This window comes from Pongo abelii, chromosome 1, assembly GCF_028885655.2.
Source record: "Pongo abelii isolate AG06213 chromosome 1, NHGRI_mPonAbe1-v2.0_pri, whole genome shotgun sequence".
NCBI classification, from domain to species: Eukaryota; Metazoa; Chordata; class Mammalia; order Primates; family Hominidae; genus Pongo; species Pongo abelii.
In genome coordinates, this window is record NC_071985.2 from 86,868,015 (window position 1) to 86,920,793 (window position 52,779).

The 52,779-nt window shown below is 35.5% G+C and overlaps 2 protein-coding genes across 4 annotated transcripts; one reads left to right on the top strand and one right to left on the bottom strand.

Annotated features, from left to right (window-relative positions):
• Positions 1 to 12,842: 12,842 nt before the first annotated feature.
• NUF2 (NUF2 component of NDC80 kinetochore complex) lies at positions 12,843 to 46,979 on the bottom strand. 2 transcript variants are annotated; one of them, XM_009241461.4, is made up of 14 exons: positions 46,841 to 46,979; positions 42,717 to 42,859; positions 41,334 to 41,408; positions 40,595 to 40,671; positions 40,001 to 40,062; positions 31,784 to 31,881; positions 30,537 to 30,610; positions 29,118 to 29,214; positions 28,169 to 28,231; positions 24,709 to 24,846; positions 22,763 to 22,903; positions 20,644 to 20,819; positions 19,528 to 19,663; positions 12,843 to 13,272 (listed from the first exon to the last, which is right to left on the bottom strand). In XM_009241461.4, exons 2-14 carry the CDS (start codon positions 42,837 to 42,839, stop codon positions 13,138 to 13,140), a joined length of 1,395 nt encoding a protein of 464 aa, XP_009239736.1. In that variant the 5' UTR covers positions 42,840 to 42,859; positions 46,841 to 46,979; the 3' UTR covers positions 12,843 to 13,137. The 2 variants fall into 2 exon arrangements, with proteins under 2 accessions (XP_009239736.1, XP_009239733.1); XM_009241458.4 differs by lacking the exon at positions 46,841 to 46,979 and adding an exon at positions 46,699 to 46,809.
• On the top strand, positions 46,793 to 49,773 carry LOC129049011 (uncharacterized). Of its 2 annotated transcripts, none has more exons than XM_054526296.2 (2): positions 46,793 to 47,284; positions 48,539 to 49,773. In XM_054526296.2, the coding sequence occupies exon 1, from the start codon at positions 46,793 to 46,795 to the stop codon at positions 47,198 to 47,200; it is 408 nt and encodes a 135-aa protein (XP_054382271.1). In that variant the 3' UTR covers positions 47,201 to 47,284; positions 48,539 to 49,773. The 2 variants fall into 2 exon arrangements, with proteins under 2 accessions (XP_054382271.1, XP_054382267.1); XM_054526292.2 differs by having other exon boundaries at positions 49,610 to 49,773.
• Positions 49,774 to 52,779: the final 3,006 nt, after the last annotated feature.

Consider the following 52,779-nt stretch of genomic DNA (forward strand, 5'->3'; position numbering starts at 1 on the left):
AACTTCAAAAATCTAGAGCAAGCAAGTGTAGTTTAGTACATTTTTAAAAATTCAAATTCATTACCATAAAAATGAGCCACTTCTCTGTCACAGCTTGCAATTCTCTCTGACATTCAATTGACTGATCAGCAGACCTGTGCTTTATAGTAGGAGACTTTTTGCATCCCTCTTTGATCTGATTTCCCTCTATTTAATAGACAATTATAGGCTCTTTAAATCCCAAAGGTTCAGAGACAGCAAATAATTACCAGTAGTGATTTTAGAATAAAGCCAATCTAAATGAGTTCAGTTAAATTATGCAATACTAAGTAGTGGCGTTTTTTATTTTAAACAAGGACAGCGAACCAAAACCCCAAACAATCGTTATACTGCCTCAAATTTCTCCTGACAGCTGCCTGTTAAACTTCTGACCTGTTAGTAAAAATCTGCCCAACCATCTACCAAAGGGATACACACATGATTGCAAACTTCTGTTCTAAGGACATTAAATAAATTATTTCTTTAAGATCATATGGCAGATCTATAATTAATTAAACCCACCATGATATTACGGCAAAATAATTTAGCTTTTCTAAAAAGGTAAATGTAATTTGCCGATCCGGTATTTGGAAGAATGCTTTGCCTAAAATCAATTCCTTTAGTTTCTAGAGAATAGAAACTAGAGGCAATCTCATTTTAATTATATCTCTTTATTGCTAACAAAGGAATGATTTATGCAATTAAATTAACTGGCTAGAAAATTATTCTCAGCTGGGCTGTCCTAATTCTTTGCTTTCTGAATTGCAGGCTCTTACACTTTCCTGTGTAGATTAATTTTTCTGATATGCAAACAATGCCTCCTGTGTTCGTCTTTTCCTTTTTTTTTTTTTAATTCAAAAGTCTCCTTTTCTTCTTGCCAATGACATGAGTAATATTTGTTGAACTGCTGGGCTTTGACTAGTTTTTTTCTTTTTAATGTTGAAAAGATGAAAAAGATCTTTTTTTCCCAATCTCATTATTCCAGAACAGAGCAAGAGTTGAGGGTTTCTTATCTGTGGTAATGGAACAGCAGCAGGAACATGGAAAAATTGCGAAAATGTCAAAGGCTGCAAAATTTGAAAGCAGTTTCAGCAGCTTCAGAAGTTGTAAATTAGCAAATGCTTTTAGGGTCATCTTTCCTCACTGCTTCCCTCTGTCTCTGCCTTCTCTATGCCTCTCTACCCGCATCCTAGTCCCTCTCTGTCTGTCCCAATTATTTTTTACAAAATGCAAGCAGGTAAATAATGCATTACAATATCAGCAGTCACAAATCAACATTTATAGAGTGACCTCAGTGAGCAGAACACTGAATAAGGTTGAGTGGGAGTCGGGGTTACAAAAAAATTCAAACACACTCCTTCTGTCCTTAAATAACTGATGATGCAGGAGTCAATTTTTGGTAGACATTCTTATGAAATAAGATTCATTTCTGTATTTGTGAATTCAAGATAGAATGATGACATTATTTGGGGACTGACAGCATTATTTAGGGTCTAAATTAATTTAGGTTATTTACCAATATTCTATATATGTTGTTACTCATTCTTTTTAAGATAGGATGAGGTAAGGAGCTGCAAAATAAAGAGGCTGGTAGATGTTAAGACAATGTTAAGAGATCAGGTACACTTTTCTTTTCAAAATTGAAAATAGTAGCATGCTTCTCTGTGCATTCACCTTTACTTACTAGTCCAGGAATGGCAACCTTCCTTTGCAAAGGGCCAGATAGCAAATATATTTGGATTTGTGGTCCAAATGGTTTCTGTCATAGCTACTGAACTCTGCTGTTATAGCAGGATAGCAGCCACAGACAAAATGTAAGCAAATGATCATAGCTGCGTTTCAATAAAACTTTATTTACAAAGTAGGTAGTGGGCTGTTTTGACACACGGGCTGTGGTTTGCAAACCCCTGCACTAGCCCCTAGCAACTGCTTTTTGCTTTGTCTGAGGAAAAAAGCCCTATCTATTTCAAAAATCAAAATCAGCAGGGCACAGTGGCTCATGCCTGTAATCCCGGCACTTTGAGAGGCTGAGGCAGGAGGATCACTTGAGTGCAAGAATTCAAGACCAGCCTGGGCAACATAGTGAGACACTGTCTCTACAAAGAAAAAAAAAATAGGTGGATGTGGTTGCACCTGCCTATAGTCCCAGCTGCTCAGGAGGCTGTGGGAGGATTGCTTGAGCCCAAGAGGTCCAGGCTGAAGTGAGCTGTGATTGTGCCATTGCACTCCAGCCTGAGTGACAGAGCAAGACGTTGTCTCAAAAAAGAAAAATAAAATAAAAAAGCATTAAGTGGGTCCCAATATGTACAAGGCATGGTGCTAGGCCCTCAATCATGAATAACACATAGTTTGCCTTCCAGAACCTCACAATCTAGTAGACTAAACTTTTTAATGATGTAATGGTTTTAGTGCATTAAAAAGTTAATATTCAGTGGAATAAGTACTATGATGAAAGTTTTTTTTTTTAAGTGCTGTGGGAGAAGAAAGAAAAAAGACAAACCACAAATAGAAGACATTTACAAAGCGTGCAACTGACAAAAGATAGTATCAAGAATTTAAAAATATATATCCTTGAAAGCAGTAAGGAAAAATGTAAGTAACCCAGTAGAAAAATGGCTAAACAAATAAATAAATAAACAGGTAATTCACCAATGAGGAAATGTAAATGGCCAATAAACATATAAAAGGATGTTTATCCTCACTAGTAAACAGACAAACAAAAAGGAAACCTGCAGAGCAATATAATTTCACATCCATCACATTGGCAAACATTAAGAAGTCTGATTATCCCAGTGATGACAAAGATAGGAAGTAACTGGTACACACAAATGCTGCTGGTGCTGCTAATGTAAAATTTGGCAAACCACTTTGGAGACCCCATAATTCTACTCTTTGGTATATATCTCAGAGAAACTTAACCATGTATGTACAAAAAAAAATTTTTAAACAAATTTTCATAGTGCACAGCATGTTTATAATAGCAAGAAAAGAAAGAAAGATAAAAAGCAACCTAAACATCTTTTAAGAGGAGTATGTACCATAGTCATGCACTGAAATACCATTCAGAAGTAAAAATGAGACAGGATCAGCTGCATATATAAATAGGAAAATTGGTCACAAATATAATGCTTATTTATTCAAGAAATATTTGAGTTCCTTCTATATGTCGGGCATTTTTCTAGGTTCTCTGGATATAGCAGTGAACAAAACAAAGTCCTCACTCTCAACTTGCTCCCATTGAGCAAAAACAGCAAGTTGCAGAATATATAAAGCAAACCATTCAAAGTTTAAAACATGCAAACGATACTATATATGGGTAGAGTTACTTCATAGAGTCAGTAAAATTCTTAAAAAATTCATGGGAATAATGAATTTATATTTCAGGATACTGGTTACCTGAGAGCAGTGAAGGGGCTTGTAATTGTGGAGGGCTGTAGAAAGGGCTTTGATTGCATTGCTAATGTTTTCTTCTTTAAGTTAGGTAATAGCACACAGATGTTTATTATTATTCACAATGTGGTAGTCTTGTAAAATTCTGAAATATACCTATCTTAAAAGAAAACAGAAATGTTTTCAAATCCAATCATTATGTAAAGATTTTGATTATTAAATATTTCAATCATTTTTTTTTGAAATTCAAAACTAAACAGTCCCTTTGACATTCTGAAGATTTACTTCCAGAATAGGAATATTTGACTAGCTAATGATAGATGAAGTACATAACAGAGCTTTTATTCCATTGAAAACAGTGCTGGTTACTGTGGCTTGGTAGAGTATCAATTAATGTGTAGACTTCACTTCTGTTGTATCTGAATTTCTGGACTGAGACCCCATGTCAGATGTCTATCATTTCTTAGAAATTTCCTTTTAACCAGGGGGAAAAAAAAGGATGGGGACCTCAGAGAAAATAGAAAATGAGGAATAATTTTAGCTAGAAGAGTTAGGGAAAACTTCACCGTGGGCAATTAAAGGTGTGGACCTCAATTCCTAACCCTCTTTCACTGCAGCAATGATATCTAACCTTACCTGCCAATCACCTATTATGAAGACTTTCAGGCAACATGCCTCCTCGGGTTGATGGAAGCAGGGCTGACTTGGAAGGCCTAGCTTATTCTGAAGTCACTTTTGGGAGGTAAGTTAACTCTTTTGGACATAGTTTATACCTGTCAAATTATTGGAACTAGTGTAAAATAGGCTGGTCTTGAGTCTGCAAAGAAAAATTGCAATGAACAAAGACATACGTAGTACAAGGAAGCTGGTGGTAAATCTCAGACTGCTACAATAGAAATGAGAGTGAGAAAGAGTCATATTTGTCTTTCTTACATAGGAGTCTGAGTGAAAGAGCTAAATTGGGCTTCCCAAAATTTTCAGATTAAATCTCAGGAATTGCACCTGGCTTGTAGAGTTTAGAATATGGGTCCCTGAATTCTGGAAATGTGGCTAATAAATGTCTGATTTCTTTTATTAAAAGTTGGAAGAAGGTCATATCCTATTTGGAAGTAAGCAACTCATGATATTTTTCTAATATATGTTGAAGTCAATGAGGAAACATCTGATGAAAAAAAATAGGTCCAGTTTAAAGAGGACTTGAATGCCAACTAAGTAGTTCAGACTTGAACTAATGAGGACATTGGCAGTCGTTTTAGGTTTTTGGGCAAGTGAATCAACTGGTTGCCACTAAGAACCTCTTTGAGCCAAAGTTTCCCATCTGTTTCACAGGAGATAATGAGTGCCTCATCTACTAAGTCGTGCTGTGATCACATTAGGCAAGTATAACGTTCCAGTCAAGAAAAAGGTATGTTGTAAGAGATGCACTAGTGTGTTGAGAAGATATATTCAGCAGTGTGAGCAGACCAATCAAAGGAATAATTCCTAATTTTATATTACCTTAAAACATTGTCTACATGCTGATGGTAAGGGTATAGAAGTCCCAGTCTCTAGTACAGGGATTGGGGAGTGTGGTAGCCAGCTCCACAAGATGGCTGCCAAAGAGCACTGCCTCTTGGTATATATGCTTTTATGAAGTTCCCCAAAACATACACATTGTACTATAGTTGGTCTATGTGAAGAGTAGAACATGGAAGAAGTGATGGTATGTCATTCCCAAGATTAGGTTATAAAAGACATTGTGGCTTCCGTCTTGGTTGCACTCTCTCATTTTCTCTCTCTTTTTCTCTCCTATCTCTATCTGCAATCATTTGCTTTAGCTGATGATTGGGGAAGCCAGCTACCGTATCAAACAGCTGTATGAAGCCTGTGTGGTAAGGAACTGAGGCTCCTGATAAGAGGCAACAGAAACTGAGGCCGCTTGCCAAAAGTCATTGGATTGAGCCATATTGGAAGCAGATCTTCTATCCCTAATCAACACTTCAGATGACTGCAGCCCTGGAGGCCAGATTAACTGCAACCTCAAGAAACTCCCTAAGCCAGGACCAGCCAGCCAAGCTGCTCCTATATTCCTTGACCCTCAGAAATCGTGTGAGATAATAAACACTTTTTGTTTTAAGTTGCTAAGAGTTGGAGTAATTTGTTACATAGCAATAGATACAGGGATTTTGGCCAAAAGAAAGACTAATAACACCCAGATGAAGAGAGAGTCATTAAGAGTTTACATTGTCCATGGATACTTCTTGAGAGCAGGAGTTTTCTTTTTCACCCTGACTTCTTCCAATGCACTCGGATTGGGCCTGTGTGTAGTGCACTCTTAGTAAATATCTATTGAGTTATTGAGGGAAGAAGACCAGCCCTAAATACTGCGAAAGTAAAAGAAGCCTAACCATGGGTATAAGAGGATGGTTGGGCCAAATAGGAGCTTCATGTAGAGCACATGTCCAGAGAGATCAACTATCCTGGTTTGCCCTGAACTGAGGGGTTTCCTTAAATGTGGGTTGTTTAGTGCTAAAACTGGGATAGTAAGAGGACAAAAGGAACTCATCTAAGAAAAACAGAGTAAGTTAAAGGGATAAACTAATGAAAGACAGCCTATTATTTCTTTGAATATGGTAGGGTTTCTTCATGCATTTGTTCAGCACATATTATTTTGATTCTATTATATGCTAAGTTCTGTAGGTACAAAATGAATTATAATCTCTGGCTTGAAAGAGCACAGATATAAAGTTGTCCCGATTATATAAGAATACATTTGCCCTCCCTGGTAAAATGCAATTCCTTTCTAAAAACTTTTGAAAAGATATTGTTTCTGTAACCCTTTTTTTTCTACAAATCTAGTTTTAAATGATGGCTGTAAATTTCTCAGTACTTTCTGAGTCCTTTCTCCTTTGATGGGTGATACAACTGTTAGCAATAAATGAACATTAGTATTCTAATGGGTGCCATGTGATTTTTTTCTTCTGGGTAGTGTCTATCTCTTTCAAACAGTAAAAGCTGACATAACACCTGTTGCAGCCATTTTTGTCACTTAATATCTTCAGTTTTACTAGCAATAATAGCCATTTCCAAAGAGTGCCAAGTAGTTTACATTTATTATCTGATTTAATCCTTACAACAGTCTTGTGAAGTAAAGACTACCAAACTCCTCAATTTGAAAATAAGGAGCCTAAGCCTCAATGCCATTCTGTTTCATACCCCAGTTTACAAAGCTGGTAAGTTGCAAACATGGAATTCAGATGTCTGTCTCTCAAAACTCCACATTCTGAACAATTGTACTAAATACCTCCACATAATAATTGCTAACACATATAACGTGCTTGACCATGCACTGGGTGCTGTGCCAAGCATTTTATATCTCTCATCACCTCAGCCTTGAAGGGTAGAGAACTTGGTGACGTGAAGGTAGAATCAATGACGAGAAGCAGGAAGGCTATTCAAAGTGTGGTTTGTGGTCCAGCAGCCTCAGCGTCACCTATGAGATTTTTAGAGATGCAGGATCGCAGGCTCCACTCCAACTTACTGAATCAGACTCTTTATTTTAACAGGATTTCCAGGTGACTTGTAAGCATGTCCAAATGTAAGAAGCATTGCTATAGAAGACCTGTGAAGAACCTGACCCCAGTTGTGGTTAGATTTCTCTAATGCAGTGCTTCTCTAAATGTTGATCCCTGAAACAACAGCATCAGCTTCACCTGGGAACTTGATTGAAATGCAAATTATAGAGCCCCACCCTAGACCTACAGAATCAGAATCTCTGGGGCAATAATCCATTTTAGTCCTCCAGGTGGTTCTGATAAATACTGAGGTTTGAAAATCCTCCTTCTAATGTCCTGCAATCCTTACACCTATGCTCAAACAGGAAAGAGGAGTTAGCAGTGACACCCAGTGGAGCCAAGTGAAATTTGCAGTTTTTAAAAATGAGCATACCTGATTCTTTTTTCCCCTGGTAGGATAAAACTGTCATGATCCTTGTTCTTTGCACTAAAAATACAAGGCTGACTTCTTTTCCTGAAAACTCCTTGCTTTAGGGTCTTGTGCCCATTTTGGATATGCAGATATATTCTTTAATTCAGCAAATATTTATTCACTGCTAACTAGGTATAAAGAATTATAACAGAAGTAGTGCAGAAGATATAAAACATATCAAATTGGCCCCAAAGCAGTCTAACAGATATATCTGTCTTTAACAGCATCAGCTACCATTTGAGTGTTCGATGTGTGGCAGGCACTTTGCTAATTGTTTTCCAGAATTCACTCAGTGTTTTCATGCTTGAGATACACACTTGACCGTTGGACAACATGGGGCCAAACTTCACAGGACCATTTATACATGGATCTTTTTCAGGAAAAGTTACACCGAGATTGCCTGCCTCCGTTTTCACCCCACCCACCTCTTCTGCCTCTGCCTCCCCTGAGACAGCCATACCAATTCCTCGTCTTCCTCCTCTTCCTCAGCCTGCTCAACATGAAGATGAGGATGAAGACCTTTGTGATGATCCAATTCCACTTAATAAAAAATAAATGTATTTTCTCTTCCTTATGATTTTTAAACATTTTCAGTTCTCTAGTTTTATTGTAAGAATATGCTATATGATAAATATATAAAATATGTGTTAATTGACTGTTTAGGTTATTGGTAAGTCAACAGGAGACTTTTAGTAATTTTCGGGAGAGTCAAGTGTTATACATGGATTTTCCACTGTAAGGAGTGTTGGTGCCCCTATCTCTCACATTGTTCAGCACTCAACTGTATTTGTTATTCCTGTATTTGTTATACTAGAAGTAGTGTGAGGACTTATTCTAGTGTATGTTCTTAGTCACACAGCAGTTCTTAAAATAATAGCCTAGGATTATTGTTATTGGAATCATTTAGTATGCTTGTTTCATGTGTAGAACCCCAGAAACCCACCAAATCAAATCTCTGGGGAGTGTGGCATATTTAACAAGTTTCCCAGGAAAATTTTACACACACTACAGTTTGAGAACTGTCATACCACACTATATGGTCTCCATCAAAATATTGCCCTTTAAAGTATTATGGGTTAGCATCAAAGATTTGTAGAGCAGTGGGGAGAGATGATCAAGTTTGTATTTTAGAAAGTTCTATGTTATGGCAGTAAGAATGGATTAGAGGTTGGTGGTGGTAGGAACTTACTTTATAAGATTACCAGAAGAAAAGAATGTTACACTGAGAATCCCAGGTGATATTCTAGGTTCATTTCCTAAAAGACTTGCTTGTTGTATGAAATCTCAAATTCTTGTCTCAGAAAAATTCAATTTTAAGAGTTGCATGGAATCTGAACTAGAAATCCTGAACCAATTACTAAGAGGATGATTTAGACAAAAAAATATATATATATACACACACATCTTTTAAAGATTACTTATATATGTGTATATATGTATATATATATATGTATATACATATACATGTATACTACAGGTGCGTGCCACCATGCACTGCTAATTTTTTGTATTTTTAGTAGAGATGGGGTTTCGCCGTGTTAGCCAGGATGGTCTCGATCTCCTGACCTCGTGATCCACCCGCCTCGGCCTCCCAAAGTGTTGGGATTACAGGCGTGAGCCACCGCACCTGGCCAACAAACAATTTTTAAAAGATAATATACATAAGGTCAGAATTGGAGACTTGAGATGAGTCATCCTTTTAGCAAAATTTTAAAATAATCTTACGATATTAGTTAGAACCTATTTCAACTTTAAACAGATTATCTCTAAATTCTGACACTTCTTTTTTTTGAGTTGTTACTATTATTTAAAAATTTTCAGCTTTTAAGTTTCAAACCTTAAAATCCTCAGCTATTTTAGCATTGGTTATGCAAGTTATATTATGCCCCCTGGTGGCAATATCGCTAGGAAGATGAGAAGCATATTTCAATCAAAGGGAGAGTGCCAACTTAATTGAAATAAGTGGCAGGCCCAGAATTTGAAATAGAATTTCATATGAAACTTTTCTGGTCTTACTAAAAATAGGAAACGTCCCGTTAAACTAAAATCAGATGTATTAACTTCAGCCTGCAAGGTGCATATTTCAATTTCCCTTGCTTTGTCATAAAATGGATTAGCTCCTTGAAATATGTCAGTTGAACTTGAAATTAAATATTTTCTCTACATATAGCTAAGTACCTGAACTCATAAATGATAACTAAAGTCTGTGTCTGCACAGTATTTCCTTTAAGATCAGGCTTCGCCACATGCCACATACCATGAGGCCATTTGCTTCTGCAGAGTATTAATTTCCCCACATTAATAAACTTTAAAAGATTACATGATCCGAGTAGTCATTTTCAAGAAGGTGCTGGGGAAAATCCTAAATTTACTGTTATTCTTTAGTCAAAACAGCCAAATGTGGCTTATACTGAAGGCCTCTTAAATAAGGCTTTTTACCTCTTTGGTGGCAAAAACAGAAAGTGAAAATATCAAACTGCTGAAACATGTTGTTATTTGGCATAAAAAGATGCATAAAAGATAATGTTTCTTGCTGGGATAAACCTGGCCTCAAGGTTATATGCTTTGGTCATAGGAGAGAGATGGCTATTCCTTAAGTAAACATTTAAGAGACTACCAGGTACTTGATTCCATGCTAGAGTAGAAATACTAAAACAGATTAGTTACTGGCCTTGAGAAACCTTAAGTCCAGCAAGCTGTAACATGTGTAAAAAAAATACAATATAATGATACAAATTACAGTAAAAATAAAAGAAAAAAGGAAAAGCTGACAGTTTAAAAAGCGTTAGATTTCGCTAAGAGCGGTGGCTCATGCCTGTAATCCCAGAAATTTGGGAGGCCGAGGCGGGCGAATCACTTGAGTTAGGAGTTCGAGCCCAGCCTGGCCAACATGGCAAAACCCTGTCTCTACAAAAAAATACAAAAATAAGCCGGGTGTGGTGGCACGCGCCTGTAGTCCCAGCTACTCGGGAGGCTGAGGCACGAGAATCATTTGAACCTAGGAGGCAGAGGTTGCAGTGAGCCGAGATTGTCCCACTGCACTCCAGCCTGGGCGACAGAGCAAGATCCTGTCTCATACACACACACAAAAGTCTTAGACTTGAAAAATGAGTATTTTCCAGTTGAACAAAGGAAAGACATTATAAACTATGGGGGAAAAAAAAACACACGTGCAAACACATTAAGTGTGAAGTGCTATGAATGCCAAATAGCTCAGTATTGCTCGAGGACAAAGTTCAAGTGAGAAGTGGCAAGAGAAAAGGTAAGAAAGTCTAGATTATGAAGGGTTTTGAAATTCCTGCAGGTTTACTTTATCCTATAAAGGAATGGTCCCAAGAAAAATACTTAATGTTCTGTTTATTAAGTAGTTAGGTCCGGAAAACATAATAAGCATTTATGTCCTAACAATGAGTGTTTTAAAATAAAACATAAACTGAAAGAATATTTTTATTATTTTACTCTTAACCAGTTACTAATTGGGTATCTGTGCCTATTGGGCACCATACAACTACTCAAACCTTGGAATCAAACCTTGGAATCAGATTGAACATTGTCATCTTCATTTCCTATTCTACGATTTTCATGTGATACTTGCTTCTTATCTCAGCAAATGCCAAACCCAGCTCCACAAAGATATGATGTCATTGAAAGGAATGTAGTATGCTTTAACATTGAAATTCTGAATGACCTTGAACTAGTAGTTTGTGACGGTGTCCCACAAATATCAAATATTGTTGTTTCCTTTGGAAATTTAAAATATTCCATGATTCCCCTGTGAGTTCACTAATACACCCTGGCAGGACAGTTTGAAAAGCTAAAAAACTGCAAAGATCACGGACACTATCTAATTTGCTTGATAGAATACTCGAATGCCTTTATAGAAGTGGGTTAGAGACTGGGAGCCTGGTAAGATTATTGCAAGTATGGTAATGATGAGGATGCAAATTGCAACATAAGCAAAGGAGATGTGAGAGGGAGATTTGGGTACATTAATCTGTAGTTCTTGCTAACTAAACGGATATAAGGGAGTGAGCTATAGTAGCATAAGAGAGAAAGTGGATGAGTCCTTTTTCCAACATGGCACAAGTGTAGTTAGTGATACTAGTAACCATTATGTTTTTAAATATTTGATAATCATATTTGAATCTAATTGGTTTCCCTTTTTATCCTGCATTTCATATCATGTATTAAACCCATTATTCTGAAAGGGTCCATTATTAGGCTTCATCAGAATGCCAATAAGTTAAATACACCTACTGGCCAATGGACATGCAAGTCTGAAAATCAGGGGATATGATAAATCTAATTAAAAAAACATAAAGGTAGTTAAGTTTTACAGGTGTTTAACTTGTGCTGGAAGCTGCGGGTATAGATAAAAGTTTTCAAGGAGAAATATAGAGGTTACAATAAGGAGAGGCAAGATGGAAGCACAGAGAACAGAAACACAAGAGGTGAAAACAGAATGAGGCTCTAGGGCGGAAAAATTAACAAGAAAACAAGGAATTTTTTGGTTCTGGAGAACCAACAGAGTGGTGTTACTGAGACAAAATGAAAAAAGCACTGGATAGGTGGAATTTGAGGAAAGATTAAAAAGTATGCATGAAATTTTGGTAACTAGGAATTTTTTGGTGACTTTAGAAAGTTCAGAAGATTAGTATGGATAGAAATAACAATTCCGTGATGAACAAGGAATGAAACTAATTCACAAGTATAGATTAGGTTTTCTAGAAATCTGGTTGTGAAAAAAAGTGCAGTAAAGGTGGAGATAGATCCAAGGGGTCAAACTTTTTAAAATATGAGAGAGATTTGGTGATGTTTATACCTGTTAACCTTGCCTTAGAGGCAGCCTTTTCTCTGAATGAAAACTCACGAATATTTAAAGAGAAGCTAGGAAAGGACAAGGCAATAGCGCAATTTTTTGTATCCTCATCTGTTCTTCCCTGCACACCCAGCTTTTGCTGCTCCTTCCATTCCAGGGCCTTGCCTTTCATTGAAAGCCTGGTCACTCCCTAAAATAACATTTTATTATCTCTGACAAAGAGGAAAGTACCTGGAGCTTCAATGACCTTAAATACTAATAGATAAGAGTTATCGAGTGTTTACCATGTGCCAGGCACTGTTTTAGTCACTTTACACATATTAACTCATTTTTCTTGAAAAAAAAATGCCAGTTGCATCAATGAAGAAATCGACTACTAAACTCAAACCTTCTCTTTCAATTAACTACATTGAAAACTGTGGTACACTGAAACATTCTAGACTTCAGTATCATAAAGAGTACAGTTCAAATTTTGCTTCAGCTATCTGATCTTTTAGGACCTTCATAATTACTTTATCTATGTAGTAATAAAAATATCTACCTAGAATTGCTTAAGTAAGGATCAAATGAGATCTCAACCACAATGCTGAGGGCACAGTCCGGACTCAATAATGCCACAACTCTATGTCAATAAACAAAACAACAGCCATGACAGTAACAGAAAAAAATACATATATTTCAAAGGTAACTAGTTTTGTTTTACTCAAACTATTTACAACAAGGGGCAGAGTGGAGACATGAATAGCTGCACAAGTTATTTTAATTATAAATTAATAAAAGCCTACATTAAATTAATCTTATTAACTACTTATGAGAGTGTATAAAAACTGATGAAGCCAACATTATTTGGTACTTCTGATACTTCCATTCGCTTCAGCTTTTCTTTCTAAATAGAAAATTAAAAGATGGCAAGCCATTTACAAAAAGACATGTAATTTTGTTAATCAGGTTGACATTTTGAACATCTTCCTCTTCAGTTCAGCTGTCTTCTCATCTATCTTAGCATAGGAGTCCTCTGCTGCCTTTTCAATACCGTCATGGTATTTCTCCAAAGCAGTTTTCAAGTTTAGAAATATTTCCTAAGTAGAAAATGAAACAGAATAATAATTATTCCATGCAACAACCTAAACTACAAATGAGTTATAAGAATTCCAAGTTTATTCATATTTATTAATATTTTAAAGCCTAAATTCTTATGCACACACACAAATGTGCATGTCTATGTCTGCTTTAATTAAAAATTCATTCTGTAAGCTGTACAAACACATCAAAAAAGTTTGCTACTTAAGGAACAAAGGAGAGACATGAGACAATGGTTAGGATTCTAATACAATAAGAACAAACATATTTATAATTATCAAGGAAAAATTTTACTTTAGAGCTTTCCATATTAAACATGGAAAATAACTACATTACTGTAGATAACTATACTCTCTGCATTTGACCCTGATTATCATTTAAAAGGTATGCAAACAGATTTAATAAGCAATCTATAGGACTGAAAAATATATTAATACCTTTTAGAGTTGTTTGAATAAACTGATCAGATAGTTCAAGCCTATATGGATGTGCTAAGAATTTTAAAAAATAAAAGAGAACAATTTTTATAGATTAAATAAGAAAAAAATTAGCCTGTACACATTTTCTTCTATTTCATACTTGTCAAATATAATATTGATCCTCCTTTCATTATTCACTTCTCTTAGACAAAACAATTCTTAAACTACAATATACACAATACCACAAGAAAATGGTATTTTACAAGGTTACAGGATGTGTTTTGCCACTGAAATAAAACAGTCATCTTTTTCCAATGGGGGAAGAAAAGCAGTAAATGAATACAATGTTCTCAATTTTAAGTGTCTCTCCCACTAAATTTTTCTTAAGCCTAAAATTTTGGCTACTACTTATCTTAGTTTAAATTCTAGCAGAGATACTATCTGATTTTGAATAAATTACATAGATTATAATTTGATATAGTATAAATTCACAGTGTTCCAAAAAAGAACACTATTTCCAGCAACTCTGCCACCTATGCAAGTTTGAGAACTATTACTACAGATTAAGTGAATGTAAATATATGCTTAAGACTAAACATTCTCCAAAAATCCAAACATAGTTATTAAATCCTAACACAAAAATAGAAGAGTGTGTTTAGATTTCTGAGATCTAAGCAGGTATCAAATTACTACAACTATGATAGAATATGAACCAATAGGAAAATAAATCAAAATTTTTGAAGGCTTTATTTCTTAAATCTTGTAGGAAAAATAAGGTGAATTAGTTGCTAGCTTGTGTGAACGCCATTATAAAAAAAACAGCACATTCAGCAGCTATAAATCAATTTAACTTTCTAGTTCTATAGGGGCATATGTTTATTCATTCTAAAAAAGAAAGCTGAATAAATTTGGTAGAAAGATATTCCTTATGAGAAACTATCAAAACTAAGTGTGACTAAATTAAGATATACAATCTGTACGTATCTGAACCAACCATTTCAAAATACCCAAAGGAATACTTTCCTTCTGAGAACAAATAACACTCTCAAGGAGGAGCAAAATCCTGCTGGTAGAGTCACAAGTGAATGAAACATTAAGGCCCAATTCCAGTGGCACAGGCACAGAGATAAAAACATTTGAAGTTCTAAGCCAACCCTCACAAGATGTTTAATGATGACAGATCGTATCCCTGACAAATACTATGTATTTTAGCATTTTCGATTAAATTCTACATCCAAGTGGAATTTTATATTAATCCACCCTAATTCACATATAATAAGTCTTACTGTGATAGCCTCATTGAAGTTAAATATTTTTAAAGTCAAAGGCTAGTTCTGTGCTGTCAAATATAGCAACCACTAGACACATGTGGCTACTATTTGAATTTAATAAAATTTAATTTAATCAAATGAAATTAAAAATTCAGTTCCTCAGTTGCACCAGCCACACATCAAGGACTCAATAGCCACATGTGCCTATTGGCTACAGTATTGAGCAATACAGAAGAACATTCTCATTACAGCAGAAAGTTCTGTTGGACAGTGTCAGTCTAGATAACTATCTCCCTTTCAAATCAGAAATATTTAAGACTATACACTATCCATGGAGTCTTACAGCCAGTGTAGCCATTTATCACATACATATAAATTAGCCAACCCAATATATTATTGGGTACTTTGTATAAGTAGCACTGTAAATAGTACAATAGTACAATGAAAGATACCAATTATGCTTTCTTTCCTAAATGAATGTATAACCAGACCAGACTGGATATTGAGCACCTGAAATATAGTTAGTGCAAATAAAGAACAAAATTTTTTATTTTACTTCATTGTAATTAATTTAAATGTAAATAGCCACATATTACTAATAGCTCTCCATTGGACAGCACAGATCCAGATTATTTGGAATAGACTGAGTGCTATAGTATTTGAGAGAGAAGAGAAAGATACTTCAAAGAAGTAAAAGAAAGTTATGTGGAAGACATAGTTTCTACTGGACCTTAAATAATGGAAATGATTAGCTTAGATAGAACTTGTTGTTTGAGACGGAGTCTCGCTCTGTCGCCCAGGCTGGAGTGCAGTGGCACAATCTCGGCTCACTGCAAGCTCTGCCTCCCGGGTTCACGCCATTCTCCTGCCTCAGCCTCCCAAGTAGCTGGGACTACAGGCACCTGCCACCACGCCTGGCTAATTTTTTGTGTTTTTAGTAGAGACGGAGTTTCACTGTGTTAGCCAGGACGGTCTTGATCTGCTGACCTCGTGATCCGCCCGCCTCAGCCTCCCAAAGTGCTGGGATTACAGGCGTGAGCTACCACGCCCAGCCAGATAGAAAATTTTGAAAGTCCTAGAGGTGGAAATCATTCCTGCCTTGTTCACAACTTACTCTCTGAATCAAGTGTGAAGCCTGACACCTAGCAGATACATTGGCCATTTGTTGAAATACTGACTGGGTGAATGAATGAACTGAAGGAAAATGGCCCTTGTTTTAAACAAGAAAGTGTAGTATTGAGAACAATATTTTAGCAGGATAAACGTGGTAGTACTTAGTATTCAAGGCATATTTGATGCAGAAGAATCTAAAATCAAAGAAACTTAGCAAATGTTGCTGCAATCCATGACTACTACAAAATTATGTGATAGATGTATAATAGTAAGAGGGCTGTATGTATGAAGGGCTATGTACATGTATGAAGAGTACCACCATGTAAAAGCAATCATGAAATTAACTTGGTGATTATCTGGTTGTCAGGATTATCTAAAGCAAGTCCAAAATTTCAATGCTTTGTGATAGAAAATGATGATGTAATTGAGAAATACAAAGAAATTTATGAAAAAGTTGAGCAAAAGAGAAAAAGAAAAGGGAAAGAGAAAGTGAAGAAGAGGTCAGATGTGGGAAAATATTGAATGTAATTTTAAAATATTATTTTTGTTGTGAGTGGCCAGAACAAGAAACATAGATTTTTGAAAGCTATCCAAATGAAGATAATAATTGAAATTAGAAGAGATAAATTATCTATGGGAAAGAACATTTAATGAAAAAAGACTGATGATCACAAAATGCAACAGAACTGCACAAAGAACAATTTGGCAATCATAACATATCCTTTTTTCTTTTCATGAAGGATGATTATAAAGTAAGCTAAGAAGAGTTCTTTGACAAAAAGTATTTGATTTTACCAAAGTATTTAGAGACCTTCCCATTTGTGTAACAAATAGATATCACAATGTAGCCTGAATCAAGGTAGGTAAGAACAACTTAGCAAGTTGAACAATTGTACCCAAAGTTTTGATCAATAGTTCTATGCCTCTAGGATGAAAAAATTATAATGCAGCAAAGGACCTTGTTCTAGTAAACATTTTTATTTTGAAGAAAAAGGCATGCTGATCAAATCTGCAGGTGACACTACGCAACGAGAAATAGTTAAGGTGGAAGATAGAATGATAGATTAAAACTAACCTTGACATTTTGAAATCTAGGTTGAAATAAATAAAACCTAAAATAGTAAAATTCTGAATTAAAAGTAACAGTTGCGCTAAAGTATGGTGAAAAACTCTTAACATGGCAGAACTGTATGTGGAAAAGACAGGAGTCCTTTAGCTGATCACAAGGTCAATATAAGTCAAGGGCAAGATGCTGCTGCTAAAAATCTACCCCAATATTATGCTTCATTAAAAATGTGCTTTGGGTCTGGCTGGTCACATCATTATTTTGGAAGATTGTGTTTAGCACTGGGTTCTAAATCTTAAGCAGAATAACGACAAATAGGAAATAGAGATAACAGTAAATAGGACAGTAATAAATCTGAAAATGAAGCTATATAAAGAATGGTGGAAAACTAGGACTAATTATCCTGAATATGAGAAGGCTGAAAGAAACCATGATCATTATCCTCAAATGTCTGAAGGGTTATTAAGCAGAAAAGGGTACACATTTGCTCCACAGAGAAGATCTGGGCTGACTATAGAGTACAGAAATAAATATTTTAAACTCAAAATAAGAGACAGAATTTTAACAATTAAAGCTGCCCTTGTAGAACAGCTTGGGTGGCCATACCTATTGAAAACTCTATACCATTGAAAACAATTAAGCCAAGCCTATTAGTGGTTCTCAAATGCCACATTAAAAAACACAATTTCATGGGCCCCATTGCTGGAGATGCTAATCAATGTGTTTGGGTGAGGATTTGTTCATTTTAAAATTCCTCACTGAATTTGAATACACAGCTAGTTTTAAGAAACACCATGCTAGATGACCTTTCAATTTTATAAATATTTACGGAAAGCATACTACACATAAGGCACCATTCTAGGCATGGTTTGACATGATATGCTAAGGTTAACAATAGACAATTGCTACTGTTAAGAAATGGAAAATGTAACTGGCAAGACATACATGCATAAAACTCAAAGTAATATAAGGTAGGCATGGGTATCTCTTATGACTGATAGACAAAGGTGTCTCGAATTTGAGTTAGTAACTAGTTACTAAATTGTTAGTAACTGGTTCACTAACTGTTCCTAGACCATGTAGTAACACATAAATATTTATTGATTTGATTCGGTTAAGAAGCAGGATTAAATATCTGCTAAGTCTTTCTTTTTTTTTTTTTGAGATGGAGTCTTGCTCTGTCGCCCAGGCTGGAGTGCAGTGGTGCAATCTCGGCTCACTGCAAGCTCTGCCTCCCGGGTTCACGTCATTCTCCTGCCTCAGCCTCCCGAGTAGCTGGGACTACAGGCACCCGCCACCACACCCGGCTAATTTTTTTGTATTTTTAGTAGAGATGGGGTTTCACCGTGTTAGCCAGGATGGTCTCAATCTCCTGACCTCGTGATCCACCTGCCTCGGCCTCCCAAAGTGCTGGGATTACAGGTGTGAGCCACCACGCCCGGCCAATATCTGCTAAGTCTTTCTAATTGCCATACTAGAGAGACTGACTCTTGGTGAATATCAAGTTAAGAGGCAGGAACAATAAAAGTAGTTGAGGTATAGGAAAAAAAAAAAAAAAACCAGAAAAGAGCAGGCCAGGTATTGGGAAGACCACGGACGTGAAATCCCAACCATTTTATTTCTTTTCCTTCCAGTTTCCCTCTTCTTTTCCTCACTCCATTCCCTTTCCTTTCCTTCCTTTTAAAGTAGCCTTAAGATAATGCTCACATGTGCAAGTGCTAACAACATAATCTTTCTGGGGGATAAGGTACTGAGAACAGATAAGGGAATTGTCTGCTGTGGCTCTGTTAGTATTAAGAACTTTTACAAATTGGGTGTGGATGGCGGAAAGTAATGGCAGCAAATGTTTAAATATTTATCAGGTATCAGCGGTTTTAGAAACCTTGATCTAAGTTGTCAATGTAGACAAGGTGAAGAATGAAAAAAAAAGAGGCTAAGGGATTTTGCATAATAAATAGCAATTTTTTGTGATTTCTGGCAGAGCAGTTTGAACTACTGTTCTGGTAGAACACTCTTGAAGATATAAATCAAACTTCAAAAGATAAGGAGACAATAAATATTTAATAAATATATCAGGAATAGACTACTAGTTAGAGACATTGGCAGTTAAAAGGATAGAAACAGGTAAACATTTTATGTTTAGCACTGTACTAGCATTTTTAAAGATAAAAATGTAGGAGACAAGACGCCTGTTCTTATTAAATTTAGGACTGTTTATGAAGCTTTACAGTAAATATATTCAAAACAAGAATAAAGAGTAAATAATTTTAGGTATCATTAAAAGTCTCATTACACACAGAGACCAAGTAAGCTGTTTTGTTTCAGTTAACAACTCAAATACATGACAGATTATTCGAAATCAACTTCTTATGAACACATATTCACCTGGGACTTCAGTTTCTCCCTTTCAGCAGCATCTTTTAGTTGTTGAATTCCAAGTTTAATTTTTTGGATTTCTTGATTAATTGTGGTTACTCGTTCATAGACAGCACCTCTTTTTTCTTGAACTTTATTGCAATCCCTAAAAGAAAATTGAGACAGCTAATATTTAATCCTCTTCAGCAACTAAAAAGGCAAACACAATTCTAGTTTTGATTCCAAAGTGACCATGTGTCAGTATTTGACAAACCTAAAACTCTTCTTAAGATATAAAAGCAAAGGAATGAAAACCCCAAAGTGTGATACTATAATCACATCATAACATAGTGTGAACTCTTTCTTTCAATATATTAATGAGATTTTTTTTCCCCTCATTGGTGGGTTAGTGAATGAGTAAATAAATAAATACATAAATTTTTAAAATGAAGATTTTTTAAGTTACATTTCCCCAGTTGTACACACTTAGGTACTGTTGGTGGGGATGTGAATCAGTTTAACTTTTCTACAAGGCAGTTTGGCAACAAATATAAAATCCTTAGGTTCTGCCCTTTTTCATCTGCAAGAGGAAGTATGAAGGAAATACTCAGATGATCTCTAACGCACCTTTTAGGACTGAAGGAATGACATTATAGACATATCTGGGGCAGGTATTTTAAACACATTCTCAGAACTGATGGGTATACCGGCTAAAAACATACTTACATACTGAGGAAAGTATTACTTCTTACCTGAATATGAGACTTTTTCTCAAAACACAAATGCTGTAACTCTACAGACCAGATGGACTATAAGATAGGCCATTTAGTTAATTCTGATGCAAGCTAGACCACTATCTCTAAAGTGCAATGAAATAATCAGTAGCATCAGAACCCTTCTGAAGAATGATGCAAAGGAATTGGAACTGTATATCCAGGAAAAGAGTAGCTAAGACATCTCTAAATCTAGACCTAGCAGTAAAAGTTTTATAATTAACTCATCTGTTTTAGTCAACTAAAGGTGAAATAAAGATAAAACTGTTTAAACTCTTTTGGAAAATACCGAGGTTTTGAAATCCTGGGGGAAAAATGTATTTGCTTTTCATAATTGCTTTCTAATACACTAAAATTGAAAACAACTTCATACTCAATTACTGTGCGTTTGTATTGCTTAACATCTTCATGCTTCTTATTTATTTTGAATTGTGCTGTGGCAAGTTTTTCCTTCTTCACAATCATCAGTCTTTTGAACGAATTTTCTTCAGTCTTCAATTTCTTCAGTTCTGACTCATCACTCTCAATTTGGTCCTCCAAGTTCAGGCTCTGTATTTTATAAGAAGTATTTAAAGTCAACATAACCAATTAGGACTTACAAATAAAATGAAAGATTATTTTCTAGGATGAACTATAATTAAACACAATTTTAAAAAAAGATAAAACTCTTTAACGCCTGAAAGCCCAGCAGAAAAATGCAGATGAACCAGAAGAGACAACAGGGAGGCACCAGAGATACCAAGAAAGGACATGATAACTAGAGAGGTGTTTTCTATCAGCACAGACTGAAAGGGAGACATGTTAAAAAGATTAGCTAAGAGACTAGAGTTGAAGGGGTTAGGATCTGAACTAAAGTAGTAAAAATAAAGGGAAAAGGGTAGGTGCTAGAAACAATTCAAAGCAATATATACACATCTTTTTTGGGTAACACGATGGCAGATGAGGGGACTATGTAATTGGGAAAGAATACCTGGGGCAATCTCACCTTCTAATCCCTACTTATCTCAAAAAAGAAATTGTTTATCAAATGTAATGTTAGTTATCCTGGAGGTGCAGCCTGGATGAAGATGATCAAGTTAAGAAGCAAAAAAAGGATTTTCAAGCTTGTAGCCTGAGAAACCGCCATTAGCTCTCATTTCTTCAGGGCAGAAGACTATGTAATAAACTTTAAATCTCTCCATAGGTCCTAGATACAGTGTTGGGCACTAAGTTGGAACTTTCTGACGCTAAGATCATTTCCAACTGGTAGAACAAATTTAAAATCCCATGACAGTAGTTCCCCTTATCCATGGCTTCACTTTCCATGGTTACAGTTACCCCTGGTCAACTGTGGTCTAAAAATACTAAACGGAAAGTATCAGAAATAAACAATTCATCAGTTTTAAATTGTGTGCTGTTCTGAGTAGTGTGATTAAATCTTGCGCCATCCTACTCCATTCCACCCTGGATGTTTGTGTGTGTGTGTGCTTTTCAGATGGGGCTTCACTCTGTCACTCAGACTGGAGTGCAGCGGAATGATCATAGCTCACTGCAGTCTTGACTCAAGTGATCCTCCCACCTCAGACTCCCAAGTGGCTGGGACTACAGACATACACCATTATAGCTGGCTAATTTTTTAAATTTTCTGTAGAGATAGCATCTTGCTATGTTGTTCAAGCTGGTCTCCAACTCTTGGTCTCAATGGTCCTCCCGCCTCAGCCTTCCAAAGTGCTGGTATTACAGGCTTGAGCCACCATGCCCAGCCCTGACCCTGGAAGTGAATCATCCCTTTGCCCAGCAGATTCATGCTGTATACACTACTTGCTCTTTAGTCATCAACATCCAACTGTTGACATCACAGTGCCTTGAGGATCTAGGATCACCTGAAGCAGATGATCCTTACTCTGATGTATGGTCAGAAGATTAACAGTAGCCTAGCAATATTTCACTTCAATTTTTTATGTAGGCATTTTATCATCTCACATCATTGTACTAAACTTATTGACTTTAGTACAATAAGATATTTTGAGAGAGAGACCGCATTCACATAACTTTTATTACAGTATGTTGCTATAAATGTTCTTTTATTAGTAATTATTGTTAATCTCTTACTGTGCCTAAGTTTTAAATTAAACTTTATCATAGGTATGTACGTAAAGGAAAAAACATATATATATATAAGGTTTGTTACTATCCACCATTTCAGGCATCCCCTGGGGGTCCTGAAATGAATCCCCTGAGGATAAGGGGGAGCTACTGTACTATTTTCCAAAATATACACAGCAATGTGCTGGGTTATTATTAATTTCATCGGAAGGTTAAAAATTGGGTCTTGCTACTGCTATGTTTAAAAAGAAAAGTGTCTTTTTCACAGCATACACTGCCACATCTATTATAGTGTAGAATGACCCTGTTTTTCTTTAGGAAAACATAACAAAAAGTGAAAGCAAAATACAAGGAACTATAGTAAGCTGTTATATAATAAAGACATCAAAATTCCATACAATACAAACCTCCTTTAAGATACTGGCTAATTTTTCCCTATTATCTGAAAGGTCCTGTATTTTCTTTTGATATAACTGCACTTCCAACTGACATGAAGGCAGGCAGTCAACTGAGTCTCCATAGATTTCATATTTCTCCACCACTTCTTGCTTTGAAAGACAAAAAACAAAAAGACCACAGTTTGATATTCTTCTTTACAAAGCTGCAGTAACATCAGTTTGTTTGCTCTTAAATAATTTCCGCATTTAATACTGAAACCTTAAGAGCAGGGAACAATTAAATTTCTAGGTCAGTAATACAGCACTATTACTGACATGTGTTTAAGCACAAATAATTGTTTTTTAATTGCCGAGTATCTTCAAACAAAGGAAAAGTGCCATAATTTTGCTACTCAATGAAATACCTTCCAAAAGTTAATAATGATGATATTAAAATAGTTTATTTTGCTAATACTCAAACTATTTCTGATTACTCCTGGGCAATCAATCGTATTACTCATTTATAATCTTCCTATTCATTTGTATAATAACGACTACTACAGCTAATTCTTTTAAAAAGATTAACTGATCTTCTAAAATTACAAAATGAACATATATTTACTACAACCATGGTAACAATATAAAGACTCCTTCCCTTGTCCTCACTAGCCTACCCTTTGTTCTACCTTATTTTTTTCTTTCTTACTAATTTGTAAATACTCTTTGCAAATCATGGATATAATCCCTCTACCTGTCATATGCACTGTAATTATGTTCTAATATGTCTACTTTTCTCTATAGATTTTCTGTTTCCAATCTTAATTTAAAAAATCTATCCCAGTCCAAGATTATATAAATGTTCTCCTAAAATCTGTAAAACTTAAATTTTTTAAGGTAAATTTTCAATACATACAAAATTTATTTTTGTAAAAGAGCAAAGTGTAGGCCCAACACCCTTTTCTTCCAGATGAATAGCTAATTGAGCCAGAACTGTGTCTTAAATAAATCATCCTTTTCTCATTAATACTCAAATCTATTTCTGGGTTCTCATTTCTGTTCTGGTGATCTTTGTCTATTCTAGTGTGATAACCTTAATCGTCAAGAATGAATTGGATAACAAATTCAAAGACAAACCACATATGTTTTTTAAATTAATAGTTTAAAAACATTGCTTCACAAAAGATGGTAAATTGTCTACCCACTTCTAAGTTTATATTGCACCAAGTCAATCCATCTCCTACAGTAACCCATAATCTTGAACACACCTTACTCCCCACTACCCCACAGAATTCACATATGCTGTTCTCTCTGCCTTTAATGTTCTTCCATACACAATGAATTGGGCCTTGGTACTGCCATGTTTAAAATGAAAAGTGTCTTTTTTTTATGCTACCATCTGAAGAATGGTAGCATTCTTCCTTCCCTCTTCCACCTGTACTTCCAGCCCAATACTAAACTGGGCTCCCCTTATTACATTATTTCAAAGCAGTCTATACTTTCTTTCCTCTTTCTGATACTATTAACAGATTTTAATTTTTCAAGCAGTTACACATTCACAGCAAAATTAATCAGAAGGTACAGAGATTTCTCATATACCCCTATCCACACACATGCATACCTTATACTTTGTTATAGTATATATTATAATTTATAATTACAATTGTTTGTAAAATTACTTAATACTTTCCGGCCTTGTAATAAAGTAATTAAATCTCATGACCCAGTATTTCTGTTTTGATCTCCCAGAGAAAAGCCTCGAAAAATTGTTGCATAATTGAACAAATGTCTTGAAATTATATTTATTTTCCCCATATCCACTCTAGAGAAAAGCTACAGATTAGAAATAAGGTCAAAAAAGTTTAAGAGGAAGAGAAGTATAGATAATTCAGAAATCCAAAAATTAACATATAATTAAACAAGAATTTGCCAATTTTTTTTTTTAGATACAAAAGCATTAAAATAAAAAGAAAACTCACTCTGGCATTTTTAAGCTTCTGGACCGTATCTTTCATTTTTTCTTTATAATTCTTTAACTTCTCTGGAGAATCCACAATTTTTGTTTTCAAACTCTCTTGTATTTCTTTCAAAGAAACCACTGACAATTTTAATTCATTCTGTTGAGAAAACATTTTTATATATTAGATATAATAAACTTGGTGATTTACCATTCTAGTAATGGGAAAGAACAAAGAAATTAGGTCCATGTTCTCTGTAATGGGGGTAAAATTAAATTCTGAACACATCACTTACCTACTTAATTGCTCACATTTGTCTATAGGCCAAAGATCAAGCTCCTTAGCAAGACATTCAAAGCCTTTCATTACATGGCTCTTAACTCTCTTCCTGTCTAGTCTCATCTCCCACCAGTTCCCTACTGCACCCTACAATCTGGTAATTCTGATCTTATGTTTAGACAAGTATAAGTGATCTTTCTTTGACCAGCAGGGTCCTCCTAGAATATCATTATCCCACTCCTGTCTGCCTGCTAAATTTGTACTGATCCCTGAAAATCCTGCTCCCATTTTCTCTACATTTCTTCTTTAAATAGTACAATTTTTGTACATGCAACTCTATACTATAATTATGTACTTAATATGTGTTTCATAAGACTGAGCAAATTGGAGTTGTGAAAATGTATCCTGGTTTTCCCAGTACCCAAACAAAGCTATAGCACTGAGAAGGTGCTCACTACATGCTTGCCGAATGAAAACAAATTCCCTTCTCCTGAATTTCAAAAATCAGTGTAACTATTTGAAGAATCAAAGTGAAGGATAGCTGGAAATTCTCTTGAAATTTTGTTGTAAGTCTGAAATTATGTCAAAAAAAATTCCTATGAATTTTCTTCTCAGATATTTGTTGATAAGTTGTATTTACATTGTTTGGGGACCCTTTATGACTCTATGTACTGACAGGAAAGATTTTCCAGATATATTATCTGAAAGAACCAATTCACAGATCAACATATAACACATAAATACATTTCTATAAAAACAGAACAACAAAACAGTGACACATGATTATGTGCCTCTATATGTGTATGCATATGGTGTTGGAAAAAGGAAGGGAATAGTATTACCTCAAGGTAAAATGGGCTGAGAGAAGGCCTTTCACATTTCGTACCCTTCTCTGTCTCTCTCTATATATGTGTATACTCCCCTCTCTATATATACATACGTATATATATATGTATGTATGGGTGTGTGTATATGTAAAGAGAGAATATTTCATAACAGGAATGTATTACTGTGTTGTGTAATTTGTCTAAATATTTTTAACTTAAAAGAAAAGATTCTTACTTTTTGATCAGCTAACTCAGAGGCCAAAACTGAATGTTAGATACAATGCATTCCTGTAATTTCTGTATATTTTGTTATTTCATTCTTAGAGTTCTGCAAAACACCACATTATCTACTCTTTTTTAATGCTCTACAAGATTAGAGGTTATTTTCCTTATAATAGTGTTAACTTTCATCACTTTTCTCCTCTTTATAAAAGGTCTAAACTTAATAAGTACAAAGTGCTTGTTTTAACTTGGATTTAAATGAGACAGAAAGAAATAAATAATAAAATTGAGCCATAGTAAATACTACTCAGATGAAAGCATTTCCCAATTAAAAAAAGACTGAAAAATAAGGGAAATATAACACCAGAGTAAGTTTCTCAAGGATCTAAAGTATACATGTTAAAACAATAAGGAAACTATAAAAGTACAATGAGAAAATGTAGTATTAAAAAATAATCTGATGAATAGGACAATCCTTTCTATGTACACAATTAAAGCCAAAAACCATAAAGGCCGTATCTATAAATTTTACTACATAAAAACATAAACCTTTTAATGGGCAAAAAAAAATATAAATTTGACAGACAAATAAATGGAGAGCTAAAATCCCTAATTCATGGAGTTTCTTGAAAAATAAATAAGTGGCCGGGCGCGGTAGCTCACACCTGTAATCCTAGCACTTTCAGAGGCCGAGGTGGGCGGGTCACCTGAGGTCAGGAGTTCAAAACCAGCCTGGCCAACATGGTAAAAACCCATCTCTACTAAAAACACAAAAAAATTAGCTGGGAGTGGTGGTGGATGCCTGTAATCCCAGCTACTTGGGAGGCTGAGGCAAGAGAATCCCTTGAACCCGGGAGGCAGAGGTTGCAGTGAGCTGACATCATGCCACTGCACTCCAACCTGGGCAAAAGAGTGAGACTCCATCTCAAAAAAATAAAAAAATAAATAAATGAAATAAATAAATAAACAAGGTACACAAACAAGTAATATACAAAATAAGAAATAACAAGAAATCACTAAGCAAGATGGACAAAAATCATTAGAATTAAAGGAATTAAATTAAAATGAGATTTTTTTGGCCTGGTGTGGTTGCTCATGCCTGTAATCCCAGCACTTTGGGAGGCCAAGGCAGGTGGATCACGAGGTGAAGAGTTTGAGACCAGCCTGCATAATATGGTAAAACCCCACCTCTACTAAAAACACAAAAATTAGCTGGGCGTGGCGGCACGCGCCTGTAGTCCCAGCTGGTCAGGAGGCTGAGGGAGAAGAATTGCTTGAACCCAGGAGGTGGAGGTTGCGGTGAGCCAAGATTGCGCCACTGCACTTCAGCCTGGGTGACAGAGTGAGACTCTGTCTCAAAAAAACTAAAAACTAAAATAAATAAAAATAAAATTAGATTTTTTTTTTCAATGTAACAGTAACAAAGATTTTAAAAGCCTGAAAACATCTAATTTTGGCAAGGGTATAGGGAAAGGGACAGTCTCTTGTTCTACTGGTAGGAATATAAATTGGTATCTTTCTAGAAATCAGTTTGGCTGCATTGGTCAATTTTACATGTGTATTTCCTATGACCCAGAAATCCTAAACAAAAAAATTTATTTTAAATAAAAGCAGCCTGTTGCAGAAGTGTATGTATGTACATATGTATGCATATGATATACACATACATATATTTGTTTAATAGCAAAAAATTAGAAGCAATGTAAAAGTCTATCAGAAGGGGATTAAAAGGATCTACAAGACAGCACATACATATAATGCTCAACTAGATGCAAGCATTAATATAATGAGGATCTATTTAAAATTCATAACTGTATTATATTGCTAAGTGGAGAAAAAAGCAGGTAAGCTGTATTGAGCCTAATATCATTTATGTAAAATTACACATGCATATTTACACTTGCATAGCAAACATAATCTTTGATATACATCAGATTGTATAGTGAGCTTTCAGGTGATGTTTACTTCATATATTTCTGTGTTTTGATATTTTTTAAAACAATAGTCATCTATTATATTTAAGTTGAAAAAGATTGTTTCATTTTGAAGGGAAAAAGGGAGAAACATTTGACTATAATAACACACACAGCTAAAATACTCCTCCACACAATATATTCAAACTTTAAATGCTAGTGAAAAGAAAAGATGTTTACCAAACGCTTGGTTTTCTCTGAAATATTTGACTTCTTTTGGGAATTTCCCTCTTGCAGCACTATCTAAGGGAAAAAGCAAACACATGTTTTATAATGATTCAAAACATTTAGATTTAGCCACTCACTGCTGTCTCATAAAATTAAGGTAAGAAAGGAGTTAAATGTGTTAGATCAGATATTCTTCAAACTTTCTCTGTTCATGATGCTCCTAAGCCAAAAGAAATATCTAAGAGTTCCTTTACTAAGTAGTTAACTCCAAATAATGGCCTAGTATTTATGTCCTAACATTGTAGCCCTTTGAAAAATAATACATATAAGTTGAAAGAAAAAATTTTTATTTTGTTCTTAAATAACCTCGAGTACTTCCAAATTAGATGTATGTATCTATTGGGCACTGCATAAATTCACATACCTTGGAGCGTATATTTCAGATTGGATATAGACATTCTCATTTCCTGTGTCACAGTGATTTTTACATTGTACTTGCTTTTATCACAGCAAATGCCAAAATCCCAGCTTCACAAGGATATGAAAGGAATGTGACCAAAAACTGAAACTGAACTACCTTGAATTCAAGAAGGATATGACAGATGCTGAGTACTACAGTGGTTCCCTTGAAAATTTAAGATATTTTGAGGCATTCTTGAGGGTTTACTGCAGTATCCAGGGTGCCACAGTGCATGGTTTGGAAGCAGTGAAATTACACCCAGGAAAACCCTAAAAAATTCTATTCAATAAGACAACAAAAAACTTTGCCAACAAAAACCATCACGGTTCTAGATGGTTGAGAGAAGTATATAGTCATTATAAGGGGCACAAATGGGCATAGAAATATATTCTATTTCTTTGGTAATAGAGAAAGCAATGTGCTGTTACCTCCACTGTATGTCCCACCACATCTACAAACAAATTTTATTTTTTAAAGTTTAAGGTGCCTCACAACAGATACCGTTTTTTGATGAAAATCCTGATTTAGTGATTGTTGTAGCTCCTGAATACCATCTGAAAGCTGCTTGAACTCTTCTTGCTCTTCAACTGGAACAGAACTTAACACAGCAAAATAGATTAAAATACTGCTCTTCACTTTTGAAAGGCTAAAATGAAATCCCTGTCCTCAAATAACTTACATGAAGAAATCGTCTACTTTTATGTTTCTGAATTACACCCTTTCATGTGGCAATCATTTAAAATGAAAGATCTGGCCTCCACTACAGGCAGAAAATAAAAATCAAATGAGCTCCTTCAGTTTTCTACTATTAAATCTATGGATCCATCCATACACATACCTATCCTTTCTAACTTCACTCCTAATAAAATGAATATTGTATTCCTTCTGGTAATGCTGATTTCTCTACCTCTGCACTGGCTATCATTGCCTCACATCTCTTACTACCATACCATCCATTCTTCCGCTACTAGTCCTTCCTTACAACACTTACACGTGTTCAAGTCTCTTCTATAAGAACGTTTTCAAATTTAGTTTTTGCCTATCTGATATATTAGCTATTTTTATATAAACTGCCTGTTTAAAGCCTTTGTCTATTTTTTTAAAGTTATCATTTTTCTTGTCAGTTTACAGGGCTGCTTTGTAGTTTTGTATATTATATTTGTATATTAGGAATATTACATGGGTTTTGTTATTAGAGTTGGTAAGGCTTTGTGGCATGTGCTGCAAATATTCTCTCCACTTTGTCATTCTTGTTTTGATTTAGTTGGTGGCATCTTTTACCCTGTTATATTCTAATGTCTGCCTGTCCCCAGTCTTTTCAGCTTACTGCTGCCTGTAAAGGCAATTTTAACCAGCGGCAGGTTAGAAAATCTCTCATCTAAAACAGATAACCTCAAAGACATCTATAAATTAGAAGAGATTTTAAAAATCCTGCTCAAAATCAATATATATATAAGGAAGGCCAAGAAATCACAACTGTTGAGTGACTCTTTCCCCTACATTACCTATAAGCCAAAAACAAAACAAATAAATGAAAACTCTGTTGTAGGAGTAAACATTTGATGGAATCAACTGATCTGAAGGAAGACAGTCCAGGCAGTTACTGCTCACCTACATAAGACAATATTCCAGACATAAATCAGGAGAGTAAGCTAGTGGCTTTAAACAAATCAGGCTAACACATTAACAACAACAACAAAAAAAGCCAAAGGATGTATTATATAATTAAGAGTTAGAAGAAAAACTAGTTTTTTTCTTTTTTTTTTTTTTTTTTAGAAAAGGCAAACTCATAAATACTCTGCTATTTATTAAGGGAGATAAAAGAGACTCAAGGTGGACTATAGGGTTGTAAAATACTACTTAACAATTCATTTTGCATTTTGAAATTGCATTTATTTTACTTGTAAATCTCTCACTTACTCAAGTCTCTCCAGTTTCATTAATGCCTCCTGGTGTGCAGCGTTTAACTGTTGCATTTTGTCCGCAGAGGATTTCTATTAAAGCAATTTTAATCATCTCATATTAGTGCATTTCAACACAATCAGTGTGTCCAAAATGCTTACTCATACTATAGTTTGAACCATCAGAAATAAAAAATTTAAGATAGAGTTAGGCCTTCATGACAAATGAATTAGGAATTTCTTTACTCAACACAAATGCTGGGTTCTCATCATGGGCACTGGGCTCGGTACTGAGAATTCTCAAGAAGACTAACTTATTAGGTCTTGACCTTAAGTAGCTAAGCCTCCTTGAGGAGCCAGATACAAGAATAAAAACCCACAAAATAGCTTGTTATTTTTAACATAATGGGAACCAACAAGAGTGACATCTAACCCAACTTGGGTAATGGCTGGGAAGAAGGATGATAGGACATCGTAGAGGTGATAGATGTCTGAGGTTTGTCTTAAACATAGTAGAGTAATTAACCAAGCAAAATTATGAGAGTGTGTGTATTTTGGCACATGAATGTGGTAAGCTTTGAAGATTATATGATGTTTAGGAGTTATAAGGTTAGCATGATTTGTGCAAAGAAGTATGGATCTACATAGCTCGGTAAAGCTGAAGCCTAGGGTCTAATTGTTTGGAGTTACTCTGGTGCTTTTCTAAGAGTATGGTACCCCATTACTGAAGATAAATGGGAAAAATCACACAGATGACTCATAATCTCCCCCAATTCTCTAAATTGTTGATGAAAGGAAAATGAGTTTCTGTCTGTTAAAGAGATTGCCTTGGACTGAATCTGGGCAAGCATGATAAACACCACCACAAACAGTCCAATTATGCCATTATTTACAAGGCAAATATAAACCTCAAATACGTCCATTATTTAATAAAAGCTACACTAGCTACGCAAACTTCAAAGAAAAAAATGTAAACATATCAATATTCTCTAACATTTCCTAATATAGGAAAACAAGCCTCAGCTACAAGATTTTAAAACAAACAGAACTCAGCCTCTCCATAATGTTACCAAATTTCAAAGAAAATCTGATTCTGAGATATGCTATCCAGTAACTAAAATCTGCAAGTTAATATAAATATAAAAATGAATTCAATTCTAAAGGCAATACAGCAATTTGCTATGACAATCATTTCAAAACAGATTATAAGTTCATAAATAATGTTACTGATCTGGCATGTAACCCCAAAACATATTTAAATCTTACATATTGCCAAAGAAATTCCATATACGTCTCACGGCATGCTTCTCTGAAGTGAATAAAGTTGATAATGCCACTTAAAAACCGACTTGTCCGTTTTGCTTCTAAAATAGAAAGCAAGACTCTTTAAATAAACCTTTGAACTAACATAATATGAAAATGAAAATTCATCCTCTTCCACTATATATTCTGCTCATAATATATAAAACTGTATAGGATATAACAAAGTGTAGAAAATCTGCTCTAACTTAAAGGTAAAAATTATCTTTGTATTAATAACTTAAGGGGGGAGGGGGGAGGAATAGCATCAGGAGATATACCTAATGCTAAATGATGAGTTAACGGGTGCAGCACACCAGCATGGCACATGTATACGTATGTAAGTAACCTGCACATTGTGCACATGTACCCTAAAACTTTAATAAAAATAAATAAATTAATTAATTAAATAAAAAATAAAAAAGCAAACCACTTTTGGTCATGAAGGAATAACAGAAACCAGAATTACCCTCCCATATTAAAAAACTAGAAAAACAAAAATACATGAAGCAACAAATTTTAGATGCTGGACAACAGGCAATATAGGACAGCAATCTCCAAGAGAAACAAATGAGGTGAATTCCATTACTGCACCAGCCCATGACTGAAGAGTTTTCAGGCTGTACTCCAGCAAAACAGAACACAAATAAAACTTATGCATCTTGCTAGGTCAAGAAGACAAGAGTTTAGAGTTTGCAGAAGCCAAAGCAACTAGGATTTATGGAACTGAGTATTAAGATGAGGAAGCTGTAAAGAGAAAGAGTTCTGGAAATCTGTAGAGGAATCCCCTCAGGTTCTCAGTTAAGTACTAATTAGTTCATGAATATGAAGAAACTACTAAGGCCAGGAAAACAATCAAAAATATTTGAAGGAATAAAAAAAAAATCCAGCAACCAAACAATGTAAAATTCACAATGTCTGGCATCTGCTAAAAATAACCAGACATGCCAAGAAAAAGGACATGATCCATAATAAGGAAATATAATCAATCAACAGAAACATATTAAAAAATAACACAAATAAATACATGGTAGATTTAGTAGATAAGAATGTGAAAACAGCCTTTATAAATAAATAAAGGGGGCAGAGAAAAGAATCAGCAATATGAAGAAATAAAAGCAAAGATTTTTTTAAAAAGATCTGAATTAAGCTTTTAGAGTTGAAAAATACCTGAAATAAAAATTACACTGATGGGAATAACAGTAGTTTAGACCTAAAATAAAAAGGACTCATGAAATTGAAGACATAATAGAAGTTATCTAAAATAAAGTCCAGAGAGAAAAAAATGAATACAATATCTGTGAGCTGAGAGACAATATCAAACAGCATTAACTAATGTGTAATTGGAATCCTACAAAAAGGGACAAAAAGACTTTTACAGAATAGTTGAATATTTTCCAAATTGTATAAAAACAATAACCATATCCAAGGAAGTGAACAAACCTAAATGGGGGGCAGGGGTGTAGGGGGAGGGAAGAAAGAACAGAAAAACAAACAAAAAAACAAAAACAAAAAAAAAACACCTAAAAGTCACATTACATTCAAACTGCTAACAACTAGCTTAGAAGGCAAAAAAAATCTTAGAAGCAGCCAGAGGAAAACAAAACACATTATACAGAGAGAAACAAAGATAAGAAAAGCAATAGACTTCTCATCAGAAACAATGTAAGCCAGAAGACAATGGAGCAATATATTTAAAGCACTGAAAAAACTGTCAACTAAGAATTCTATATTGTAGTCCCTCAGTATCTACTAGATATTGGTTCCAAGATGCCTAGAGAACCCAAGTCTGTAGATGCACCAGTCCCTTACACCCGGCATAGTGGCCGGGTGTGGTGGCTCACACCTGTAATCCTAGCACTTTGGGAGGCCGAGGTGGGCAGATCACGAGGTCAAGAGATTGAGACCATCCTGGCCAACATGATGAAACCCCTTCTCTACTAAAAATACAAAAATTAGCTGGGTGTGGTTGCACGCACCTGTAGTCCCAGCTACTCGGGAGGCTGAGGCAGGAGAATCACTTGAACCTGGGAGGCGGAGGTTGCAGTGAGCCGAGACTGTGCCACTGCACTCCAGCCTGGTGACAGAGTGAGACTCCATCTCAAAAATAAAAACAAAAAAAACCCACAAAAAACAAAACAAAACAAACACACAAAAAATGGCATAGTACAGTCAGCCCTCCATATCTGTGCATTCTGCATCTGCAGATTCAACCAACTGTGGATTGAAAAGTTGACTTTTCATATCCACTGAGTGCTCAAGAAAAATACCTTTTATTTATCCATTTTTCTTTCTTTCCTTCTCAAAAAGAAGTGGGTCTCACTCTGTTGCTCAGGCTGGGATGCAGTGGCACGATCATAGCTCCCTGCAGCCTTGAACTCCTGGACTCCAGGGATTCTCCCATCTAAGCTGCTGGAATAGCTAGGATTACAGGTATGCATCACCACACCTGGATCATTTTTAATATTTTTTTGTAGAAAAAGTGTCTTGCTATATTGCCCAGACTGGTCTCAAACTCCTGGACTCAAGCAATTCTCTCACCTTGGCCTCTCAAAGTGATAAGATTACAGGTGAGAGTCACTGCATCTGGCCTCAAGAAAAATACCTTTCAAAAATTAAAGTGAAATAAAGGCTTTTTAACAGCACTACAATAAGTGTTAAATAAAATCCTTCATGTGTAAGAAGAATCATACCAGATGGAAATTTGGTGTACTTAAAAGAATGTGAGTTAATATAGAAGACATTTTTCCTCATATAAAAAATCCCTTTAAGAAAGAAATCATTATATCAAAAAGATTAATGCACTTTTATGTTTATTGTAGCACTATTCACAATAGCAAACATATAAAATGAACCTGTGTCAATCAGTGGAGGATTGGATTTTAAAAATGTGGTATGCATATACCAGAGAACACTACTCAACCACTAAAAAGAAGAAATAATGTCTTCTGCAGCAATATGGTTGGAACTTGAGGCCATTATCCTAAGTGAAATAACTCAGAAACAGAAAGTCAAATACTGCACATTGTCACTTGTAAGTGGGAACTAAACAATGGGTACACATGGACATACAAAGTAGAACAGACATTGGAGACTACAAAATGTGGGAGGGTAGCAGAGGGACAAGGGTTGGAAAATTACTGATTCGGTACAATGTTCACTACTTGAGTGATGGGTGCACTAAAAGCCGAGATTTCACCACTACACAATATATGTATGTAAGAAATCTGGACTTGTACCCTCTACATGATTTTTTAAATGTCAAAATAGAAAATCCTTTAAAACATAACAGTTTCACACAAATCTAATATCGATTAAGGTGTTTATGATACCTGTAAAAGTAAAATTTATGACACAATAGCACAAAGACCAGTGGTGGAGAAAATAAAAGTATATTACTGTAAGGTATAATATATTTGAAGATAGACAATGGTATGTTAAAGATATATACATGTATACTGAAACTTGGAGCAAATACCATTTTAAAAAGACATATAGCTGATAAGCCAATAACAGACAAGGTAGAATATCTTTTTCATGTATAGTATTATATAAAATAAAATTTATTTTAATAGACCAAAATAAGGCAGGAAGTGGAGAAAACAGGACTAAAGAACAGGACAAAGAGAAAACAAATAGTGTAAAGGTGGATTTAAGCCCAATCATATCAATAATAACATTAAATGTAAATGGTCTAAGACTCGGATTAAAAGACAGAGATAGTGATGTTGAATTTAAAAAGCAAGACCCAACCATATGCTGTCTACAAGAAACCCGTTTTGAATCTAAAGGCACAAGTTACAAGGATGATATGACATGGTAATATTACTGAAAAGAAACCTGAAGTAGCTATGTTAATATCAAATCAAGTATATTTCAGAACAAAGACTGTCATCAAGAGGATATAGCAATTCTAAATGTGTACGCTTCTAAAACTAGAGCTTCAAGGTACATAAAACAAAAATTAAAAGAACAGACAAAACAGACAAACTCACAATCATAGCTGAAGATTTTAACATCTCTCTATCAACAGTTCAAAGAACAACCAGCAAAAAAGTCTGTAAGGACCCAGTAGGCTTGAACAACGCTATTAACCAACTGGATCCAATTAACATGTTTAAAACACTCCACTCATCAACAACAGGGCTCATGGAACTTTTACAAGGGTAGACCATGTGGTGGGCTGAATAATAGCACCCAAAGATGTTCAGGTCCTACTCCTTGGAATTTGTGCATGTTATCTTATTTGTAAAGTGGCTTTATAAGTATAATTGAAGATCTTGAAATGAGAATATTATTCTAGAATATCTAGGTGGGCCCTAAATGCAATCACAAGTGTCCTTATAAGAGCAAAGTAGAGAAAGATTGGACTATACACAGAAAATAGAAAGCAATGTGATCATGAAAGTAGAAAGATATTTAAATATGCTATTGGCTTCGAAGACAGAAAGGTCATGAGCTGAGAAATGCAACCCTAGAAGCTAGAAAAGGCAAAGAAACTGACTCTCTCCTAGAGCCATCTGAAGGAGCGCAACCTTAGTAACACCTTGGTTTTGGCCCAGTGAAACCAATTTTGAACTTCTGACCACTAGAACTATAGGAGAATAAATGTATGTTATCTTAAGTCACCAAGTTTGTGGTAATTTATTACAGCCACCATAGTGAACAAATACAGACCATATTCTGGGCCATAAAATAAGTGTGAATACATTTAAACGGATTTGAATGATACAAAGTATATTCTCTGATCACAAAAGAAATAACTTACAAATCAGTAACAGAAAAAATTGTGGGAAAATCCCCAAATATTTGGAAAGCAGACAACACACTTATAAATAACCCATACATGAAAAAAGAAATCAAAAGGGAAATTAGAAAAGATCTTGAACCTAATAAAAATGAAAATACAACATATCAAGGTTTGGGGGATGCAGCTAAAGCAGTGCTAGAGGGAAATTTACAGCAATAAATACCTATATTAGGAAAGAAGAAAGGTATCTAATTAATGGACTCGGCTTACTGCCTTAAAAAAAAATAACTAGAAAAAAAGAGTAAATGAAACCCAAAATAACCATGAAGAAAGAATAAAAATAAGCTCAAAATTCAATAATAATCAAAAACCAGAAATATAGAAAAGTCAATGGAGTCAAAAGCTAGTTCTTTGAAAAGTGATAAGCTGATAACCAGACTGGTTAGGAAAAAAAAGAAAAAAGAAACAAATTATTAATGACAGAAATGATAGAGAAGATGTTATTACCTACCCCAATGACGTTAAAATAATATGGGAATATAATGAACAATTTTATGTTAATAAATTTGCCAACCTAAAAATTCCTTTAAAAAAATAAATCACCAAAGCTCACTCAGGAGTTTTGACAATAAACAACCAGAATAGCCCTTAACCTATTAAAGACATTGAATTCTTAATTTATCCCAGAGAGAAAACTGCAATCCAAGATGGATCCACTGGTAAATTCTACCAAATATTCAAAAAAGAAATAAATAATACAAATTTTATAAAACAATTCCCAAAAATGGAAGCGGGAATCTTTCCAAATGTATTGTATGAGACTGGTATATCCTGATATTCAGATCAGTCACTGCAGTGACATTGCAAAAAAACTACAGAACAATATCCATCGTGAACACAGACAAAAAAACTTAATAAAATATTAGCAAATCAAATCTAGCAATATATTAAAAATATATCATAACCAATCAGGACACATCCTGAATGCAAGGTTGGCTTGATATTCAAAAATCAAATAATGTAATTTGGTAGATTAAAAAAGAGAAAACCCATGATTATCTCACTAGAGGCCAAAAAGGCATTTAATACCCTTCATGATAAAAACTGTCAGTGAAATAAAGTAAAAATTGTACATTCTGATAAAAAACATCTAAGAAAAATCCTACAACTAATACTTAATAATGAAAGACTAAATGGTTTCCCCCTAAGATCAGAAACAAGGTAATGATGACTGCTCTCATCATTTCAATTCAACATTATACTAAAAGTCCTAGCCAGTGCAGAAACGCCAAAAAAAAAAAAAAAAAAAAAGAATAAAAGGCATCTCGATTAGAAAAAAATTTTGTTCTCAAACAAAGATTGAGAATTGTCAATAAGGAAAATCCTAAGGAATCTACAAAAAAAAAATCTACTCAAATAATAAGTGATTTTAACAAAGTCAATATATAAAAATCAATTGTACTTGTCTACACTAACAATGACTAATCAGAAAATTTAATTTACAGAACCACTAAAAATTTGATTTAGGCATAAATTTAACCAAATTTATTATACAAGGCCTGCACTCTGAAATTTATAGAACATCATTATGAGAAATTTAACAGCGTTAATAAATGCAGAGATATAGCATGCATACGGATCAGAAGACCCAATATTATTAAATTGTCAAATATCCCCCAAATGAACAATACATTCAAAGTAATCTCAATCAAAATGGCTTTTTCAGGGGAACAAGGGTAGAAAGTGACAAGCTGGAAATACTAAAATACATATAGAGATGCAAAGGACAAGAATAGCCAAAATAATCTTGAAAAAGATGAAGAAAGAGGAATAACACTGATTTCAAGACTTACTGTAAAGCTAAAGTAATCAAAGTACTGCTTGACATAAAGATAGACATACAGATAATGGAGTAGAATAGCGAGCTCAAAAATAGACACATATAAATATACAGTCAATTAATTTTTAATAGACTTCCTTTTTGAAAGGAGTTTTAAGTTCAAAGTAAATCTAAACAGGAAGTAGATAGTTCCCATATACCTTGGGTCTCCACACATGTACAAACTCCTCTCCACCAACTTCCTTCACCTGAGTGGTATATTTGTTACAACTGATGAACTTGCACTGACACATCATTATCATCCCAAATCCACAGTTTACATTAGAGTTCACTCCTGGTACTGTACATTCTGAGTTTCGACACATGCATAATGACATGTATCTACCATTAGAGTAGCATACAGAGTATTGTTACTGCCCTAACAATCCTTAGTGCTAAAGGGATTCTATTCATCCCTCCCTCACCCCTAACCAGTGGTTTCCACTGATCTTTTCACTGTCTCCACAATATTGCCCTTTCCAGAATGATATATAGCTGTGTAGGCTTTGCAGACTGGCTTCTTTCACTTAATAATATGCATTTAATGTTCCTCTATGTCTTCTCATAGCTTGTTAGCTAATTTCCTTGTAGTGTTGAATAACTTCTATTCTCTAGATGTACTACAGTTTATTCATTCACCTAGGCTACTTTCAAGTTCTGGTAATTATGAATAAAGTTGCACTAAACATCTGTGTGTAAGTTTTTGTGTGAATACAAGCTTTTAATTCATCTGGGTAAATACCAAGGAGCATGACTGCTGGATTGTAAAGTTAAGAGTATGGTTGATGCTGTCCTGTCTATAGTGAGTGAGTTCTCACAAGATCTGGTCACTTAAAAGTGTGTGGCACCTTCCCCCTTGTGCTTTTGCTCGCTCTGGCTATGTGACATGTCTGCTCCCCATTTGCCTTCTGTCATGACTAAGCTTCCAGAGGCCTCCCCAAAAGCAAGCAGATGCCAGCAACATGCTTCCTGTAAAGCCTGCACAACTGTGAGCCAATTAAATCCCTTTTCTTTATAAATTACCCAGTCTCAGGTATTTCTTTATAGCAATGCAAGAATAGCCTAATACACACACCAAATCTCTTAACTTACAATAACTTGATGGATAAATATCAAAGTCGAATTAAAGGACAATTAAAGCTAGAATTTTACATTCTAATATAACATTATGACTATTCTTTTAATGATAAAAGATAATTTCTATATGGTAAATAGTAATTGTTACATTTGATAAATTGGTATGATGAATCCACTATGCAAAATCATACTTACATATTATTTGTACTCATATTCCCAAATTTATAGAACACTTTTTAAATGGAAGGAGTTTTTAAAAAAAAATCAGAAAAACAGCTTTTCTGTGGCTCTCAAAAGGAAAAAAAGAAATCCAACAAGATATTAAAAATTCATACTTAAAAATGGGATATACTTTTTAAAGCCAATTTCCTTGAAGTTGTTTTTTTCTTTTTTCTTTTTTTTTTTTTACATTTACTGATGGAAAGGTGAAATGGTAGATTGAAGCCAGACATTAAAATTGTTTTAAATTCTCACTTACTTGGACATAGAATATCAGCAGTCTCAAAGTCATTCACCCGGCAGATAGGCAAAAATGAGTCCCTTGAAGATGAAGTACAAAAAGATATTGAAAAGTATTTTGCACATTAAATACTAAGCTATAGGATATAAACATCTTATTTTCAGAAAGAGATTTCTGGATATATTTCTTAAGGTCAGTGGACGAAGCCAGAATTCTACTATAATGTATAACCCTATAGCACTGAAATCTATTTTTTCTGTATATTAATCATGTAGTCATGCAATACTAAAGTATAGTTATAGATTCTAATAAATAGTACATAAACTTGGTGACACTAAGACTCTTAAGAACTCAAACCTCTTCACAAAGACGGTAAACAATTTTAGACACAGTATCTTAGAAGTTCAATTGAAAATATGCTGAGAAAGTGGCACAGTCGGAGGCAGTTCTGTTTGGTGGCAGTCTACAATTTTGAAAGTTTGAATGTATATGGCATGAAATGAAGAGGAACATAGTAGGTATTCCTTACCAAAGAAAACCATGTCATTAAGAAAACTTAATGTAATATAAATATGAATGTAGACTAAGACAATAAAATCACTCTTTACTCACAGATGAGTAACTAAATTGCTGAATGGTAAGAAGCCTTCCATTAAATGTGGATACATGACTTCAGAGTTCACTGGCATCTAAATGCAATAAACCACAAAATCAACATTGCACATTGATTAGACAAAATGAGAAAAATCTTCAACCAAGATAAAAATATATTAACTTATTATCATTAAATTAAAAATCTTAATACATATCTTAGTATAAATACAGAGTTTTCATCATTATTAACGCTAGGTTCATACTAGGTGCTTAATAAAGATTTTTAAATGAATTTTAAAAATGGAATAAGGTTAGCATTTACTAAATATCAGGTACTATGCAAATACTTAATTTGCTAAAAGCTCAGTTGCCTCATTTCAATTGTTTCAATCTTACTGCATATCTTCTACTCTAATTTGGGAGTTCTTCCTGAGAAGTGAACAATATGAAGACTTAGCTATTGTTTATTGTAGTCTCTGAAAACAAATCTATAAATCTATAACAACTGCATAGCATCAATGATCTGTGTCATTTAAGTCTTTTACTATGGTTTTCATCTTACTAAAGCTATGGATATAAACCATTATTATGCATAAGATCCCATTGTAAGTGACACTAATTTTATATGTCTTTGAATTTGTTAAAAATAAAGAACTTCCTATCCTAAAAGCCAGTATGCATTGTAAGCAGAATTGCAGCAAAAAAACAAAAACAAAACAAAAAAAAACCCCATAATTTTGCCTCATCTTAAACTCACCATGTAAAAATGTTCCAGTCGAATTCCATATACTATTTGTAAGGCTCTCATGTAGATCATGTGCAAGACTTCAGGCTACAGCAAAAAACAACTTTGAATACTCCGATGCATAACTCTAAAGCTATGTCACTATCGTCATTACCATACAATATTATAATCAATGAAAGCAAAGAAGAAAAAGGCAACAAAATTATTCCATTTCCTTTGAAATATTCCTTAATTTTTCCAAATTTAAAAACACCCTATGATGCTTGGTTTGATCATATATAAGTGGTCAATGGGATCAGCTGTTTAAGAATGAGAGCAAGTATATCCAAATCCAATCCAAGCAACTCACCCACCTTAGGAAATGGAAGAAGAGTTAGTCTTTCAGAACAGGCTGTCAGGCATGTGGCAAAAATAATGGCACATTGAAAATGTGTGTGTGTGTGTGTGTGTGTGTGTGTGTGTGTGTTTTAAAGAACACAGGAAATCTTGTTTGCTGCCATAGATATTAAGGTTTCCTTAGATTTGAAGTTTAAGGGAACCCTTGATCAGGAGGTATAAATGTAATAGGGTTACATAGAATTTTAAAAACCGGATCTTCTAAAACAGCAGTTCCTAAATGCTGGCCTGTGAATCTGTTCTGATCCATATATTAATACAAGTTTATTGGGTGAGCATTAAGATGGGAAATATAGGGAAAATGTGGTAATCTTTTAAGAAAGCTGAATTTACTCAGTTTGAAGACATCAGTTATTCTAAGAGTATTTCTTCCATTTTCAAGAATCAAAGTGGGTAGTGAGATCAGAAAGTTTGAGTTCTACATCATTAAACCAGGTTTTACTGTTATCACTTCAAGTCCAACACAAGAAACTGGAAGGAGACTTTGGGATTTTCTGTGACACATAAATAGTTCATTTTGTATTTAATAACTAAAGATATAAAAAACAATACCTGTCAAAACAAGTCAATTCCCCCTGGGGCATAATGCATGAAAATTAATCTGTAGGCTTCCAAAGAGGATTATTTCTAAGCACTTTTTGTGGCTGAAAACCACTTGGAATAAGTTCCTTCGAGCCCTACCAATAAATGATACTCTCAGACCACCATTCCAATAATAATAATAAAAAATTTAATATACTTTAATATGGTTTAGAAGCTTTTTTTTTTTAAGAAAACGACTATATTAAAGAATTGAATCCTAATGGGAATGTAGAAGTCACCACACATATAAACTTAGTGTTATTTTTAAATTACGCTAGGTGAGAGATTCTCTCTAGATGAAAATGACTGGTCTCCATCAAATAGGAGGTCATATCCCTTTCTTGCCACATGATAGACCTAGTAGCTTACTTTTTCCTTAAATACCATTAACCACATGCAAACATAACCACCTTTTACCTTTGGATTTGGATAAAGATCATTCTTGGTGAGGTTTTTACCATCAGCTCCTGTTAAGATCTTATTGCGAATATGAATCACAATCTCAGCTACATTATATCTGGGGAAAGACAAAGTTTCCATCTTGGAAGTTTCCTGTTAATCTGAAGGAAGAAAAAAAAATTAGAAATACCACATGATCAGTAGTTCTCATTATCCAGAAACTAATAAACATAAGGACAAAATGAACGAGCCAAAGTTGAACTATTCATAGTAGTGTTAACTATCATCAAATATCTTAGTAAGATAAAGACAAGTATTTATATATGTATCCTAAAATTACTTTTATTCTAAGGTGACACAGTTATTTTCTGCTAATTTTCCTAGTGTTGTTCTCTTTTGTAGAAAGAGAACAACACATTTGGGAAGGAGGACTTTGGTTGAATAGGTAGATGAGAAACCACGTGCTTCTCTTTTACATTTGAGGGCCAGGGAGCTTAACAAGACCAATCCTAATAATTAATTCTCAAAGCAAGGCATATAGGCAACATCATCAGCAGAAGCTATATATAAACAACAGTAATATAGGGCATAAAAAATTGTATTCAGTTTTGACATCCTATTCAATACATATATAGTGAGGTGGCTAATAAGGTTGTAGATGCAAATAGAAGAGAGAAAAAAAACTGAGTAAGAATAGATGATATAATTGGCAGGAAATCCTATCACCAGAGTGAGAACTTTAAGAAAACAAAAAACCATTTCTCCTACTGTCTTCATATAGTGACTTATTCCTACCTCTGTCCCCCTAGAGTAGTAGTTCTCTAACTTTATCCCCAAGGGCACATCTGGCAATGGCTGGAGACATTTTTGTTTGTCAGCACAGGAGTGTGGGTGCAACTAGAATCTAGTGGATAAAGACCAGGGATGCTGCCAAACATCATATGAAGTGACCCCCCACAGCAAAGAATTATCCAGTTCAAAAGGTCAATATATGCTGATGTTAAAAAACCTTGTACCTGTAATCTCAGCACTTTGGGAGGCCAAAGCATGTGGATCACTTGAGCCCAGGAGTTTAAGACCAGCCTGGGCAACATGATGAAACCCCATCTCTACAAAACACACAAAAATTAGTCAGGCATGGTGGCCTATGTCTGTAGTCCCAGCTACTTGGGAGGCTGAGGTGGGAGGATCACTTGAGCCTGGGAAGCAGAGGTTGCAGTGAAATGAGATCGCACCACTGCACTCCAGCCTGGGTGACAGAGACCCTGTGTCAAAAAAAAAAAGAAAAGAAAAGAAAGAAAGAAAAGAAAAGAAAACTTGTCCTAGAGCCTTGCATTTACCCCTGTTATAATACTTGTTGCAATGTACTGGAATTATGTTTAAAGAACTCTGACACCACAATGTGAGATTTCCGTAAGCTAGGATCTTTTCATTTTCTTCATATCTCTCTCTGTAACCACAAAAATAGCAGTAGTAACAGCAAGAGGGAAATGAGCAGCAATAGCAGCCACTGCTATTGCTCTCAGCCACTCCCTTAAATACCTGTTGTGTTACCTTCAGATCCCCTACTCTCCAGTGAAGCAAAATGATCTTGGAGACCCAATGTGAATATATTCAATTTTGCAAACAAATTGAAGTGGCCCACAATTCTGAGAATCTATTTCTTTAGGCTCCTAATTTTTTTAGAATTTTAGGGTTAAAAAGGGGAGCTTTGGCAACTTGCCTAACCTCTAATAAATGGAAGCCATTCTAAGCAACAATTAACAAATAACTTCCCAGTTCAACTTGAACATGTGACAACATCACAGAATTCACTCTCAATGCAACTTTTTCCCACTTTATTATGGTTCCAAATTAAATAACTCTTCCTCATAGTGTGTGGAAATATGTTTTGTTGTAATTTTACCTCCTGGTCCTATGTACGGTCACTGCAACTAAATAGAATATATTAATCTCTGTTTACATGACGCCATTTTCAAAAACATGAAGAAAGCTATTATACCTCTGCTAAGCCCTCCCTTTTTTAAAATAAGCATAATTTCTTTATGTATGGCTATATGTAACTTTAAAATACTCCTTATATGACGTTGTTTTAGAAACTACCAGCTTATTCATCTTCCTCTAACACAATTTTGTAAATATCTTCTTAAAATGTAGTGCCCAAACTGAACACGACACTCCAGATATGGTCGGTCTAGGACACAGTATTAATGGCCTCTGCTGTAGCACTTACTGATCAACTGAAACTCCAAGAACTTCATCGTGACCGTCTTGTATCAAGACGGCTTCTCCCTGTTCTTTCTTCCCCCCTTTTCCTCTCTTTTTTTTGGTCACATCTGCTGTGTCACTTGTGTTCTTGTTGTATAAACTGATTATTTGAACCTTAAGCATGGATTTGTACTTTCTGCCATTAAATTTCATGATTGCAAGCTTTCCTTTTAGAGCTAGGACCTTTTGTCTATTTTTTTTCTATGAGGCAGGGTCTCAGTTTGTCACCCAGGCTGGAGTGCAGTGTGGCACAATCACAGCTCACTGCAGCCTCGACCTCCCAGGCTCAAGCTATCCTCCTGCCTCAGTCTCCCAAGTAGCCAGGACTACAGCAGGCACACACCACCACGCCCTGTTAATTTGTGTGTGTGTGGAGATGGGGTCTCACTATGTTGCCCAGTCTGGTCTTGAACTTCTGGGCTCAAGTGATCCTCCCACCTCAACTTCCCAAAGTGCTGGGATACAAGCATGAGCCACCTTGCCAGGCCACAGAGCTAGGATCTTTTGGAATCCAGATTCTGATGCATCACATATTAGATGTTCCCTTCAGCATAAATATGCATTCTACATTTTCATCTAAGTCACAGACTTAAAAACTGTTCATAAAAGGACTGGACCAAAGAAAGACTTCAGAAAAAGTCACTTTTCCAAAAAAGCTGCATCTGAATTAGAGAGTATTGCAATAGAAAGCGTAGGTGTAAAGTATCTTCATAATTATTATCACTCGTTCCTCTCTTCTCTAATGTTTGGCACTCTGCTATCAGATTAATCCTTATAAAAACACTTAATGCATCATATAATATTTGTATGCAAATACTTCAGTTATTCACCTTACCCACCACATCAAATTCAAATTTTTCTGCTAGGCTTCTAACCCTTTAATAATTGAATGAAATTTCTGCTCCAAGTTAGTCTTCTAACTTCCCCAAACTTCCAGTATTTCCTTTTGGAACCTCCTCCAATATCCAAATTCTATCATTCTTTCGAAGCACAATTTCAGTTACAATTTATTCATTAACGAGAGATGGAGAAAGACACTTTCCAACTACATAGTTTGAGCTCCTAGGTGGGATAGAGTATATAAATGACTTAATATATATGCAGTAATACTCTGTCTAACGAGTAGCAGAGATTAACTGCTAATTACTTCTCTAGTTTCTCATTTATTTGCAGCACCACGATGCTGAGCAGAATGAGTAGTTAGTAGTACTCTGTTAAATTTTACACACTTCGTTTTGTTAAAATAAACTATTTGTGGACATCACAGTTCCACGAGGCAGAGATTAAACAAAAATAAACAGAAATGGCTCCCAACTTCAATGAATTAAGTAAAACGTTCCTTGAACTTTTAAAGGGGAAAAAAATGATCGCTTTACGCATGCGTAGTGCTATATATATATATATATATATATATGCTGCTCTCTTCCTTTGAATTTTGGATTAGGTGTGATATTTTTGCCTTTTCATTCATGGTTTTGGATTTGGTTAAGAAACGTTTGACAACGCAGATGTGTAAAAAGCTGACAAGCATCTGCAGCCTAATAAGCCACATTACCACTACCTTTCCAAAAATCACACACAAATGTATGCCTAAATTGAACAACTTCAGCTCAAGCTCGTCTTCTTCGGTTTATGCTGCACCAGAAAACACCCGTTAGTTTAGTAGGAACTGAGCTCTGGTTGTTTCTGGGGCTAAAATCAAATAAAAAGTAACGATGGGCCCGCCCCTTACCTCCCAGGCTCTGGTTTCTCCCGTCTCCTCCCACCGCTGGGCACGACGAAAACACTGCCAGGCCCAGCGTCCCGACACCTGCCCGCGCCTTGGGATGGAGAAGGCGTCCGCAGACTTCCTTCCTCCGTCCTCTCGCGCTCACCTACAGTGCCGGCCGCCGACAGGAAGACGGCGAGTTCGGGGAGAAGCTACAAGCAAAGTCAAAAATCAGCAAACGTCAACCGTTGTCACTTTTCAAACTTGCCGCCTCCTACTGGAAGTCCCGCCCCATTCCGCCAAGCCCGAGTCCAACCGCGACGGATGCCGGTTGGGCTCAAGAGACGCCAGGCCGGTGGGGCTGGAGTTGTCATGGAAGGGGCAGGGCACAGGGCGGAACCATTGCTCGCGGAGCTGGCGTCGAGTCGGAACCTCGGACTGTAGGAAGTGGGAGCACCGCGGTTTCGGGGGAGAGACCGGGGTTGAGCGTCTAGCGCAGCTCAGCGTGACTTCCGCCAGCGTTTAGAGCGTTTTCGGGGTCCGAGTTGAAGAGCAAAACCAAGTGAAGGAAACTTCACTAAGTTCAGGTGACAAGGGAAGAAGTACAGAGGTAATTTATAGAATTCCAGAGTAAAAATAACTTGTTGAACATTGATTATGTGCCGGGTTTTGTTAGATGCTTGTAAGCATCATCTCATTTAGACTTCATTAAAGGGGAGAAAAGGGAGAGTGGAGAGATACTATCATCCCCTCGGGTGAGGGCTCTGAATCAGAGAATGCAGTTCTCTGCGCACAGTAGTTGACAAGTATCATAGCTTGGATACGAACACACATCCTCTGACTCTGTGCTCATAAGCACCACTTCAAGAGGTGGAAGGAACATAACAGTTCATCTGGTCAAATCCTCTCGCTTTTACAGATATGAAAACTGGACTCAGAGAGAAGTGATTTGTTAGAAGTTATACAGTAAGTGGGACTGTAAAGTAGAAACCAGGTCTCCTGATTTTAGCTTCTCCCTCTTCAATCAGTGCTTTCCCCTCTGAACTGTTTCCCAAACTTGCACATTCCTGAGTGAGTTGCATTCTTCAGATAAGGGGCCCTGAAATCTGTATTTTTTTTACATGGTATTTGTTTGTTTGTTTTGGCAAGAGTGGAAACACTGCCTTTAATACAAGTTAGGAAGCCATGGCAGGCCTAGTTGTCAGGGGAGAAAGCCATTAAGTTTTGTTGAGGTTTGGGACACGAGAAGACGTAATAGGACTTATATCTGGTCACAGAGTAGAGCATCATCTGGTGACAGTCGTGTGTTGGATAGGGAGCCTGAACTGAATTATGTGAAAAAAAGTGCTAGAAAGGTTGTATTGAATGTAGACAAAAATTCCGGTGCTTTGTCCTGTCCTGAAGGACTAAACCTATTGATAGTGAAGTCTATACCAATTCTAAATAAAAATACATTTCATATCATTAGTTCAGGGCTGTGTGTCTTTCCTTTCAATGTCTATTTACTGATGTAAGTCTCAAAGTCGGAATCTAGTAAGACTCAAAAGGAGGTTAAGAAAATAGATTTTAAAAAAATATTAGAGTCAGTGAGGAAAGCAGAAAAAAGAGACCTGTCTCATTGACACTTGCCAAATCAAATTGATTACTGATACGTGCATAACTTCCACCAAATCATATGTCCTTAGAGGCAGGGAAGGGAACCATAGCATAGTGACTGAGAGCACATCTCTACGGTCAAAGGGAGTTGGATTGAAATCCCTGATTACACCATTTACTACCTAGGTGGACTTAGGTGAGCTATTTAACCTAACTGAGCTCGTTTCTGCATCTTTAAAATAGGGTGACAGTTTTATCTGCTTTATAGGGTATCGTGAAGATTAAGTGAATTAGTTCCTGTAGAGTGCTTAATTAAGTGCCTGGCAAAATTGTGAGTACTTGAAAAGTATTAGCTGTTATTTTGACTATTATTATTTATACATGGTCCCTAGGAAAATACCTTGCAAGTGGCAAGTGCTCAACAAATGTCTAAATTGTTGTTGAGGATCTAGAAAAAAAAACAAGCGATTTATGTGAAAGCCAAGATTAGAATGGACCATGGAGAAAGAGAAAAATGAGGCAAAGGAAGAAAAGAGCAAGACAACCATTTTGTTGTATCGACAATAAATGTTGTTTATTTGGGGGTTAATATTACTGTTGATGTGATAAATTGAGTTATATTAGAAGTAAATTATTTATTTAAAAAATGAGTGTTTATTCAAATTACCTTAATTAGAAGGTTAAATCTGACTTTTTAAAACTTTTAGTTGCCTGATTCTGGTCAGTGTAAGGTAGAAGGTGGAACATCAGAATTCTCACCCTAGACATTAGTCTAAGAGTTTTGTTATCACCCATAAAAACACAGACTATTGCAGAAAACTTTAGTATTCTTTCTGATTGTAGCATCATAATTTTATACCTTCACATGTGCTACATTTGCCCTACTATTTCATTTTCCCTGTCAGCCCTCCTGCTAATACCTCCCTTCACAGCCTAGACTGCATGATTTATCAGCATCCAAACTTCCTGTGTCTGATGCCTCTGACTCAGGTGCCTGTCAAAATCTTATCCCTGAATCTTGTCTATAAATCCTTAGCTGGAAACACTGGAGAAAATGACACAAAGTGACATATGACAGATTGTCAGTCTCCATCTTCAGCTCTTTCCCTGACTCCTGACAATCCTTTATCATCAGTAATTTTCCTGTCCTGTAACTTTCAGTGATTTCTCACAAACTTTATCCTTTCTTCATTCCTCTTCCCAACCTAAATTCCCCTCTTTAATAGAAAGTGACCAGAGTGGTCTTAAGGTGTGTTTCAAGCACATAACACATTCGTATGCATCTGCAATTTGTTGTGTCTATTGCCTTTCTAATTTTAATTTCATGTTCCTTTTCTAGACTGCACTTTAAATTCTGGATGACAGACCTATCAGGACTGAGTGGACCTTTGAGTGACAAGATGGGGGTGCTCCAAAGAGAACATGGCAGCCTGCAGCTAGGACTTTAATGCAAGTGGTGATGCTGTGATATCTAGTGCTTTAAAAAAATCTCTTTTTTTAAGTGACAGGGTTTCCAAATTGTTATTTCTACTTTGTTTAACAGATCAATAGGGACAAAAAGTTGATTCACTTGGTCTAATGTGGTAGGAATAGGTGAAATACTAAGACTGGGTCCTACACTCTACTTGCCATCAGGCACCCATTCTTATGAATAGAGATTCCATAGGGACCACACACAATCCCAGTACTTTTTTCCCAGTTAATTGAGAAAATTAAAGCCATCATACAATATATAACTTCCTCCCTCTCCACTTCTGTCAATGCCACATATATCCACCTGTCTTATTTGTCTGTCTCAGAAAATGAAATGTACTTCCTCCACCAATGTATGACCACTGTTTCTTGTTCTAGAGCTCTCTTCTGCATTTGGTATCATTGATCAAACCCTCCTTGAAACTCGTTTTGCATTTCTCCCATCTTTTTCTACCTGTCTCATGCTTCTTGGGGGTCTTTTTTTCTCTGCCTACCCATTAAATAGTATTTCCCAAAGTTCCAACCTTGAGTTGTTTTCTGTCTGTATCTTCCCTGTGAGCACTGTCCACTCATTGTTTTAACCTATTTGCTCATGGATTCTAAAACTACTGCTATTCTTGACCTCTTCCTTGAAGTTCAGACTTTTGGGAGGCTCACAAGCCGTTCAAACTCTAATTTGTCCTTTGCTTTCATTTGCACTCCCAATTCTATCTCATCTCACTGCTTTCAGCTGTAACTACTACCACCCCCACCTACACTACCAAATCCATCTTGTAAGTAGCAGCCAGAATGACCAGTCTCAAATGTAAATCTATTTCACTTGCCTCCTTAAATTTCTAATCTTCCTCTGCAGTCACCTTCAAGATAGTCCAACTCCGTGGCCTGGTGTGCTAGGGTCTTCATTATCTTGCCACTGTTTTCCTTCCCAGTCTTGTTTCCCTTTCCAGTACCATCTCCCATCCTACCCACTTCGCATTCATGAGGCTGCTTTCCACCTGAGACCTTTTGCATTCTTGTTGACTTTGTCTGGACTGTCTTTATTTTCTTTGGCTGACTCTTCCTTATCTTTACTAATTTTTTAGGGCTCTTCCAAGAAGCCTTTCCTTATTCCATAGTCTGAGTTAGTTGACTTTTCTCTCTGCTTTCTTGACATCTGTGGATTCATTCAGAAAATATTCATTGAACCCTTATTTTGTGCCAGACACTGAGCTAGATACTAGAAATACAATAATGAACAAGCAAATATGGCAATAACCAATCTAATAATTTCCTGACAGAATTTACATTCTCATAGGGAAAAAAGAAAAAAAAAAAAAAGCAGTTCAGTCTTATTGGCTCCATGCTTGAGAATAGCTAGGAATTGAAAGGGTAAAAGAGAAGTATTCTAGATAGAGGCTAACAATGTTTATGAAGAAGAACACAGTCTAGGAACTGAGAGATTCTAGACAGGGGTGGAGAGGTAAACAGGGACCAGATCATGAAGAACATTAGTGATGATGTCACAAAGTTTGGACTGCTTCTTAAGGCTAATAGTAACTTTGAATGGTTTCAACATGATTAGGTTAGTATTTAGATGATGAATCGCTACTCTGAGAAAAAGAACTCAAAGGGTGGCAATACCAGCAAGAAGGAAACCAGTTAGGAGATAATTGTAGTAATCCAGGGAAAGAAAGAGGGCAGTTTATACTGGGGCATTGCCAGTATGGATAGAAATAGATCTCAGAAGAATTTTAGGAAGTAGAAGTGAAAAAACTTGGTGACTGAATTGTGAGGGCAGAAGTGGGAGAAATCAAGGATAGAGTTTCTTAAACAAGCTTTAGTGAAGACAGGGACTACCCTATTTGCTGTCATGTATCCACAGCTTAGCACAAATCTTTATACGCTGGAGATGCTTGATAAGTACGAATGAAATTTTCTGGCTTGAGTACCCAGATAAATGGGATGCCAGTCTCTGATTTAGGTAACACAGAGGCAGAGTCACTTGGGAGGTAACTGGTGATTCAGTTTTAAACATGTCTAGCTCAACATGCCTTTGAAACATACACATGACAATGTCCAGATACACAGCAATTGGATGAATGATTCTGAAACTCAAAAAGAGAGGTCTGAGATGGATTCTTTGCATACTTAAAAAAATAAAAGTTTATGTTATATTGAAATGATCTGTTTTGTGCCTGTCTCCACTATTACACAGGGCTGGTTCTTAATGACCTTCGATGTTCTAACACCTAACACCATGCCTGGTACAAACTGCACACCCAATTAGTGTTTGTTGTTGAACTGAACTCCTTTTGAGACATGATGCGTCTAACAAAGTAATGGTAGTAGCCTCTGAGGAGGGAAACTAGCAGGTCAGAATGAAAAAGAAATTTTCTTTTTGTTGAATATATTTTAGTTCTTTTTGCCTTTTCCTCCAATGTATTTCTATTTCCTGAGAAATAAAAAGATGACATAAAAAGTGTTCCATTAGATTTTTGTGGACTTAATACCGAAAGCAATACTCCAACGATGTTCTAGTCACTATAGAGTGGAATATTAAAATGCTATCTGATATTATATCATATTAGCTTTTTTTTTGAGACAGGGTCTCACTCTGTTGCCCAGGCTGGTGTCATCATAGCTTACTGCAGCCTCAAACTCCTGTGCTCAAGCACCACATTACGTTATTGATTGGTTTACAAATTCTATGGTTGTATTATTGATGCCATCATTCAGTTCACTTATATGAATTATGAATAGTAATAGCAAGATGAAGTGAAATTATGAACACACATTTTATATTAAGGGCATGAGACAGAAAATCTTTGAAACTATGTACTGTATTATGAGATATATACAAAATCTACAAAAGCAAACAAGTGTCATTGTTTTATACCTGCCTAATGTTTCATATGAGAGGAAATAATGATATGTCTCTCCCATCAGCCAACATTTCTAGCTTGCTGACATAGGTAGCATTTAATATGCAAAACCCTTTAATCACAAATAACAGAAAGCACATCTTAACTGTAGTTATAAATGGGTAAGTAAAAATGC

What these genes read in the sequence shown, in the direction of transcription:
- NUF2 (XM_009241461.4), bottom strand. Translation starts at nt 42,839, where the DNA reads ATGGAAACTTTGTCTTTCCCCAGATATAATGTAGCTGAGATTGTGATT. An exon ending in AGCAATTTAGTTACTCATCT is followed by an intron (nt 40,063 to 40,594) that starts GTGAGTAAAGAG and finishes TTCATCTTCAAG; the next exon opens with GGACTCATTTTTGCCTATCT. An exon ending in AGAAGCTTAAAAATGCCAGA is followed by an intron (nt 22,904 to 24,708) that starts GTGAGTTTTCTT and finishes TGTCTTTCAAAG; the next exon opens with CAAGAAGTGGTGGAGAAATA.
- LOC129049011 (XM_054526296.2), top strand. Translation starts at nt 46,793, where the DNA reads ATGGAGAAGGCGTCCGCAGACTTCCTTCCTCCGTCCTCTCGCGCTCAC.